This window comes from Mercenaria mercenaria, unplaced genomic scaffold, assembly GCF_021730395.1.
Source record: "Mercenaria mercenaria strain notata unplaced genomic scaffold, MADL_Memer_1 contig_1991, whole genome shotgun sequence".
Taxonomy (NCBI): domain Eukaryota; kingdom Metazoa; phylum Mollusca; class Bivalvia; order Venerida; family Veneridae; genus Mercenaria; species Mercenaria mercenaria.
Genome location: NW_026460016.1, coordinates 1 through 72,089, shown reverse-complemented (window position 1 = coordinate 72,089; position 72,089 = coordinate 1). Strand labels below are relative to the sequence as shown.

General features: G+C 36.1%; 1 pseudogene; it reads left to right on the top strand.

Moving 5' to 3' along the window:
• Nucleotides 1-63,672: 63,672 nt before the first annotated feature.
• Nucleotides 63,673-71,810, top strand: LOC128552060 (uncharacterized; annotated as a pseudogene).
• Nucleotides 71,811-72,089: the final 279 nt, after the last annotated feature.

Below are 72,089 nucleotides of genomic sequence, written 5' to 3'. Positions count from 1 at the left end.
TTTTTGCACCATTTTGCTTTTAGTGTGTGTGTAATAACATAGTTTCTACTGAAAAAATAGTTTCTTTATCTTAATTTGTATGTCTGAGATATAACTGACTCTCCTTATGTGACTTAAGGGTCATAGTGATGACATTAGCATATCAATTTTCAACTGTTGATAATAATGATTACAATAAATACAACAGACTACTGTAATTTGAGCTTGTGAGCTATCATAATAACATAGAATGTTCAGTATCAGACAGGTCTTATCTGTAATTATGGTACTTTACCTAATAGTTATAGTATGTGTGAGAGTGTGTTACCAGGATATTATATCAGAGCTAGGGGTACATCGAGGGTATTTTTCTCTGCACATATCGTCGAGGCCGGCAGGCCGAGACAGATATGTGCAGAGAAAAATACCGAGATGTACCCCTAGCTCTGATATACCCTCATAACACACGAGCATTACATATTATAACTGTTTTATCGCATAGTTTTATCATTAAAATTTACATATTATTTTCATTTAAATTTGTTTATTATTATTTTCACTCTTTTGATTCCCTTTCTGCGCCTCGCTGACTGAAACACTAAAACTTCTGTTTTAGAAAATGTGTTCCCCAGATAAAAGTATCCAACAGATTTCTGCATTGGTTTTAAATCTTTGCATTTCATTGGCCAAACATATTGTAAAACTAGTTTTGTTTGTAAAAAAAAAAATCAAATTGAGAAATCTCAGAATTTCATATATTTCATGCATTTCTGAATTTGGCGATAACTATCGAGTTTTTGAAATATTCTAGTTTATTTATTCTTTTACTTTATAAATGTAGGTGTTTGTGATAATTCGTTCTCTGTGAACTGTAAATTGGAGCTAAAATCATCTTTTCTTTGAAAGGAAAAAATTATACTCCCTTGATAGGACCTCAATAGAGAAAAAGTGTTGCGATATATATCGGAACAGTTTTACGTGCTGATATATATTGCAACAGTTTTTTTTCTAATGAAACTCTATAAAGATTTCTGTGTTGATATATATCTTAACAGTTTTGTAAAATATCAGCACAGATTTTGTATTAATGTGTGTTACCATGTTTAAAATACTGCAAAGATCAAAGCAAAACTGCTGCACTATGCGATAACAAGTCATATTGTGGTTTAAGGTTATGCAAATTATGTATAAAGTTACATATTTCATAATAACATTTTCAAACCCATGTATTATTTTGATTACACTAAAAATCTACCTGTTTCTCTGTTGTGTGCCTGCAGGTCAAAATGTACCAACCACAGTGTATAGACTCTGTACCCCAATCGGAAGTCGCCAAAAACTAGGCGTTCAGAAATCAAAACACAATTTTTTGCTGTCGCGAATGGCTTGGATTTTCATTGTTTATTTCGTTAATATAGCATGAAGTAAGTGTATTTTTTATTTTATGTATCAATTAAGAATTACTATTTATGTGGATACCAAACACGCCTGTTAAAACTCTTAATATACTTAATTTCAAGTGAAATCACGCGTGGGTATTTGTTCGATTTTGTAATGAAACTGTCAATTCTTTGAAATACATGTATCTCAAGCTTTTGCAAAGAATTGAAACCTTTGCTAATTTGTAGATAAATATCTTACGCGTCAATAAATACCAGCATGACTCTATGGTAACGAATACGCTTTTAGGAAAATGTGTATTTCTGAGACATGTGTGCCGATTACACTGTCCCACTATTCGATATATTACTGGCCCACTAATCGCAATTTTTAAAATCCGGACTGAACGCTTAGTCGAAAAACTGTACGCCTATTTAAAACTTCTTTTCATTCTTATATTTCAATGTTTTGACTTTGTTTTATGATAACCAAAAGTTAAAATATAATAGTTATAACTTCTTTCGTTTTCGTATCAGTCATGGACCAGTTTAAATGCTATTACTGCAGTATCGATTCCACTTTTCGTTAGTGTTTATTAGTAAGCATTTATCAAATTAAATTTGTCTAGCGCGGCGCACAGCCGTGTGCCTAACTCAATTTGGCAAGTGCATACAAATAAACTCTAACCTGCATAGTGTTTGAAATTGAGTTTTGCAATAATGACTAGATTCGTTACACATAAATCACTAGCGCATAATTCATGTAATCGTTACGTGGCACAACTCAGTGTTTGATCCATTTGCGGCATCTCAGAGACTTGTTCGGACTTTACGACGGGAACTTTATCATCTCTCACAAAAAAAAAAAAACAGTTGCCGTCGGCGCGGTAACTGGTAATTTCTGTTTATTTTAATATCCGGCTCTAAAGCATCGCTGATATCATTCAAAATCAAGCAGATCGAAGCTAACACCCAGTTCTTTTTCGTTTGCATTCATAATTATTTAGTATTCGCTACAGAACAAACTGAAAATGACCTGGCTCCTAGTGATTACATCAGTTGATCTACATGTATAAATAATATGAATAAAGCTACCACCGTCTTGAAAGATAGATGAGCGGGACTCACTTTGACTGTACAAAGCAACCAGACAGACAGTGCATGTGTCTGTAGGCGGAGCTTAAATTTAAAAAGTAATTTCAAACACTTAAGTGCAATACCTTGAGTGACATTGACCTTGGGTATAATGGACACAGGGACCCTGCAGAAAAAGGCTTTGTTTCTATGCTGCACAATGTTTATGCGAAGTTACAGTAAGGAATAAGCAAAAGTAAAAAAGATGTGACGAAAAAAGTTGCCTTAAGACTTTTAACCAAGAAAGCCAACGCCGAAGCCGGGGCGAGTAGAATTGCACCCCTATTCCCGAATAGTCGAGCTAAAAATACAAAGAAAAAAAAATAAAGCGTCCTGTCACACTGAGCAAAATAAATAATTATTTATATATTTTTTCTTGTATGTAAAGATTCACAGTGCGTGTGTCTGTAGGCGTAGTTTAAATTCAAAAAAATAATGCCAAACACTAAGTGCAATACCTTGAGTGACATTGACCTTGGGTATAATGGACACAGGGGCGCTGCATAAAAAGGCTTCGTTTGTATGCTGCACAATGTTTATGCGAAGATACAGTAAGGTTTAAGCAAAAGTAAAAAAAAATGTGACAAAAAAAGATTGCCGAAAAAATTTAACCAAGAAAGCCAGCGCGGAAGCCGAGGCGAGTAGAATAGCACCCCTATTCCCGAATAGTCGAGCTAAAAAAAAAAAAGAAAAAAAAAAAGAAAAACAAAGTGTCCGTCAAACTGAGCGAAATAAATATATATTTTTCTCGAATGTTAGCGGAAACACGTATAAAGATTTTATTTCTTGTCCAAGACAAGGACATCGTTGGTGAAACAGACTAATAAATACTGTTTCACAGCCGCAAGTAAAATACAATACAAAATGTTTATTTCTTAATTCAAGGAGTACAGTGTATAGAGCCTGCAAGTCCAAACACTTCGTCATTTCTTTATTGAATAGGCGTACAGTGTTTTGGCGAATAGTGGAACAGTTTCTATATAAAGTTTTGCGACTAGGCGGCCAGTGCATAATTCAGATGCATGTTGAATTAAACAATATTTCAACTATTCAGGGTTGTAAATTCATATTTGTAGGTATAAACTCATGTGCATTGATAATGTAATATTCAGAAGCGGTTCTGACACGTATTTCCTTCGCAGTTCCTAAATAACGGGCATTTTAGCCTGAATGCATCGTCTTTTGCTATGACCAGTTGTATTTTTGGTGAAAATACGTTTTATTTTCATGTGTTAGTGTCTTTTTAACGACAGTTTATTGCAGAGACATTTATCATACATTGAAAAATATATACAAGAAGAATATTTATTTCAAATAGCCACAGAAAAACATAAAAATAATTACTACCGACAGCTTCCAACAATTTGTAAAACGAAAGTGAACACCTAGTTATTGGCGACTTCCGTTTGGGCGTACAGAGAGTCTATACACTGTGAACACTAAACTGTACCCATGTTTTCTCAATCCCTTAGGTGCATATTAGTTAATGTAAAAGGGTTGTATTTCCTATTTCAACATTTTCTTTTAGCTAGACCTTAGCCAAAACAAGAAAAAAATGTCTTTACTCTTCACTCATTTGCTCATGTTTTCCTCAAAAACAAATATATAAAATTAAAAAAGTATTTTCCCTCTACACCTCATTTTTTTTACAAACAAGAGCTGACTATTCAGCCTCGTCAGTTGAATAAATATAAGTAGACAAAGGGGCATAATTTTGTAAAAATGCAAATCAGAGTTATGGACCCTGTACAATGCATGTCAGATCATCACAGTTAACAAGCCTGTGAAGTTTCAATCCATTCCCAGCAGTGGGTACTGAGATACCAGCTTACATACAAAAACCAAAAATTGCAGAGTTGAAAAAGAGCCATAATCTTGTAAACAAGATGGCCATGATGGCCCTATATCGCTCACCTGAGTAGTGTTGCTTGCTTGAACAAATTCTTTGCTAAAGCTTTAAAAACAAAAAAAATAGGAGAGTGGGTCAAGGTAAAGATATTGCAAGATTACTTTTGAAATCTGTAAAAAAAAATATTACAGGTGGTCCAAATCTTTCTGCTGTAGCTAAAAAAAAACAGAAAGTAGGTCAGTAGGTCACATTCATGGTCATTGAAAGTCAGTTTAAAGATCAGCATGCAAAACTATACATGTCATCCAAATTTCAAAGCTGTATCTTAAACAAGAGGGCCAAGATGGCCCTAGGTCACTCACCTGAGTAACACACCATAACAATGTTCGCATGTTTTACCTAGTGATTTCATGGAGACAAATATTCTGACCAATTTTCATTAAGATTGGACCAAAAAACGTGGCCTCTTGAGTGATAACAAGCATTTTCTTTGATTTGACCTAGTTTTTAACCCACATGACCCAGATTCAAACTTGTCCAAAATTTTATGAAAACAAGCATTCTGCCAAAGTTTCGGGAAGATTGGAGCAAAGAAGTGGCCTCTTGAGCGTAAATAAGCTTTTCTTTTGATTTGACCTAGTTTTTGACCCCATGTGACCAAGATTTGAAATCATCCAAGACTTCATGATAACAAACATTCTGACCAAGTTTTATGAAGATTGAATCAACAAGAGGACCAAATGGTCCTAGGTCGCTCTTGATCAAATTTAATGAATATCCTGCTTTAAATGTGACTGATTTGACTGGTTGACCTATTTTTTGACTCAAGATGTCCCATATTTGAACCTGACCTAGATTTCATCCAGACAAACATTGTGATCAAATTTCATGAAGATCCAGTGTAAAATGCAGTCCCTATTGCAAACACAAGTTTTTTCTTTGATTTGACCTAGCGACCTAGTTTTTGTCCCCAGATTACCCATATTCGACCTTGACCTAGATTTCATCAAGGCAACCATTCTGACTAAATTTTATGAAAATCCAGTGTAAAATGCAGCCCCTATTGCGTACACAAGGTTTTTCTTTGATTTGATCGGGTGACCTAGTTTTTGACCCCAGATGACCCATTTTCGAATCTGACCTAGATTTCATCAAGGCAATCATTCTGACCAAAGTTCATGAAGATCAATTGAAAAATACAGCCTCTATCGCATATGCAAGGTTTTTCTTTGATTTGACCGGATGACCTAGTTTTTGATCCCAGATGACCCATATTCGAACTTGACCTAGATTTCATCCAGACAAACATTGTGATCAAAGTTCATGAAGATCCGGTGTAAAATGCAGTCCCTATTGCATACACAATGTTTTTCTTTGATTTGACCTAGTTTTTGACCTCAGATTACCCATATTCCAAGGCAAGGTGGCGACCAGGTGTGGGTACACAACTTTACATGTAAATAATAAATGTTCATGGAAAAGAATGAAAGAAGTTTATTGAAATTCTTCCAATTGGTTGGTTTGTTATGTACAAATCTGTGGATTTTTAAACAATTAAAGGGCAATAACTGTATGGAAAATTGACCAATAAAAAAAGAAAATGACGGGCATCATCAAAGTATGTTAATTCAGATTTATTTCAAGTTTCATGAAATTCTACAAACTTGTTACTGAAAAATGGCTGCAGACGTGCATTTTTCATTAAATCAAGGGCAATAACTCTAAGGAAAATTGACCAATCAAAAAAAAAGTTCATGGGCATCATTGCAGTATGTTGGCTCATGTTTATTTCAAGTTTGATGAAATTCTACCTGCTAGTTACTGAGAAATAGCTGCCGACAGACAGACATTTTGGTGCATTTTTCATTAAATCAAGGGCAATAACTCTAAGGGAAATAGACCAATCCAAAAAAAAACTTGATGAGCATCATCACAGTATGTTGGTTCATGTTTATTTCAAGTTTCATGAAATTCTACCAGGTAGTTACTGAGAAATGGCTGCGGACAGACAATGCCATTTCAATACCCCACTCCTGATTTCATCGGCGGGGGATAATAAAGTAGGTCAGTAGGTCACATTCAAGGTCACTGAAAATCAGTTTTCAGTTCGGCGTGCAAAACTGTACATGTCATCCAAATCTTAACAAGAGGGCCAAGATGGCCCTAGGTCGCTCACCTGAGAAACATACCAAAACAGTGTAAACATGTTTGACCTAGCGATTTCATGGAAACAAATATTCTGAACAATTTTCATTAAAATTGGAGCAAAAATCTTTTTGAGTGTAAACAAGTATTTTCTTTGATTTGACATAGTGACCTAGTTTTTGAACCCTGATGACCCATATTTGAACTTGACCTAGATTTCATCAAGGTAATCATTCTGACAAAATTTCATGAAGATCAGTTGAAAAATACAGCCTCTATCACATACACAAGGTTTTTCTTTGATGTGACCTAGTGACCTAGTTTTGACCCCAGATGACCCATTTTCGAACTTGGCCTAGATTTCATCAAGGTAATCATTCTGACAAAATTTCATGAAGATCAGTTGAAAAATACAGCCTCTATCGCATACACAAGCTAAATGTTGACGGCCGACAGACGCCAGATGACGGACATCGAGCGATCACAATAACTCACCCGAGCATTGCTCAGGTGAGCTAAAAAAGGCAAAACAGAGTTATGTAACCTGTGCACTGTAAGTCAATTCTTTACAGTGAATAATTGTGTGACGTTTCAATCCATTCCCACTAGTGGTTACCTAGACACCAGCTTACATACAACAAGAGGGTCATGATGACCCTGGATCGCTCACCTGAGTAATATGAGCTACATGTTTCAAATGTCAAACTGATGATTTTTAGAAATTTTTTGGAAGATTTTCCGATGTACAATCAAGTAACCCCTGGGGCGGGGTCAATTTGACCCTGGGGGGTCAAGATTTGAACAAATTTTGTAGAGGTCCACTAGGCAATGCTACATGTCAAATATCTGAGCTCTAGGCCTTCTGGTTTATTTTTAGAAAATTTTGAAGATTTTTCTATGTACAATCAAGTAACCCCATGGGGCGTGGTCAATTTGACGCCGGGGACCATGATTTGAACATATACTGTAGAAGTCTACTAGGCAATGCTACATGTCAAATATCTAAGACCTAGGCCTTCTGGTTTATTTTTAGAAATTTTTTGAAGATTTTCCTATATAAAATCAAGTGACCCCTGGGGCGGGGTCAGGATTTGAATAAATTTTGTAAAGGTCCACTAGGCAATGCTACACGTCAAATATCTAAGCTCTAGGCCTTCTGGTTTATTTTTTAAAATTTTCTGAAGATTTTCCTATAGAAATCTATGTAAAATCAAGTGACCCCTGGGGCGGGGTCAATTTTGACCCTGGGGTCATGATTTGAACAAGTTTAGTAGAGGTCCACTAGGCAATGCTACATGTCAAATATCTAAGCTCTAGGTCTTCTGGTTTTTGAGAAGATTTTTTAAGATTTTCCTATGTAAAATCAAGTGACCCCTGGGGCGGGGTCAATTTTGACCCCGGGGTCATGATTTGAACAAAATTGGTAGAGGTCCACTAGGCAATGCTTCACACCAAATATCTAAGCCCTCGGGCTTCTGGGTTTTGAGAAGATTTTTAAAGTTTTTCCTTTCGGTTGCCATGGCAACCAGAGTTCTGCATGGAATTCAATTCTTTAAATAATTTTTGTAGAGCTTCACCCAAGGAACATTCCTGTGAAGTTTGGATGAAATTGGCCTAGCGGTTTATGAGATGTCGTTTAAAGTAAAAGTTTACAGACGGATGATGGATGCCGGAAGGTGAGTGATCAGAATAGCTCACCCTGAGCCTTTGGCTCTGGTGAGCTAAAAACTTTACCAAATCAGGACGCTATGGCCAACGAATGGCTGAGTACAACATTCCGACCTTCCGTAAGCCAACGTATTTTTATGTATTTGTAAAACGTCATTGAATATGTTTTGCGTAAAAATAGGCGTTTAATCAAATGAAACAGTTTCAGTTTCAGTTTACAACAGCTCTACCTATTCTTTGAATAGTCGACCTAAATATCTGACTAACAGTTCATCAATTTGCTGCTGGAACAATAGTGTGAAATAAACCATGTACAAAACTAAAACATAAGTAAATTCAGTTAAACAAGAAATTAAAAGAAAATTTATTCTTTTAACATTTAAGAATAAAATACCTTTCACAGCTTTGCACTTTCCCCAACAGTTTAAGAATTAGGGCTCAAATGTAATTTAGTGTAATTTTGCACTTGCAAAAGGAAATTTCCGCTCACAAAATAACAGAATTAGACAGTTTATTTTATTTTGTTGGGTTTAACATCGACCAACACAATTATAGGTCATATGGCGACTTTCCAGCTTTGATGGTGGAGAAGACCCCAGGTGCCCCTCCATGCATTATTTCATCACGAGCGGGCACCTGGGTAGAACCACCGACCTTCCGTAAGCCAGCTGGATCGCTTCCTCACATGAAGAATTCAACGCCCCGAGTGAGGTTCGAACCCACATCGATGAGGGGCAAGTGATTTGAAGTCTGCGACCATAACACTCGGCCACGGAGGCCCCCAGAATTAGACAGGAATATTTTCTAGACTGAAATCTAAATGCACCAAAACCTATATTTATGCTTGTGATTTATATATTATTTGTATTCAGCACCTTTATTTGTGCCAAAAAAGGTTGTGTACATCAACATTTCAAATTAAAAAGGATACTAGAGCTGCTTTTGAGAAAAGCGCATGTCTCCAACAACTGCCTAATCATCTGAATAGTAGTATATGAGTCAACATGCACCAAGACCTCAACTGCCTAATCATCTGACATGATTAGGTCTTGGGGCATAAATGACTCATATACTACTATTCACATGATTAGTAGTATATGAGTCATTTATGCCCCAAGACCTGAGCGATTTTCGGTAATTCAAGGGCCATAATTCCGAAGTGCCTGGGCCGATTTGGCTAGTTATCGAACTTGGCTGAGGACTTATTGGCAAACACATTTTGTTCAAGTTTGGTGAAAATCGGATGAGAAATGTTCGACTTAGAGCGCGGACAAGATTTGTGACAGACTGACACACACACAGACTGACATACAAACACACAGACAGGAGTAAATCAATATGTCTCCCACCACAGTGGTGTGGTAGACAAAATAACTGGAAATCGATTTAGAAATGAAATTTTGAATTTAATTTTTAGTTAAAATGTGTTGCAGTAGTCTCATACATGTTTATCTAAATATGACAAATACATTTTAAGAGTACTCCATAATTTACAAGAGGTCCACAGTGTGTCGGCGAGTCTGCGTTTTCTGCATTTGTGACGCAATAAAAACGATACAGTGCGTTTTTTACGATGCACCAAAAACTGAAGAGCCAAAAGTCAGCCACTTCGCCTAATTATTGCCTCCGGGCGAAATCCAAATCGTCAAGTTTTCAGACTGTTGTAATCTGTTTACTTAAAGTTGTAAAACTTGATGCATACACAGCGTAATACACTAGAAGTAAATTATCGATAAATCCATGGTTAACTCCGCCTACTCGCCTGTCAAACTTCAGCCAATTGTAGCATTAATATTCCACTGTAGTTTATCAATAATGACATAGCAGCTTGGTATGTATACAGCGACATGCATAATATCGAGGAAAACTTGTGAACAAGAGCTCGTCGAACACGAAATGCCCCCCTTGATGCATTTAGTAATTGCACAAGGAACAGAAATTATATGCACACTGTAAATAAGTATATGTAAACCATGTGACCCACAGGGCGGAGCCATATTTGACCCTTGGGGAATAATTTGAATAATCTTAGTAGAGGATCACTAGATGATGTCATATACAAAATATCAAAGCCCTAGGCCCTGTGGTTTTGGACAAGAGGTTTTTCAAAGTTTTTTCCTATATAAGGCTATATAAACCATGTGACCCTAGGGGTGGGGCCATATTTGACCCCAGGGAAATAATCTGAACAATCTTGGTAGAGGACCACTAGATTTTGCTACATACCAAATATCAAAGCCCTAGGCCCTATGGTTTTGGACAAGAAGATCAGAAACCATTTAACTGTTCCTGGCCAATGTGACCTTGACCTTTGACCTAATGACCTCAAAATCAATAGGGGTCACCTGCTGGCCATGACCAACCTCCCTATCAACTTTCCTGATCCTAGGCCTAAGCGTTCTTGAGTTATCATCCGGAAACTGTTTTACTGTTCAGGGTCACTGTGACCTTGACCTTTAACATACTGACCTCAAAATCAATAGGGGTCATCTGCTGGTCATGGCCAACCTAACTATCAATTTTCCTGACACTAGGTCCAAGCGTTCTTGAGTTATTGCCTGGAAACCATTTTACTGTTCCTGGTCACTGTGACCTTGACCTTTGACATACTGACCTCAAAATCAATAGAGGTCACCTGCTGGTCATGACCAACCTCCCTATCAACTTTCGTGATCCTAGGCCTATGCGTTCTTGAGTTATCATCCGGAAACTGTTTTACTGTTCAGGGTCACTGTGACCTTGACCTTTAACATACTGACCTCAAAATCAATAGGGGTCATCTGCTGGTCATTACCAACCTCCCTATCAACTTTCATGATCCTAGGCCCAAGTGTTCTTGAGTTATCATCCGGAAACCGTTTTACTATTCAGGGTCACTGTGACCTTGACCTTTGACATACAGACCTCAAAATCAATAGGGGTCATCTACTGGTGATGACCAACCTCCCTATCAACTTTCATGATCCTAGGCCCAAGCGTTCTTGAGTTATCATCCGGAAACGGATAGGTCTACATTCCGACCGACCGACCGACCGACCGACAGACCGACCGACATCTGCAAAACAATATACCCCTCCTTTTTCAAAGGGGGGCATAATAAACAATCGACAATTATATGGGTCAACTGGTTCTTGGAGTGCATTTAACGGGCAATGCTACAAATGCAGCTCGTTTGAACAGAGGGGTATTAAGGCACAGTGGTCCAGCGGATCACTTTACTCTTTTACGGTTGTTAAACCATTACTTATCAACTTTCAGTTATTTTGTGGCAGGATCGTATATCAGTTCTGACACCAGATGGTGTCTTTAGTTTCTCTAAGCAGACGGTGTAACAATTTTTCCCGCCCTTTTCAACACGTGATTTAAAACAATAAACCAACCTGAGGTCAAATACATGGCCGGGGAAAACCTTTCTCAAAATGTTGGCGTACATTATACTAGTCAGAGTGAGAGCTATTTTCAGATACATGTAATTGAATTAAAGTCTTAAAATTACTAAAGTGTTACATTTATTTATACCCTGCCAAACTGCATATGAATCGTATGACCCCCAGAATTTCTAAATGACCCCCAAATTCTGATAGAGGGGGTCACAAATGACCCCCAAAAATTCAGAGCTCGCAGAAACACATAGCTAACCTGACTCAAATGGGTACATGCTGCTTACAGATGAAATGGTTGTTTTAACATATAATATATGTAAGGCGTATGATTTCATGCAATCTAGGGCGTTTTTCTTATAAAAGTAAATGTAAAAGAAGTGACCCCCAGGTATGAGGCCAAGTTTCACCTCAGGGGCATGATCTGAATGAACTTGATAAAAGATCACTACAGTAGGCTACATGCCAAATATCAAAGCTCACGGCATTATAGATTTAGACAAGAAGACTCTAAAGCTTTTCCTATACAAGTCTATGTTAAACATGTGAACACCAGGTTGGCCCAAGGGACAAGATTTAAACAAACTTGGCAAAAGACCACTTCACAATGCTACATGCCAAATATCTTATTCATACATGAAGATTTTTAAAGTTTTACCTATAGAATTCTATGTAAAACAACTGAACCCCAGGTTCCACCAAATAGTTTTGGAGGAGATGTTGTTTGAAGAAAAGTAAGGTCTGACAACAGACAGATGTACAGTGAGTGATCACAATAGCTTAGTGCTCAGGAGAGCTAAAGATTAAAGTAATTATAACTTTCATTTATGTAACATAGTTAAATATTTGTATTATCATATGTATATGAATTATTGTTTTGTGATTGATTATATTGACTTTTGATGTTTATTCAACTCGTATACATGTACCGTATAGCGGGTTATTTCTACGGGGGAAATATTTCTGCGTTTCTGCGGTCTCTCGGTAGGATCGCAAAAATATTTCCAGCAGAATATACATCCAGCAAAAATTTAAAACGCAAAAAAATCTGCATTTTTTTCATCAACGTTGTTTCACGATATATTACTGGAGGTAATCCGAAGTTCACAATGGCATGGTCTAATTATATGAAATTAGCGTCGTCATCTAACAATTACCGATAATTGTATAATTAGGTGTGATGGTCAGTCAAAGTCCTAACTGTTAATCCCTCAGAAAACGTTTCTTTTTTGTTTGTTTGTTTGATTTTAATTTCATTTTGTGAATGTATTTATCTGAGTGAATTTCACTTGAGTTATTCTTATTAATCCCTTATGAACATCTCCCAAACTATACCTTAGTACCCTTTATACATGTGTAACCGTTATGCCGATATACCGTAGATTGCAATTGTAGTGTGCACAATTGTTGTTGGACTTATATTTGTTCAATTCACATGTTATTATCTCCTACAATGTATTCATTAAAAGCAAAGCTACTTAACAGCAGTTACCGGTAATTTAGTTTATGGTTTTCATACGCTATCATTCTCACGACGTCCGATCATGCGGGGAACTACTGCCACCCTGGTATAGAAAACGCAGAAATTAAACATGCAGAAATTTCTTTCACAATTTTTAGAACCAAAACGCAGAATATTTTGACCGCAGAAATAACCCGCTATACGGTATTATATATAAATATATTGCATTTCAATTTTGTCTTAAAGTTATATACATGTAACCAATTTGCCGTATCACAAATTCTATTTACAAAGTTGTAAACAACAGATGTTATATGAGTGCTACATCAGGTTCCTTATTAACATTTGTCTTATATTTCCTAAGCTTTTATCACATACATTTTAATTCATAATTAATAACTTTATTAATTAATATGTTAATTCAGACGTGATATCATACGATGTCTAATCAATATTCTAATTAGTATGTGTTATGTAATATCTGTCATACCACCAAAGTAGATAGAAATTATAACAACTTAAAATGTCAATCAAAGATGTTTTACTGTAAGTCCATTGGACGATATTTAATTGTCAGGCCCTAAGATATATGTGCTATAAAAGTTCTGTTCTTGGATTCGTAGTCAGTTTTAGTTTTAAGTTTTAGTCACTTTAAGTTTTGATTTTTAGTTTTTGTTTTAGAGTTTAAAAGTTTGTCAATCTTTTGAGAAAACATGAAGTAATAATAAAAGGCTATATTAACAAGAGCTGTCACAGGAGACAGCGCGCTCGACTATTTCGATGCTGGGTAGTGAAATTGGGTACATCTGAGGAAGCTGAAGCTGTCACTGGAGTGTTTAATGACTCAAATGTGGATGAAGATATTGGACAATAGCTTAAGTCTCAAAAAATTAAATCAGTATAAAAGTAACATACTGTATTTTACCTAAGTCTTGGGACACCCTAAATCTTGGGACACCCCTAAAATGTGGAAAAATAATTATTTTTCTTGACCCTAAGTTTTTGGATGTATTTTCTCAGCGTATTTTTCGTCCCTAAGTGTTGGGACTAAGGTTGTGTACTGATTCAAGATGTAACCCAAATACTGTTATTATACATTGTATGGTGTTGTATCGATCAAAATATCAAATAATTATAAGAACCAAAGACTATTTCTTTTAACATTTTCGTGTCGTGTTTTTACTAGTAAAGTGTTTTTTTTTTACCATACCAGTTGTGTTGTATTTTTTTTTTTGCTGCAGCCAGGAAGTCCATTTTCCGTTATTTATTTATTTTTATTTACCACTGACTGGAATTTACCCGCGAATCGTACAGATATCAAAACGCCACGCCGGTAATTTTCCATTCCACGAGCACGTGCGACCTATCGTAATGTCTAACTTACAACGCTGTTACTTTTGTTCATCGACACGTATACAAAAAAAGCGCGTCACGCATTCCTTTTTTGATTTTATCGCTTCAGATTTTCAACACCGATTGAGAAGTAATATAGTTTGAATTCTATAACGATTTTAAAAAGGTATCGACAGAAATGTTGGCAAAATTCTATAAAAACGGTCGAATTTACATAAAATTACTTGCAAAATTTCAAACAGCGCGATCCTAAATACTTATTTCTTTCTAAAAGTAAATAAACTAGAGCTATCACTAAAGGTGATGAATGTACCCCCCGCATGCACTGACACAGTACATTGCAATTTGACGCACACAAGATTGCATAATTTGTGGACTGTATGTATATAGACTGTATGTATACAGTATAGTAACAAAAAACAAAGTCCCATAACTATGCAGAATATTTATCTAAAAGAATGTAACATGCACCATGCACAACTAGGGTTGTTACTGATCACTTGTGTGAAGTTTCATTAAATTGTGTGTAAGGGTTTGGTAGATTAGGCACGCACAAGATTGCATATGCAGACTGTATGTACATAGTATGTTAACAAGAAACAAAGTCCCATAACTCTGCAATTTTTGTCGCTGAAAGAACCTAACATGCCCCATGCACAACTACTGTTGTTACTGATCACTTGTGTGAAGTTTCATTAAATTGTGTCAAGGGGATGAGGAGAGATGGTGCGCACAAGATTGTGTCTATGTATATAGTATAGTAACAAAAAAACAAAGTCCCATAACTCTGCAAATTTTTTTTCTGAAAGAACCTAACATGCCCCATGCACAACTACTGTTGTTACTGATCACTTGTGTGAAGTTTCATTAAATTGTGTCAAGGGGATGAGGAGAGATGGTGCGCACAAGATTGTGTCTATGTATATAGTATAGTAACAAAAAAACAAAGTCCCATAACTCTGCAATTTTTTTTTCTAAAAGAACCTAACATGCCCCATGCACAACTACTGTTGGTACTGATCACTTGTGTGAAGTTTCATTAAATTGTGTCAAGGGATGAGGAGAGATGGTGCGCACAAGATTGTGTCTATGTATATAGTATAGTAACAAAAAAACAAAGTCCCATAACTCTGCAAATTTTTTTTCTAAAAGAACCTAACATGCCCCATGCACAACTACTGTTGGTACTGATCACTTGTGTGAAGTTTCATTAAATTCTGTCAAGGGGATAAGGAGAGATGGTGCGCACAAGATTGTGTCTACGGACAGACGGACAGACAGACAGACAGACGGACAGACAGACAGACAGACAACCTGAAACCAGTATACCCCCCCTTACAACTTTGTTGTCGGGGGTACAATGATACAAACTATGGGCATAAAATTCAGACTTTTGACCAGAAAGTACAAAAAACAGAATAGAAAAATCTTAAATAATGAAAAGGCGGCAGCAATTTAAAAATATGAAGTAAAACCATTTTTGGCAAACAGATTTCTGTTACGTGACCTCGTGAACGTAAATAGAAAATGCGGTTAAAAAACAAGAACAATAATGATGTTGTTGCGTATTTTTAATAAGTTTTGAATGAATCTTTGTACATGTACATGTATTTTTTGACACGACACTTTATAATAAGATATCCTTCTCAAACCATTTTGTAATTTCCTTGAGGGCAAGTAGGTCACAGAGGTAAGATATCCGCTATTATAGTTTGACACGTTTACCTGTCAGTTTATACGGGATATTGCACATTCGCTTTAACAAATTAAAAAGAAGCTTTTTTTTTATTGATTGTTACAACACTAGATCTACTTCTCAGCACTTAAGAACCGAGGCGGTACGATCAAACAGTGATGTGCAACATGGCGCGAAAACATGACGTAATGTCATGAAAATCTCGGGGAAACTATGCCGCTTTGATCTCCACTTCTACTGTCATGATACCGACACACTTCTTTTGTTGAGGGGGTATTAATTGATGATGAAAACAAGGCCAATTACTTTGTTTATCAACAGAATAATTACCGATAATCGTTTATTTTTTTCGCTTTCAACACGGGTGGGTGGGGGTTGTTACCCGATGACGATTATTGTGTCCATATTTTTGGGACACTTTTCAAAATAATTATTTTTCGGGAAATAAGTCTTGGGACAGTGAAAAAAATAATTATTTTATGCTGTCCCAAGACTTAGGTAAAATACGGTAATTCATGGAAAACTTCTGCAAAAGTAATGCACCATGTGTCATATCATGCGGTTAATAATTCGGAACAACTGTTTTAAGTTTTAATTAAATCTATTTAGTAATACTGGAGATACAGCAAAAGTGCATCAAAACTTGAACCAGAAATTCTATTAGTAAAAAGAGGGCATAACTCAGAACGTACTGGTGCCGGTATTATTGAACTTGTGTTGTATGATGTGAGTGATGATGTGGAACAACCATTTTAAGTTTGATTAAATCCATTTAGTAACAGCAGAGATATAAAAAGCATCAAAATTAAACTAATTCTAATTAAAATGGGGATATAACTCATAAAACATTTGTGCCAGAGTGACTGACCTTGTGCCATATGATGAGGATGATGATCTGGAAAAACTCATTTAAGTTTTAATCAAATTCATTAAGTAATGACAAAGATATAGTGAAAGTGCACAACAATTAACCTGAAATTCTAAGTAAAAAGGGGGCATAATTCATGAAATATTAGTGGAAGAGTTACGGCCCTTGTATCATATGATGTGGATGATGATGTAGTACAATTATTCTAAGTTTGAATCAAGTCCATTTGGTAATAACAGAGATAAAGTGAAAGTGCATCAAAACTTTAACCTGAAATTTTAAGTACAAAAGTGAGATAACTCATAAAATACAGGTGTCACAGTTATGGCCCTTGTGTCAAATGATGTAAGTGGTGATGATGAACAACCATTTTAAGTTTGAATCAAATCCCTTGTGAAATAACAGAGATATAGTGAAAATGTATCAAAATCAACATAAAATTCTAAGTAAAAAGGGGGCATATTTCACGAAAAACTGGTGCCAGAGTTATGGACCTTGTGTCATATGATTTGGGTGATGATGTGGAACAACTATTTTAAGTTTGAATCAAATCCATTTAGTAATAATTGAGAAAAAGCAAAAGTGCACCAAAACTTTAACCTGAAATCCTAAGTAAAAAGGGGGGATAATTCATGAAATATTGGGGCCAGAGTTATGACCCTTGTGCCATATGATGTGGGTGATGATGAGGAACAACTATTTTAAGTTTGAAGCAAATCCATCAAGTAATAACAAAGAAAAAGAGAAAGTGCATCAAAACTTATACCAAAGTGAAGACGCGTAAGGACGCCGACGCCGGGTCAAGTAGGATAGCTCTCTATACTTTGTATAGTCGAGCTAAAAATTGTAACTGAACTTGTTGTTGGAAACCAGGGATGTGCCTAATTATAACTGTAATTTAATTAATTATAATTAATTACAAATTTTGATCTAATTGAAAATAATGAATAATTAAGCACAAACTAAATTAAAGTAATTGAAATTAATTAATTACTGAGTTAGATTTGGGTTGTAATTGTCAATTAAACTAATTACTTTCAATTACTTTGGCTTTTTTACTGATCAATGGGCGTGTGAAATTTTCACAGTGACAGTAAATAGCTGACAGGTATTGTTGTATCAACAATCGGGTGTTAGAGGTGTTAATCCCTATTCAGTTCTGTTAAGTGTGATCACTGGGTGAACATTTTAGTCAGTAAATCTAATAATTAGAAATGTACAGAAAAACTGATATTGAAACTTGTCATTCTGTCTTGGTATTACACATAGTGCACATCATGAATTCATCAGCTTTCAAACATTTTATCCTTCCAAAGGATACTAGTGGAAATTTTCAAGCAAAATGCAGACAGTGTGCTCAAGGGAATACAAGGGCAGTCTACAGTCACTTCACTAATTTGCTAATATTAACATGCATGTATTAAGTAAATGATTTGATTTGATTTGCTGCTTTTATGCACATTTTGTCAAAAAAGCTTTGAATTGTAAATATTTATGTTGAATAATAAAAATTGTTTTGCAAATGACTGAATTGTTAGAGATAAAATAATTAATCATAATTAATTACTTTTGGCAAAATAATTGTAAGTAATTAATTACTTTTTGAAAATGGCTTGTAATTTAATTTAATTAGCAATTTTCTCAATGTAATTGGAATTAATTATTTTTGAAAATAATTAGACACATCTCTGTTGGAAACTATACGATCACGGGTGTGACTATGTTATATTTATTCATGTTTGCAATGCATGACCGCACCTTTTTAAGCAATTTTTTTTTACTTCCACACGACGAGGCTAACGACAAAAGAAATAGACTGAAGGGACTTAAATTTCACTTTGACACAACTACAGTTGCAGTACATCAAATTTAACTTACAGAGTGAAAATACTTTAAGAAGAAAATTTGATGGGCTTTTAAAATTTCCTTAAGCTAACAGGAATTTTGAGATATAAGCAAGTTCAAGACACCAAGGGACAACTGTATCTTGAAAAACTAATTTTTTTATCTTTCACTTTCATATTATGAAAAGTGTGTGAATGCATGTGAGGCAGAACTACCTTCGTGATGGCTTTTTCTTCTATAATGAGCTAAGTTAATTTTATAGGAATTATTTCCCAATTAGTTTGATAATAGAAGGAATAGTTATAGTAATTTCATAACAAAATGATGGATGGCCATTAATTATCGGTAATATAGATTGAATTTAATTCATAGCGTTTAACCAGAATATAGAATAATCGGCAGGACTATTATCAATATTATATAATAATAATATGAATTATGTATCACTTAAAAGATTAAAGTATTTTCATGTAATTTCCTTAGAGGTTACATATTAATTTGATAATAGCTTTTATCTTCCATTTATGGAAGAAAAGCAAGTATGGGGGCAATGATTGCAAAGTAGGCCAAACACAAACAGAAGTAAGTGCAAGTGACATCAACAATAAGTACAGTTAAACTGAAACTTATAACTTGAAACTGTTTTATTTGATTAAACGCCTATTTTTACGTAAAACATATTCAATGGCGTTTTACAAACACACAAAAAAGTTTTACGTCTAAAATTAAGACATTTTAAAGATGTAAGAAATAAATGAGCATAAAGATCGTTCTGAATAAAATTGTTCATATTCGAATGTATTTACACAGTAAAAATCATCCAGTTCATGTTACCACAATATCAGTCACAGGCTCTAAAAGAGTGCAAAATAATTTCTAAAATAATGAGTTTTCAACTTCTTTTTGAAAACATTGAATGTGTCTGAGTTTCGAGAGGCAATTCGTTCCAGAGTTTAGGTCCAGCAGTACTAAAACTTTTGTCAGTTTTGCGCTTGTTGAAAGGAACAACGAAGCACCCAGTAACGGAATTTGAAGAACGCAAGTTCCTTGTCTGAGTTTGTTTTATGAGAAGTTCTGAAAGATATTCCGGAGAATTTCCGACTGAACAATTATACATGTAGGTGAGCATCTTGAATGTGATTCTGGCTTTGATGGGTAGCCAGTGAAGATCATAGAGCGCTTGTTTGGAACTGTCATATTTTCTTCGATTTAGGACAAGTTTTGTACACATGTTTTGAATTCGTTGCATTTTGTTTACCTCGCATTGAGCAATACCATACAAAATGACATTGCAATAATCTAAATGGGATATCACCAATGACAGCACAAGAGTTTCAGCAGCATCTTTGGTTAGATATTTCCGAATACATTTTATTCTGAAGTAGTTGAGCATCGCTGTTCTACACTTCCGTTTTACATGCTCTTTTAGATTCAAGTTTTCGTCCAGGTATGCACCTAGATATCGAATAAAGCTCACTGATTTCACTTCATCACCTACAATGCATATTTTGTCAGTTGCACACTTAGAGAGCTGTTGCCTACTACCAAACATAAACGACTGGTCGAGTATACAGCGAGGTCCACTCGTCCTATCCAGACTTTAACTCGCCAATGCGAGCGGGCGAGAGGAATTTTACACCCCTGCGGTTCAGGTCAGTGCTGTTTTTAAAAGTAAAAAGTCTGTTTAATAATATTATCATCAATAAGTACATTTTTAACTATGTGAAAAAAACTTTAAAAATATATTATACAAGACCTTTCAGTAAACTGATGTAAACTATGCTCTCCAAATTATCTTTGATACAAAAAGTGTAACAGCATTTACTTATAAGACATAAAAGTTTAAAAACAAGAGCTGTCACTAATGGTGACAAAAGCCCCCGCAGCAACTTGACCTTTGACCTGGTGACCCCAAAGTCAGTAGGGTTCGTGTACTCAATAAGTACTATCAGCATGTGAAGTTTGAAGGTCCTGTGTGCAGTGGTTCGCAAGTAAAGTGCCTTCATGCAAAAAGTTAACATTGGCCCCTGTGACCTTGACCTTTGACCTGGTGACCCCAAAGTCAGTAGGGTTCCTGTACTCAGTAAGTACTATCAGCATGTGAAGTTTGAAGGTCCTGGGTGCAGTGGTTCGCGAGTAAAGAGCCTTCATGCAAAAAGTTAACATTGGCCCCTGTGACCTTGACCTTTGACTTGGTAACCCCAAAGTCAGTAGGAGTCGTGTACTCAATAAGTACTATCAGCACGTGAAGTTTGAAGGTCCTGGGTGCAGTGGTTCGCGAGTTAAGTGCCTTCATGCAAAAAGTTAACATTGGCCCCTGTGACCTTGACCTTTGACCTGGTGACCCCAAAGTCAGTAAGGGTCGTGTACTCAATAAATACTATCAGCATGTGAAGTTTGAAGGTCCTGGGTGCAGTGGTTCGCGAGTAAAGTGCCTTCATGCAAGAAGTTAACATTGGCCCCTGTGACCTTGACCTTTGACCTGGTGACCCCAAAGTAAGTAGGGGTCATGTACTCAATAAGTACTATCAGCATGTGAAGTTTGAAGGTCCTGGGTGCAGTGGTTTGCGAGTAAAGTGCCTTCATGCAAAAAGTTAACGTTGTGACGAACGAACGAACAATCAAACGAACGGAAGGACAGTTGAAAACTAATATGCCTCCCTTCGGGGGCATAAAAACACAAAAAAACACATTTAAAAGACAATTATGTCTATTGCAAACAAGTGAGCAGAAACTGTTTTAAGACCCTATTTGACATTATAATATCCACAATGTTTAAAATCATTGAATTCATTACACTTACGCGCAGTGATCATTACAACTTCTTAGATGTGTATTTGACAATACTGACTTTTTGGGGGAAAATATTAATCTTATTCCGGACCTTTATAGTGGCTTTAAGCTTCCCACAGCTGTTTTTTCATTCGACACACTTCATCCCAACTCGAATTATTAAACAGACTTTTTACTTTTAAGAACAGCACTGACCTGAACCGCAGGGGTGTAAAATTCCTCTCGCCCACTCGCATTGGCGAGTTAAAGTCTGGATAGGACGAGTGGACCTCGCTGTATACTCGATCAATCAGGCGAGTGCTTTTTACGTCGTAACTTTACCAAATTCAGCAAAAAATGTTTTGAATTACATGAAGAAAAACGATAACAAACTTTGCGTCAGTCGACGCTTTAAAATTCAATCGCTTACCGATAATGATTGAGCGCTAGACTGTGTTTATTATATTATCCATGCAATTATTACAAGAAAACCATGTACCGTAAGCCAGTCAAGATAAACTTATTTATCCGAGTTAATGTTATTATCGTCACAGTTTATTTTCCTGTACTTTGTCAAAGCATGGCAAACCAACATCCGTAGTTTATTTGGAGAGCGGCCGGGAGGTGGTGAACACAAAAATACAGTGAAAGAAAAACAAAAATGTCTGCTGTGAAAAGAAAAGTTAAGCAGAACAAATATGATTCTAATAATTAACAAGAGCCATGTCAGACATGGCTAATCCCCCCACCGGGCATATCATAATTGAAGGATGTGGTCCGCATCAGGGGTTTTAAGATGTGGAAGAAAGAATAAGTCAGTAGTGAGGTGGTTTACTGCTAAATTTTATTAATTTTCATGAAGAGTATAGCTATGATGTTTTTCTATATGGCTACTGTAAAAAGAAGGAATGGAAAGCTAACAGGGAACAAGAGTGCCAGAATGTCACAATATATGCCCGTCAAAGCAAATTTCTTTACTCCAGCAGCTGTATTTGCAAATGGAATGTTAATTTTGTGGTTGTTTAGTAATCATTGTAAGTCTTTTGTTTTTTAAAGTCCACAAAAAAACTCCTTACTAGGTAGAGATACCTTATATATAATAAAATTAATAAAATACACCTAAAACTGGAGAGTAACATCTATGCTGTACCACAGAAAAGTGGTCTTGTTTTTTTCCTACGGTCAATTATAAAAATGTTACAATATAAGTTATTTATAGTAACAACTAAGGGAAGTTAATCTTTAAAAAAAAAAGAAAAAAAAAAAAAAATTGCAAGTCCACACAAAAATCTTTATCAGGAAGAGACTGGTCAAAATACACCTCAAAATTGGATTTAGCATGTTTGTTGTACTACAGAAAAATGGTCTCGATTTTTCCCTACGACTAGTAATGAAAAAGTTACAATAAATGCTATTTAAAGTAACAACAAAGGGAAGTAATTCTAAAGAAGGGAACTGCGCATGACACTTCGTCTCATGATGGTGTATAATTGTGCCAAGTTACATCAAAATCCCTCCATGCATGAAGAAGAAATGCTTCGGACAAAATCATTCTTGTATCTGACCTTTGGCCTCTAAGTGTGACCTTGACCTTAGGCCTAGTGACCTGGATCTTGCGCACGACACTCCGTCTCGTGGTGGTGAACATTTGTGCCAAGTTATATCAAAATCCCTCAATGCATGAAGAAGAAATGCTCCGGACAAGGTTTTTATTCTTGTATCCTTTGACCTCTAAGTGTGACCTTGACCTTAGACCTAGGGACCTGGTTCTTGCGTAGGACACTCCGCCTCGTGGTGGTAAACATTTGTGCCAAGATATATCAAAATCCCTCCATGCATGAAGAAGATATGCTCCGGACAATTTTTTTTAAGAAAATATGATAAAGGGGAATAACTCAAAAAATAGGCAAGGTAGAGTTATTGTTCTTGCACACTGCACTTACTCCCAATGTGTTCTATCAGTGTATGAAGTTTGAAGAAAATCCCTCCAGTACTTTTGGGGTTATGCTCCGGACAAAATGTTTTAAGAAAATAAGATAAAGGGGAATAACTCAAAAAATAGGCAAGGTAGAGTTATTGTTCTTGCACACTGCACTTCCTCCCAATGTGTTCTATCAGTGTATGAAGTTTGAAGAAAATCCCTCAAGTACTTTTGGAGTTATGCTCCGGACAAAGATCGTTGCGGACGCACGGACGGACGGACGGACGCACAGACGGAGAGCATTTCTAATATCCCCTTCACCTTTGGTGGGGGGATAAAAAAGGAAACGTAGTGTAAAAGAGAATATTATATGTCTACTGTGTGTTATATTTGAAATTTGTTTGTTTTACATAATACTTCTTTCATAAAAGTGACAGTATTAAAAATGTCATTAAGATAGTTGTAATTTTATTAGGGCGAGTGACTGTTCACTAAGGGCTAGTAGATTTTACTGGCTACTAGTCCTGCAGGGCGAGTGGTGTGAAAATTTTTTTTACACCCCTGATTACCCACTGATATGCAGCGTTTTCGTAACGGAGAAACCATTCTTTGTAACACTGATGTGGACGCTTGAATACTTTAGTAAGAATGAGTGTTTATGTAACACATATACACTAAAGAGCTGAATGTGTTCTAAATAACGGAAAGAAGTCGATAAAATGAAATTTTTACTGCAAATGACGATTTCCGAAGGAATTTCACTATTAATCCGTAGTGCGTAGTTTCTGCGGCAAAATCAACGTAAATACCGACATTCCATAGGGGTAAACAGGTCTGTAATACTGTTGAATTATCGAAGGGCAAAAACTCTGTCAAAAAACATCTCCTCTTGATAGTAAAGTTTCTTATGAAGATTTGCTAAATTCAAACCAGTGGTTGCTAAGAAATACTCCGGACAAGAATTGTACTGTAGTACACTGTTGTTGAATAATCAAAGGGCATTATCTTGATTAACAAGAGGGTCACGATGACCCTGGATCGCTCACCCGAGTAATATGAGCTACATGTTTCAATATGAAACTGATGATTTTTAGAAATTTTTGGAAGATTTTCCAATGTACAATCAAGTAACCCCTGGGGCGGAGCCAATTTTACCCTGGGGGTCATGATTTGAACAAAGTTTGTAGAAGTCTACTTGGCAATGTTACATATCAAATATCTAAGATCTAGGCCTTCTGGTTTATTTTTAGCAAATTTATGAAGATTTCCCTATGTACAATCAAGTAACCCCTGGGGCTGGGTCATTTTGATCCTGGGGGTCAAGATTTGAAAATTTTTTGTAGAGGTCCACTAGGCAATGCTTCATGTCAAATATCTAAGCTCTAGGCCTTCTGGTTTATTTTTAGAAAATTTTGAAGATTTTTCTATACATGTACAATCAAGTAACCCTATGGGACGGGGTCAATTCTACTAGGCAATGCTACATATCAAATATCTAAGGTCTACTAGGCAATGCTACATATCAAATATCTAAGATCTACGCCTTCTGGTTTATTTTAAGCAAATTTTTGAAGATTTTCCTATATAAAATCAAGTGACCCCTGGGGCGGGTGTCAACTTTGACCCCGGGGGTCATGATTTGAACAAATTTTGTAGAGGTCCACTAGGCAATGCTACATGTCAAATATCTAAGCTCTAGGCCTTCTGGTTTATTTTTAGAAAATTTTGAAGATTTTTCTATGTACAATCAAGTAACCCCATGGGACGGGGTCAATTTGACCCGGGGGTCATGATTTGAACAAATTTTGTAGAAGTCTATTAGGCAATGCTACAAGTCAAATATCTAAGACCTAGGCCTTCTGGTTTATTTTTAGAAATTTTTTGAAGATTTTCCTATATAAAATCAAGTGACCCCTGGGGCGGGATCAATTTTGACCCCTGGGGTCATGATTTGAACAAATTTTGTAGAAGTCTATTAGGCAATGCTACAAGTCAAATATCTAAGACCTAGGCCTTCTGGTTTATTTTTAGAAAATTTTTGAAGATTTTCCTATATAAAATCAAGTGACCCCTGGGGCGGGATCAATTTTGACCCCTGGGGTCATGATTTGAACAAATTTTGTAGTGGTCCACTAGGCAATGCTACATGTCAAATATCTAAGCTCTAGGCCTTCTGGTTTATTTTTTAATTTTTTTTTAAGATTTTCCTATAGAAATCTATGTAAAATCAAGTGACCCCTGGAGCCGGGTCAATTTTGACCCCGGGGTCATGATTTGAACAACTTTAGTAGAGGTCCACTAGGCAATGCTACATGTCAAATAATTAAGCTCTAGGGCTTCTGGTTTCTGAGAAGAAGATTTTTTAAGATTTTCCTATGTAAAATCAAGTGACCCCTGGGGTGGGGTCAATTTTGACCCCGGGGTCATGATTTGAACAAATTTGGTAGAGGTCCACTAGGCAATGCAATGCATCACACCAAATATCTAAGCTCTAGGGCTTCCGGTTTTTGAGAAGAAGATTTTTAAAGTTTTTCCTTTCGGTTGCCATGGCAACCAGAGTTCTGCATGGAATTCAATTCTTTGAATAATTTTTGTAGAGCTTCACCCAAGGAACATTCCTGTGAAGTTTGGATGAAATTGGCCTAGCGGTTTATGAGGAGATGTCGTTTAAAGTAAAAGTTTACGGACGGACAACGGACGGATGGTGAACGATCAGAATAGCTCACCCTGAGCCTTTGGCTCTGGTGAGCTAAAAATCATCCGTCCGGAACATGAAGATAACATGCACATCTCCTCTCGATAGTGAAGCTTCCTAATTCCAACCAGTGGTTGCGTAGAAATACTCCGGACAAGAATCTTACTATAGTATACTACTGTTTATAATCAAAGGGCAATTACTCTGTGAAAAATCATTCGACCAGAACACAAAGACAATATATGCATCTCCTTTTGATAGTAAAGCTTCCTATGAAGTTTCGCTAAATTCCAACCAGCTGAGAAATACTCCGGACAAGAATTGCAGGACGGATGGATGGACAAAGCAGCAACTATATGCTTCCCCTGCAGGGCAGCAAAAAAAAAACTGGCTGAAAATACTGCTGCAATTTGTTTATGTAATGCCGTTCTGGCTGGACGATTTCCTTGTACTGCTTGTATCATGTATGGAACAAAATCTGTCATAGAATCAGTGAAAACTCACCTTAAGTTCCTGTATTGTATTGTGCAACTTGCGACGCACTGTCTCGTGTTCTCTGCACTTTGAATTAAGATCATCATTCACAGCAATCTGCTCGGCAAGTTTCTGTTGTAAATCATGTACTGATGAATCTCTTTGAACAATAGTACTGTTGGCTTGATCAAGGGCCAGCTAAAAAAAGAAACAAGTGAATGAAGTATTGCCATGCAATAAAAAGTCCCCTACTGGAAAGCAACTTATTTTCTCTACTGCAGTATCACATAACAACCTGATATCTGTTAATAATGTATAAACAATATTGTACTATATGTACAATATATGTTATAACACAACACTTCCAAGGATTAAAATTTGCATATACAAAAATATACAGTTGTTGATTGCTTATAACATCTATAAATATAAAGAAGAGCACCACCTGCGAGTGCCATCGCTCGTCTGTAAGTGCTGGACAATATGTAAACAAGAGCTGTCTCCATTATAGGATGACACATTGAATGAATAGTTATGGCCGATGTTAGAGTTTAGGACCTTTGACCTACGGAGCTGGGTCTTGTGCGCGACACGTCATCTTACTGTGTCACACATTCATGCATAGTTATTTTAAAATCCATGCATGAATGACAAAGATATGGACCAGACATGCCCATCAATGCACTATCATGAAAAAGGACCTTTAACGTCTAAGTGTGACCTTGACCTTTGAGCTACGGACCTGGGTCTTGCGTGTGACACATCGTCTTACTGTGGTGCACATTCATGCCAAGTTATTTGAAAATCCATCCATCGATGACAAAGATATGGACAGGACACGCCCATCAATGCACTATCCTTTAACGTCTAAGTGTGACCTTGACCTTTGAGCTACGAACCTGGGTCTTGCGCATGACAAGTCGTCTTATTGTGGTACACATTCATGCCAAGTTATTTGAAAATCCATCCATCGATGACAAAGATATGGGCCGGACACGCCCATCAATGCACTATCCTTTAACGTCTAAGTGTGACCTTGACCTTTGAGCTACGGACCTGGGTCTTGCGCGCGACATGTCGTCTTACTGTGGTACACATTTATGCCAAGTTATTTGAAAATCCATCCATCGATGACAAAGATATGGACCGGACACGCCCATCAATGCACTATCCTTTAACGTCTAAGTGTGACCTTGACCTTTGAGCTACGGACCTGGGTCTTGCGCACGACACGTCGTCTTACTGTGGTACACATTCATGCCAAGTTATTTGAAAATCCATCCATCGATGACAAAGATATGGACCGGACATGCCCATCAATGCACTATCCTTTAATGTCTAAGTGTGGCCTTGACCTTTGAGCTACGGACCTGGGTCTTGCGCGCGACACGTCGTCTTACTGTGGTACACATTCATGCCAACTTATTTGAAAATCCATCCATCAATGACAAAGATATGGACCGGACACGAAAATTGCGGACAGACCGACAGACGGTTCAAAAACTATATGCCTCCCTTTGGGGGCATAAAAAGAGTTATGCTTCTTGGCCTTCTTACTCATCTTTATTGATGATAAAAAAAGTATTAAGTTTCAAAGCTATAGTTAAGTATTCAAGAAAAGTGAACTTAAACAAAAAACAACCAAGAAATGACAATTTTCTAAGTTAAAAAGGCCCATAATTCTAATAAAATGCAAGTTAGAGTTATGGTTCTTGGTCTAATTACTCACCTAATGATGATAAACAAGTGTGCAAAGTTTCAAAGCTGTAGCTCTTATAGTTTTGGGGAAAGAGTGGACCTAAACAAAAATTTTAACAAGAAAATAAAATTTTCTAAGTATAACAAGAGCTGTTCGTAAGACAGCTTGCTCGACTTTTCTCAGTGCTTGACTCTGAATTAGAGCTTTGCCAGTAAAAACTTTATAAAACTTTAACCAAAAAATTCTAAGTTAAAAAGGGACATAAGTCTGTCAAAATTCAAACCAGAGTTATGGGTATTGTTTCTCCTGGTGTAGACTTTGATAGTAAATAATTATTTTTAAGTTTCAAGTCAAAAGCTTTGAAAGTAACAGATATTTGACTTTATCAAAAACTTTAACCAAAAAATTCTGAGTTAAAAAGGGACCTAACTCTGTCAAAATTCAAGTCAGAGATATGGGGATTGTTTCTCCTGGTGTAAACTTTGATAGTTAATAACTGTTTTAAGTTTCAAGTCAAAAGCTTTGATGGTAACAGAGATATTTGACTTTATCAAAAACTTTAACCAAAAATTCCAAGTTAAAAAGGGGCATTATTCTGTCAAAATTCAAACAGAGTTATGGGGATTGTTTCTCCTGGTGTAGACTTTGATAGTAAGTAAGTATTTTAAGTTTCAAGTCAATAGCTTTGATAGTAACAGAGATATTTGACTTTATCAAAAACTTTAACCAACAGCGATGCCGACGCTGGGGCGAGTGCAACAGCTCTACTTTTTCTTTGAAAAGTCGAGCTAAAAAGGGCCATAATTCTGACAAAATGCTTATCAGAGTTATTATTTTTCGCCTATATAGTTACCTAATGATTGTAAACAAGTGTTGCAAAGTTTCAAAGCTGTAGCTCTTATACTTCTTGAGAAAAGGTGGACCTAAACAAAAAATTTAACCAACGCAGACGCCGACGATCAAGTGAGGACAAAACCTCGTAATTTTTTTTCAAAAATCAAACAAGCTAAGAAGTATTTAATTTTTATTTTCTAGCACTTCATTTTGAAACTGGTGTGAAAATATGTGAAAAATTGTAAGAAATCATCATATTAAAGGGAAGTAGTTCTGAAGAAAAAACGCCTATAAATTTGAACTGGGTCCATAATTATGACACATGAGCTTACATTAAAATATTTTACAGACTGGACAGGAAAAGATCAATGTTGACTTTTGACCTTCAAGTGTGACCTTGACCTTTGAGCTAGGGGTCTGGGTTGTGAATGACATGTCACCTTATTATGGGGTACATTGTGCAATGTAATATTAAAATCCCTTTAAGACTTGTTGAGTTACAGAGGAAAAAAGCCCTTTGATCCCAAAGTGTGACCTTGACCTATGAGCCAAGGGTCAGGGTTTTGCGCATCCAGGGGAATATTTGTGCAAATTAATATTTACATCCTGTATTGCATGACAAAGCTTTGAGCTAGGGTTCTGGTTGTTGCGCAATGACACGTTGTCTGATTATGGGGAACGTTTATCCCTTAATGAATGAAAGAGTTCTGGACTAGACATGAAACATACCCCGTTTATGCCATGTTAACATTTGACTGCCAAGTGTGACCTTGACCTTTAAGCTAGGGGTCTGGAAGTTGTGCATGACACATTGTCTTATTATTGGGTATATTTGTGCAAATCATTATTATTCCTTTATGGATTGTTGAGTTATAGACTGACAGGCAAAAAGCCCTGTTGACCTTTGACCTCCAAATGTGAGCTTGACCTTTGAGCCAAGGGTCTGGCATGTCACATCGTCTCATCATGGGGAACATTTTTGCCAAGTAATGTAAAAATCCCTTGATGAATAACAGTTATGGACTGGACACAAAATTGCAGACGGACGGACAAACGAAAAAGCGCAATCCTATAGTCCCCGAAACTGAGCAACCAGTAGGGGACTAATTAAAAAGTTTATTGGTACCTGTGACTTAGAAACAGTTTTGCTCATTTACATGGGCAGGGTGAAAAGATAAATTCTGACTTACAAATCAAACCTTCAAAATTTACAAAAACTAATATTAGAAATCAGATTTTCTCCCTCGAAATGTTCATATGAAATTTCAAGCGATAAACTTTCAAGAAAGAAAATTAAGACCACTTGTATGTGTAATTCAAAGAACTAATAAATATGGAAATTCCAAATAAGCAGACCTAGCATGTTTTTAAGTTTGCTATATCCAGTTTTATCAGCTAAAATAACTCTAATTTAAATCTGGCAGCCATAAGCATCACCTTGATAACCTCTTGCCCACTGAATAGGGAATAAATGAGATTTAAGACACTTTTCTATACACATATTATACATTTGTTGTTTAAATTTGTTCTTTGCCATTAAACAGAATTCAAAATAAATTGTAAACTACTGATGGTTGGCCATCATTGTAGACCCCTTACTTTAGTTTAAACAAGCTTCTTTCTTCCTTCAACACCCGACACACTACCCTGGTACCCCAAAAAACATCTGAACAAAAGCAAACCTTTGTAGCATCAAGTTCTGACTTGAGTCCGGCCTGTGATGATGTAAGTTGTGCCACAGAAGTCTTCAACCCTGCTACTTCCTGCTGAAGGCCTGTTATCTCCCCTTCCAGAGCCTCTTTCTGTCTCCGAAGGGATGCCTTGGTAAATTCAAAGTTCTCTGTGTCGCGTTCAAACTGTCTTTTAACATCATACAGCTCATCTTCTGTGCCCCTATAAAAACAAAATATAAGAATAATTGCACCAGGCAAATATCTAATTACCCAACCTAGACACTTGCCTAAAATGTGTGCCAGCCAAAAGTCTACTTACTCAACCTAGACACTTGCCTAAAAACATAACCAAGCAGAAAGTATGATAACAAAAAAACAACTTTGAAAACAAATATAAGTAAATTTGCTTGAAATTAAACTTATGAAAGTGATATTGATACGGTTTCTCAAAAAAGTTTTTTTTTTCTGACTGCACAAGGTTTTACACAGAACTTGCAATCACAGTGCTACCAGGACAATCATTACTCTAATCAAATTGTACTATTAGGTCAAAACACAACAAATTTAAACCTTGTCAAATGCATTTAGTTTAGTAAGAAAAACAACTCTGTATGACATGTTTGATAATTTCCAGACAGATTTTAAGTCCCTGATCAAGTTTACTGGAGTTTTACAATCTAATAACAATTGAACAGCATAATAAATTCATATCATTGTTTTTAAAGGTACAGTAATTTGGGCTTATTCTGCATGTCATGTAATTCTGAACACCTTTGATTCGAAGGGTTCGAATTTAAGCTCGCATACTCGCAAAATACGAGTACATTTTGAAAAATGCCAGTGACTTTGCCCAAGCTTGCAAAATTTCAAGTAGAAATTATGACAGTTTTAATTTCTTTAACTTTTAGTTTTGATCTGCTGTAAATATGCATTTAATGATATTTCACACAGTAGGCACTGATTGATGACGTTTTTACATCGTCCATGGACTGTTTGCATATTCTGATTACGCAACATGCTAACTACCGGTATGCGGGCCAGGGCTTTTCATCCTTATATAACAGAGGCCTATAAAAGGCCTCTTCCCAATCCAAAAATACACTATTTTTTCCCAACTGTGCCAGAGATATTTCCCAAAATGCGAGGTAAAATTTCCCAAAATCATGCAACAGATGGTTAAGATTTTGTTTACATTTTAGTATTTCTAGAGGAAGTGTTTGTCTGGTATCGATTTTTTGTCACACTATAGCCTAACAGGGCACAGAAACATGTGTGACACATTGCCAGTCTAATATGTTATGTTCCATGGCCTGGATTTTAGTCTGTGTTTCAGGGGAAATAAATTTGTTTTGTCTTTCGGTGTTTACTTTTGGTTGATTATTTTTCCCAATATGGACAATTATCGTGCATAAATTTCCCAATTTGAAAGGCCAAGGCCTCTTCCCAATTTCCTGATGAAAAGCCCTGCGCGCACACGATATTTGATGGAAAAAACGTGCTTTGTACTACACATGCTTACCGGTAGTGTTATGGAGGACAGAGCCTTGTTTCTGCCCAAAACTGCGACTTAAGTTGATAAACTGAGAGTTCAAATTTTTTGTACTCACAAAAATTTGGAAGTGAAAAAAATTGTTAAATTCTAACCCTGCCTAGGGCATTAAAAGATTTGATCTTAATATATTTTTCTTTAAAAAGTGCTGACCGTTGCAGTAATTATGCATGATTTTTCATGCCTAGAGGTAAAACGTACATGGTCTGCATGAGATACTATGTACCTTTGCCTACAATAAAGTTTTAGTGGAGTTTTCTCCATTTTTTCCAAATATTTTACCCAGGATTATTTTTTTTCAGCTCAAATAAATTTTTTCAGAAGATGACATTTTCAATTTTTTTCAGACAGTAAAGTTTGATGCAGTTAGCTACACACATCTAAAACTTATAGTGCTTACTTGAAGATTATATTTTTAGTTCCACTGCGTACAACATGGCCCTCAACATTGTGACTAAGTACTGTATGTTCGAGAACTTTCATATCTCGATTTTGATTTAAGTAGGGACTGGGTAATGAATTTTCACAGTGATGTTTTTGTAAAGTATTGTTATGCATTATTAAATTAAAGTAGGACAGGCTGGAAGGTGATAAATTTGTTACTCTTTTTGAAAAGTCAAATACTGTCAATACTTCAGATCGAAATGCTACAAGTGGTTCCTAGTAATGAGTAAATAAATATCATTTAAGGCAATAATAAACAAGAGCTGTCCGTAAGACAGCCAAGCTCGACTATTCGAAATATTGTCACAGAAGCAGGAAATTATTACCCAAAATGTTAAATATCAAAAGAGTTTTAAGTTCCAAAATGGGACATAATTTGACCAAAATGCATATTAGAGTTATGGGACTTGATGCTATCAACTAGTTTTATAACCCCGAAGACACGTGAAGTTTCAATTTAATATCTGCATTAGTTTTGGAGATAGTAACTTGCATGTAAAACTTTAACCAGGATTTTCTAAGTCCAAAAGGGGGCATAATTTGGCTAAAATACATGTCAGAGTTATAGGACTTGACCAGTGAGGTAGGTAATTGATCTAGAAAAAGAAAAAATAAGTTTCAAATCTATATGCCTTTTAGTAATAGCTGTATGTACTTGCACGCAAAACTTTAACCAAAATTTTCTAAGTCCAAAAGGGGGCATAATTTGGCTAAAATGAAGGTCAGAGTTATGGGACTTGGTGCTATCAACTAGTTTTATAACCCCGAAGACACATGTGAAGTTTCAATTCAATATCTGCATTAGTTTTGGAGATAGTAACTTGCATGTAAAACTTTAACCAGGATTTTCTAAGTCCAAAAGGGCACATAATTTGGCTAAAATACATGTCAGAGTTATAGGACTTGACCCAGTGAGGTAGGTAATTGATCTAGAAAAAGAAAAAATAAGTTTCAAATCTATATGCCTTTTAGTAATAGCTGTATGTACTTGCACGCAAAACTTTAACCAAAATTTTCTAAGTCCAAAAGGGGGCATAATTTGGCTAAAATGAAGGTCAGAGTTATGGGACTTGATTCTATCAACTAGTTTTATAACCCCGAAGACACGTGAAGTTTCAATTTAATATCTGCATTAGTTTTGGAGATAGTAACTTGCATGTAAAACTTTAACCAGGATTTTCTAAGTCCAAAAGGGGGCATAATTTGGCTAAAATACATGTCAGAGTTATAGGACTTGACCAGTGAGGTAGGTAATTGATCTAGAAAAAGAAAAAATAAGTTTCAAATCTATATGCCTTTTAGTAATAGCTGTATGTACTTGCACGCAAAACTTTAACCAAAATTTTCTAAGTCCAAAAGGGGGCATAATTTGGCTAAAATGAAGGTCAGAGTTATGGGACTTGGTGCTATCAACTAGTTTTATAACCCCGAAGACACATGTGAAGTTTCAATTCAATATCTGCATTAGTTTTGGAGATAGTAACTTGCATGTAAAACTTTAACCAGAATTTTCTAAGTCCAAAAGGGGGCATAATTTGCTCAAAATACATGTTAGAGTTATGGAACTTGACCCAGTGAGGTTGGTAATTGACCTAGAAAAAGAATAAATAAGTTTCAAAGCTATATGCCTTTAAATGATAGCTGTATGTACTTGCATGCAAAAACTTAACCAAGGTGTGACGCCGACGCCGACGCCGACACCGACGCCGACGCCGACGCCAGGGTGAGTAGAATAGCTAGACTATTCTTCGAATAGTCGAGCTAAAAATATTTAAAATCAATCGCAGAAACTCACTGCTTTCATAATTTGTCGCATCAAAATAACCTGAATGTGAAATATTAAACAGACAACACCTAATGCTCAGAATTAGCAGAAAAATCATGTGTGACGTAAGCAAAGACATTACATCAGGATCCTGAAACTGACCTATTTCCACATGACAAACATACTCATGATTTCCCTCTACCTGAGCTCTGTCTATAAAGCCTTTTCACAAGCCTTTTTCTGCAGACTTCCCTACATTCAAGCCACCAGAATACTATTTAATTAAGCCACACCATGAGAAAACCAACATAGTGCATTTGCGATCAGCATGGATCCAGACCAGCCTGCGCATTCGCACAGTCTGGTCAGGATCCATACTGTTCGCTAACTGTTTCTCTAATTGCAATAGGGTTTGAAAGCGAACAGCATGGATCCTGACCAGACGGCGCAGATGCGCAGGCTGGTCTGGATCCATGCTGGTCGCAAATACACAATGTTGGTTTTCTCATGGTGGGCTCAGTTTTTTTACTACCTGAGCTTTTTCTGCAGTTGTTCTATCTCCCTTGATGCATGTGTGTAATTCTCTTCCTTCTGGGCAACAGTTCCCGACAGTTGGTCATTGTGGTTTTCTAACAAGGCAATTCTTTCTGTACACTTCTGCATCTGTTAAAAAATATACATTCGCTGTGAAACCATTTAAATTTGCTGCCAGCAAATTTGTTGGTTTTTGACTATTTTGTAAGAACATGAATTCTTTTATTTCACTTTTAAGAAAACAAATAATGTGAAATTTGTTTTTCCAATTAGAGTCATAGACTATTGTTTCCAAATGCTAAATATCAAAACTTTTTAAGTGGTTTTGATGATGGATGGGTTATATAAATTGGAAATTCAGCAGGATGAAAATTATTCATATATTGTGAGTAAGTGTTTCTACATAATTATGCTTCCCATATATTCCTTTTGCATAAAATATTGCCAATGATGGACAAACTACCATACAACACACACTTAACATGCTTAAACAGTTTTTCTGAAAATTTGTAATCGGATTAAACTTTTTTTTTTGTAATGTTGGTCATAAGGCTACTTTTAAGCTTCCAACGGTGGTAGATGACCTAAGGTACTTTAAACATGTGCAAGCACTGGGGAAAACCACCAACCTTCCGCAAGCCAGCTTAATGGCTACCTTACATAACACAAGCAAGGCTCGAATCCACGCAGGTGAGGGGCAAGTGATTAGGAGTAAGCCACCTTTATTACTCAGCCAAGAAGCACAGTATGAGATAAAACTAACACAACACATTTCAGATAAAAACTTTTTACAGACCTGACTGAGAAATTCATTTTTCTCTTGTGACTGTTTTTTCCATTGTTCTTCCATATCCTGAAGGCGACCCTTCAAGTCCCATGCTGGTCTCTTAGCTTTCCCTCCGCCTCCACCTAAATAAACATGTAACAGATATGCACGTTTTTTACTGGTCTTTCTGAGTGAAACCTGAAAGAAAACTCAAGTGCACAGATTCACATGTTGAATAATATTCCTACATTGTTTCATGCCTCTAGGTGAAATATTTTTAAGAAATACGTAACAAACTTTTAAGCACTTAAAGTGTAGTCCATTTTTCTATAAGTCTAGGACAATACTCTGGCCTGGCTGAGTAAAATCCCAAACAGAACACCAGCTGCATAACTTACATGCTACATAACAATCCCCTGATATGACTCTAAGTCAAATTCTTTCTGAGATATATGCAGCACAAACTTGTGTGTCCTTTATGCATATTTTTTACTTAAGGGCTTGACTCTGGTCTGACAGAAAGAAATTCTAAACAAAATCTCACGAGTACAACTTCACATGGTAAAAAATATTGCAATTTCGTTTCATGACCCTAGGTCAAATACTTTTTGAGATATGCACAACACAAATTTGGACAGACAAGGGCAAGTGCCCCAACAATCAAAATTTTAGAGGGCAAAAAAATCTGAAAGCACTGACAGTCTTACGAATTACTGAATACTTTCTTTGAGTAGGCTTACTAAACATTAAATTTTACTCTTCGAGTCATTTGTAGACCATACTTTTGCAGTAATCCAGTTCAGAGTTTACTTTGCTAAAACAATTGATCTGACTGTTTTGGTTAAAGTCCAACCAACTCGTATGTAGTCATATGACAGCTTTCTAGCTTTTGGTTGTAGGGGGAAAACCCTAGGTGCCCCTCTAAGCACTTTTTCAAGAAGGACCAGACATTTCACAACCTACATGGGTGACTCCCTCTCACATTTATCCCGCTCACAGCTCAAACCAACATGTTAGAAAGCTATAGATATCCATCCAGCCAGTTCAAATTGTACCCCGCACCCCCCCTACTAGGTTTTCTCATGATACTAGCAAATATACTGACTGACATAAAGTTAATATAGTTTACTATTTTGAGTCCCTGCATGACAGTTTTTTTTCAGTAACAAGATAGATGACACAAAGTCTAACTTAAAATTGTATATAGCGAAAAACATTTATCTCTACGCTGCTCTTAAAAAGGCTAGATTGTAACCATCGCCAGTATTCATCTAAGTTTCAAGTCTGAAATTTATACATAGACTTCAAAATGCCAAAACCTGTTTTTGCTTCATGTTATATTTGCATTGATGGTTATGAAACTTTGCATGAATATAAGACAACAACTGATATCTCAGAAAAATTTAATTGGTATATGTTTGCTATAAACAAAGTTCTGGCAAATTGAGAGGTTAATTCATGAAAGTTTTAAAAGGTTTTTCAGCACAATAAAAGGTTTTAAAGAGTTTTTACAAAATTAAAGGTTTATGAAGGTTTTAAACTGGAAATGTGCATGTAAAATACCAACCAGTGCTAGGCCCAGCTGTCTGCCCACTTGGTGGTCTGCCATTACTTGATCTTGTTGGTACTGCTACCGGCCGATTCTGGCTTACTGTAATAAAATATTGTTCTGTGATTACTTAAACAACAAATCATACACCTTATGTAGAACTTAATGGTCAGGTAATATGCATGCCAAAACATGCAGGGTTCTCGCCAGGCTATTATCGCCTGTCGCGTGCGACATGCCTTCAGACTTTAAGTTGTATATTCGACATCCCTTATTTCCCCCGTCATCCCTTAATTGCCGAAGCGACATCCCAATAAACACCCCGATTAATCCGATAGTGTATTCGAAAAGCTTCCACGTGCTTACCCGATAGTTTAGGTAAAGCGATGCCAGTTAAGATAACCGATAAACCAATGACAGCTTCCTATGTGTGGAACGTGTGACGTAAATTTCATCGTAGCTCCGCCTTTAAATCCGTTGACAGGCGGTATCTTGTGATGTGTACATGAAAGTGACTGTTTTCGCAAGTTTTAAGATTATACATGTCATTAGATATAATGACAGATGATTCAACAATTATCGTCCGAATATTTTTCGCAATCAAGGAAAGACAATGCAAAGAATTAAGTCAAAAATTGTGCAGCATGGTAAAATGCTTTTGAACAATTATCGCCGTAATATTAATGTTTTTCACATGTATGAAATGTGTTTTCTCGGGCGGAATATCGAAAAGACAAAGCAAGAATTAATGTTTTCTGTCGTCACTTTCAAAATAGAACTTGTAGAGAAAAGTTTGAAATACCCTCCGTGCATTATTTCATCACGAACACATGACAAACGGACACTTTGGTAGAACCACCGACTTTCCGTAAGCCAGCTGGATGGCTTCCTCACATGAAGAATTCAACGCCCCGAGTGAGGCTCGAACCCACAAAGATAAGGGGCAAGTGTTTTGAAGCCAGCGACCTTTACCACTCGGCCACGTTCACAATTTCAGAATCCCTCCCAGCCACGCCAAATGGCCAAAGGAAATCAGGCATTGATCCAAAATCGAAACCGGCGTTTCCCTGGATGACAGTCTCAGATTGTGTTTACATGTATGTACAACAAACAGTTGACATTTTCAAAAACTTAAAATGGATAAGTTTTCAGCAAATAAACTCCGCAGGAATAGAAGAAATAAACTTAAAAATACAAATAGATATGTGTGCAGTGCTAAAATTGTGTTGTTCTATGTACAATAAATAGTAAAGGAACATTTTAGCAACATAAAATTGATGAACTTTTGTCATTCAACAAATAAACTCCATAGGATTTTTATGACCTAATATCTTTTTTTGTTGTACATGTAAATGATGCTTATTAATCACTGAAAATACCACTATGTTTTTCACTCTGAAATGCACCAGAATGCACCAAAATGAGTTGTAGTAACACAAAATTTTCTGGGGTAACCCCCATACCCCCCATGCGCGAGGGGACACCCCTCCCGCACCCACCCCTTTGCCCGTCAAAAATATCCTTCTGCAACATGCCTTCAGAAAATCCTGGCTAGAACCCTGACATGTGTGCATTATTCAGGTACAACAGGCACATCATCCCTATCAACTCTTGCTTCTTAAGTAAAGAATAATGTTCCAATGTACTAAGAGGCTAGTATACTGATAGTGTAATAATGTGTCATATCAAAATGGCAAGACAATGACACAGACAGAAAAAGAATTTATTTCCTGTACAGTACAGGTTTTTTCCTTGTTAACAGGCCCCGTCCCCTCAGAAAATTTCTTTTAAATCACGCAGTTTTTCCCAAAACTTGACTTTACATCTGGTTTTTTATTTCCCTTTGCACAAATACCAAGCTATTTTTCCCCCAAATCACAGGCCTAGGCCCCTTCCCCTCTTGGTAAACCCCCACCCCCCCTGCAGTACAATATATGAATTCTGTTTCAACAAACTTCTGTATGCAATATGACTTTACACATCTGTGCATGCATACATTTTAGAAGTCCCATGACTTCAGTGAATGTTTACAGCAATCTGCAAATATAGGTTTAAAAAAATTGGGGCGCTAATTGCATTGATGTGATTGGTGCATTGTTCACCTGTTACAATATCTTCATGAGCCTCATCATCATCAACAACACACCTCTGTCCATACCGTACTTTACGCACCTCAGAAGGTGCTTGAGGTAAGTTCCGTCGTGACTGAAATGAATTTTCCTTAGTATCGTTTTTAAGAGTTGGTACAGCAGCATTTTCACGAACTCTTCCAGAATTTGATATTTTTCTTTCTTGATTGTTTCTGCAATTATCAGCAACACTGCTAAAAATTTGTCTCCGCAATTTTGAGGCTTTTGTCTCATACACTTTTGGAGAATTTAAAATCACAGTTGTTTTTTTGTTATTTCTATTCAAGTTATCATCATCTGAACAGTTATTTCTTTCAACTTCCAAACCTGATTTAGACATCTTTAATGACTGTCTCGACCTTGGAGAAGGTGTGATGGCATTATGTACTGATGCAACAGAATTTCTGTTAGGTGAAGCGGAACTGTTCCTTGAAGACGTGGAGCCTCTGCTACCAGACCTAGAGAAAGTTCTTGATGTAACACCAATATTTGATGATACAGAAACACATCGCGATCTTGGTGAATGCCAGTTGTTTGACTTTAACTTCTCACAACATCCCTCTACATACTTATGATGCTGAAACTTTGGAATACCACTGCCCCTTGGTGTGACAGCCTTCACTAACTTTATTGTTCCTTTTTCACCTCTCTCATCTTTCAACAAATCATCTGAAATGTCATTGTGAACAACTTCAGTAACAGTCTGATTACCTGTTAATCTTGTTTTAATCTCTGCTGTCCCATTCACCTTTGTTCTAAAACTCTCGTTGTACACTGAAGATCCATTTTCACCTTTCTGCATTTCATGTTGGGCATACTCTGGTTCAGAGTCTTCTAAATCATGCTGAGATCTATACAAACCAGACTCTGTACAAGTGCTTTCCACCATATCATTTGACTTATGCCTATTAGACCGGTCTGTGTATATTTGTCTCTTTTCTACACTAGTACTGAGCTTTTCATTTTCATGATCAGCATAAATTCTTTTAAAACATCCAGCGTATGCTTGCTTTGAACAGCTTTCATCCCTTCCAACAATACGCTTTCCCAAACTACCATTTCCAACAAACTTTTTACCATCAGCATCAGTAAACTCAGTTTTAGTGGTCTCATTCTTTTCTCTAAGCTCCTCTTTAACTTTCTTTTCTGCTTTGCTCTTAGACTTTTTCAGTGGAGCTGGTGTCAAAGCAATCTTTCCTGATGTCAGTCTGGTTGGCCTAGGAATCATACTTTTGACACCTTTACTATACCATTCACCTTCCGCCATTTGCATAACATCTCCTTGGAAACCATTTCCAGTGACAAACTCATTCAAACTGACCCCTTCACAGCATTTGTGACAGCTACATGTGCTATTTATAACACCTTTACTACAAGACACTACTGTAAGTGTAAGAGAAGTGTTCTCTTTGTTTTTGTTACACTCATGAAGCGGAACTGTTCCATAATTCTGACTTTCCTCATCAAGTCTGGACTCTTCAGTGTCATTGAGCTGAACCTTATCAATAAGTCTGTCTTCTGAATATTCCAATATATCACTGACATTGTCGACAGCATTAAAACCATGCAAGACTATGTCACTGTCATTAGCTGAAGAATGAACTAGTTCTTGAACGTCACCAATTTCACTTGATGTTTCTACAGAATCACAAGCAATGAATATACAAGGTTCTACAGTGTTGTTCCATCCTTTACGAGCACTTCTCTCAATAAACACAGGAATCCTTGACATTCTCTTGAGCTATACAAACACAACTTTTAACCTTACTTTTTAACTTAATAATACTTTTCTACATTTCCTTATTTTTTTAGTATTTTTTTTTTTTGGTCAATACTGATAATTTACAGATTTCCACAAATTTGCTTGAATATGAACTTATATTTTTTTTAGCTCTTCAGTATTACTGAAATCTATTTTTATGGTGTCTAACTTGGTAAAACAAATACATTTATTTTTGCTTATATAAATGTTTTTTGATGACAAGTACATGCCTGAATTTTCATTTATAATCATAAACAAAATCTTAAACACACTTTTACTTAAAACAAAACAATAACAATTAGACTTGTAATTTGATACAACCTTCCTTGTATTAGACAGTCCACTTTATCAACAAATCTGCAGATAAGTGACAGACAATAGAGGGAACACAATTAATATGTGTTCTCAAAAGGCAAGAAGATTAACAGAGATTAAAAGTTCACTGTCATTCAATTTTTGTAACTGTTAGTTACTATTCTAATCTTTTTGAGAAATTTACCCATTCTGAAAACAATACAGAAATACGAAACCAGTGCTATAGCCCAGACAAAGTTAAAAACAAGAAAACTGGTAGTACTGATAAATATTCTCCCTATTGTTCTTTGTTCTAAAAGCAATTATCTTGCATGTAGCTTAAGAAATATACGAATTAGGAATTAATTCTGCAGGAGCATGTGATTTTTTTAAAATTCTCCCACAATGTAGAGCTGCCAGGTAAATCGTGATACTAACAGGTGAACTATGTCATCAACTAATTTGTGATCTGGAACAGTTGTAATTAAGTTTTTGGCCATTTTATAATGCAAACAAGCTTTAAACTGATGAAGCCAGCAACCAGGCGCAGCCAGCTTTGATATAACTGCCAACCAATCAGTATTTCTGCAAAAAGACGCGAAAGGTTTAAAATGAAGCGGAAATATTTTTCAGGAATCAAAAAGTAGAAATTATCCCCGATAAAAAGTTTAAGGCAGGGGGTAAAAAAAAAAGAGGGTAGGTAGGGAGACCAGAAACGGACCTTTTTTTTTTTTTTTGCCTTATGATTTATGTCAACTTAAAAAAATTATGTATCTAATGTCACATTTTTGACGGAAAATTTTGACGGAATTTTATGACATTAGCAAATTTTATATCAGCCACTTTCCTTTTAAATTAGAAATGTTATAGTGTTGTCTTTTACTATACATTTTGCTATTCTTCTGTAAATGATTTATAGAAAACACATTTTCTTAATATATCAGAAGGCTAGCAGGAATTGTGTTAGGCCATAAAAAAAAATATGTATGTTTCCTGTGACATGCCAGAAAAAAATAGGGTAGGTAGGTCGATTTTTTCATTTTTTCATTTTTTTTTTTTTTTTTTAGAATACACATCTCTACAGTAGTGGAATTCCCTTGTCTTTGCTTTTGGCTATTGTCTTATCAATACATATATGTCTGTACTAGATGGCAGATGCTATACACTTTAAATACACTGCTTTTTATATTCCCTTTGGCTTTTAGTCAAATTTTTAAATACATGCCGTCAGAATATTTCAACAGCTGCACCTTTATTTTTCCTTTTGGTTCAAGTCTAGCTTAAACTCATGATTTTTTATGGCAAGGCAGGGGTGTAATTTTTTTTCCACACCACCTGCCCTGTAGGACTACTAACCACTAAAATCTGCATGCCCTTAGTGAACAGTCACTTGCCCTGATAATTGACATGTTTAATATTGTCACTTTTATGAAAGGAGTATTATACAATAAGTAAATTTCAAATGTAACACTCAGTAGACAAATACTATTCTCTTGTACCCTACATTTCCTTTTTAAGGTGGCATATTTGTTCTTCTTAAACTTCCTTTTTACAGCAGACATTTTTATTTTTCTTTCCTGTATTTTTATCAGCAGCACCAGCCAGTTGCTCTCCAAAATAACTGCAGCGATAGTAATAATAATTAAAGTATATCCCCTCCCTTATTTTCCTAAACTATTAGGACAGCATAAAATATTTAGTTATTTTCATTTTCTCAAGACTTATTTCCCGAAAATAATTATTTTAAAAAGTGCCCCCAAAATATGGACATAATTATCATCACCCACACACCCTTTGTGCAAGCGAAAAAAAAACACAATTATCGGAAATTATTCTGTTTATAAGCTAAGTAACACACTGGTTATTCGGGTACCTACTCGTGTGAGCGATACCGCCCTCGTGTGATTAATGTACATGTTAGTGAACAGGAAATTCACACCTTTAACAGGTAATTATTCCATATTTTATTGAAGATTTGAAAAGTTTTAGTATTAAATGTGTAAGATCATACCTTAACTATATCCATGTCAAATATATATCTCATATGATCTGAATAACTGTGAAAAAAATACGTTTTTTTGTCGCGGAAATGAAGATATTTTAAGGCGATGGTATATATTTTCACGATTAATGGTACTATTTCGGATTATACTGGGAATTGTTGTTAGGAAAATGAAAAGCAGTCATTCTGTGTATTAGCCATTGCTTTTATTTCACAAAAAGTTGAAGAACAGTAAAATTAGATCGATTTTTTCGAAGACAGTGTCTAGAAAATAAGATACCTCTGACGATGTACCATGGTACCATCCTCGTTGTTTCTGTCAATCCAGCTGATACCGTCCTCGTTATTGAAATGAACATTACATTGACGCAGACCCCTTTTCTAAAATTTAGCGATAATTTATAATTATAATTATGCAATGACCAGCTAGGATGAAGATAAAACTTTGGTCTTTATACCCTCCAGCTACTGGAAGCAGCCTATCCGAAGAAAAACTCACATAATTTCTTCAAGTTCGCTTTCAAGATCCATCTACATAGACACATTCTTAGGTGTATTTTCAATTGAATATTGCGACCGTACGTTTTGTCTTGTTATTTAAGTTGTTATGGGGTACAGAATGTTTGCAACAAAAACAATATTAAATTTGTTCAGAAATTATATGATTTTTGTCAAATATTGTATTGCGATCGACCCACGTTTAACTTCGTTTTGAGGGATAAAGCAAGTTATTCAGTCGAAAATGTGCTTCGTTTGAGTAGTCGAAAGAAGTCAGTAGTAACAGATTCTTGTTTCGCCATTTTTTTGTGCGAATATTCGTGTAGAACAAGTGCATTAATCACACCTTTTTATTGCTGGAATACATAATGCATGAAATGAGATGAGATATGTTTATACACTTCACATACAAGTTTTGCAGATCGAAACCGAAAGTAGGGGGTTTATTGTGCGGACACGAGCATATAAGCGCCATTTTAGGGTAGCAGACCACAACTGACCGGCATTTTACTAGGAACTATTCAGCTCCCTCTTTATTTTTATCGTTACTTTAACTTGTGATAGAACTTTCATGAAAAATAGGTGTTGGAAAAAGTGATGTTCTATTAAGGTAGGTAAAGAGGGCATGAAGTTTAGTAGGTTTGCAGGTTTGTCGAGCAATTCAAGCCCCGAGCAATTTGCTTATCATCCAACTGTTGAAAGCAGAGCTAAAATGGTGGGAAATGAAAAGAAAAAAAAAAGAAAGCGACGAAAAATTTTGCTTGTTCTTGGTAACCTTTTGTACATTATTTCAAAGTTATTACAGCTCGTCTGGTACTTAAACTTTAACAAAATATAATCTTACCTGTCTTATAGTCTGTTGCTAATTCTGTATTGCAAATGGTGATTATGAATCTAAAGGCAGTAAGTTAAAGTATAAAAAACCAATCTGCTCTTATATTGTACCATTGTAGATTACAAGAAAGCGTTTGATTCTGTCGATCGTATGAAATTACTACAGCATAGCATTGATGGGAAAGTCTTTAAGGCTGTATATTATGCAACATATGATAAAGCCAAATCTTGTGTAAAGAGTAGCAAGAGTCTATCAAATTTCTTTATTAACTCAACTGGTGTACGACAAGGTGAAAATTTATCACCGATATTATTTTCTGTTTTCTAGAATGATTTAGTCTCAAATATGTTTAATTATTGTTCAGGACTAGTGGAAATATCAAGCAAAGTATAGGACCTGCTAAGTGAGGATATTTCAGAAATGTCCTTCAAGCTATTTTTGTTACTTTATGCAGATGATACAGTGTTATTTACAGAATCTTAAAATGATTTACAATCTGCCTTAACTTTGGAAACTTTCAGTTAATTCAAATAAAACTAAGGTTGTTCTTTTTTAACGTGGAAAAGTACATTTTGATAAGTCTACCTTTTATTAAAATAATGCTGAACTTGAAGTAGTAGATGACTTCATTTATCTAGGAATTAAATTGAACTACGATGGTAACTTCAATAAAACTAAAATATAGTTGGTTGACCAAGCTAGAAAGGCTATGTATGCTCTGTTGAAACAAAAAAAAGTAGGAAATTGCAGCTTAGTATTGATTCACAGTTACATTTATTTGAGTCTGTGGTTCAACCAATATTATTGTATGGATCAGAGGTATGGGGATGTGGTGATGTTAGCATTGTTAAAAGTTTTTAGCTTAAATTTTTGAAAACATTACTGAAGGTTAAAAAGCCAACACCTTATGTCATGGTTTTTGGTGAGCTTGGGGTATTACCAATAGATATTATAATTAGAAATAGAATATTGAACTACTGGTGTACAATTTATTAAATGGTAAACAAGAAAAGATAAACTGTATACTTTACAGGTTCATGTATAGACTCCATCAGCAAAATGTAAATTATTGTTCTTGGATTTCATATGTAAAAGAACCTTTATACCAACTTGGATCTGCTGAATTCTGGTTGAATCAGTCAGTACTTTCACCAGTGTATTTCCGCAATATTCTTATTTTAGAATGTCCCTACATTGATTTGGACAGAGTAAAATATATTCCAAATGAGTTTCAACTGTTAAATGTAATGTCATTTCAAAGTTTATTTCAAAGTAATGATAGTACTCTTTTTAAGTTAGCATTGTTTGTACAGAAAATACTTCAAATTTTTAGGTAGGGATAGGTTTTTGTCACTGGCAGTTATTTGCTGGCCAATTAAAACAATGTTTTCAACCTGGTTAATTCTAAATGTACACCATCTTCTATTTTTTAGCTTACAAAATATTTGTATTAGATCTATTATGGCCGTAAAACTACTGTTTTATTTTATGTATTAGTGTTTTGGTTAAATTTGTTGTTATTATAATGCTGATGCCGTATAGGCCTAGTTATAAATAAAGTCTTGAAATCTTGAATCTCACAGATTTCCTCCCTAGACGTACATTTTACGTTTACAACCGCTGTGAGGAGTGTTTGAACAAACAATAAAAAGAGATAGAATCTGATACCCAGACTCCCATATCTGCTTCTGTTTCCTCAGTTAGTCACCTGTAAGACACTTATACAGTAGTGTATATTGTATGCACTTGTAAACAAGTCACCTAATTAGCACTACCTTAATGGAGGGTGCGCCTATGAACAGAGGTGAATATTACAAGATACTATAAAAGGCAGATTTATGAAGCCGGAGCATCTCCCTAAACGAATACATACCCAGAGAGAGGGTCCACTTTCCCTTTCAAGGAGAAAAAAATGGTCTATACATAAGCACTTTTGCTCGGTGTGCGACAAATTTGGTCGTTTTCATTATGAGACTGAAGGAGAAAAAGAAGAACTTTAGAAGGCAAGATGATAGAATGCGTAGAATAGAGGGTGTGAGGGAAGATTTAATCTTTGTGAAATACTGTTAACACGGTCCGCTCCCATTCTTTGCATCTTTAAAGTTAAAATGCTAATCAAATAGATCGACTAAAGGTCGGGTTTCACATTTCCAGTTCTGATTTCTAGATCATCAAAGCAATTACCTTCAATTGCGTTTATTTAGTGTACCGTATGCGGAAGCAATCGCCGCGGGGAGTTTTATAAATGTTCACTGACATAACGAGGACGGTACCCATGTGCAAACGGGTAGGTATCTTTGATTATTTTCATACATCGTCAGAGGTACCATCAAAAACAGCAACAGGATGCATATAATTGAAATTTTATCAACAAAAAGAACTTGCAGGTACATGATCCAAACGTTTTGTAGTTGAGTATGTATAGTTCTACCAAGCTGAGTGGCAAATTCAGATATCTCAACTTTGAACAAAGAAAAATACGTCTCAAAACGTCAAAATACGTAATTTTCGCTACATTTCTTCAAATTTTATAGTCATATCAATATTATTGAGGACTGATATTTTCACCAGTGCGAATTAATGCATTGTCTCAGACGAATCTGTCTTTAAATTGTTCAACATTCTTAAATATGTGCCATACGTTGGCATTGTTTTTATATACCCTAAACAACCTACATGTACATTGATCACACGAGGGCGGTATCGCTCATACGAGTAGGTATCCGAATAACCAGTGTGAAGTAATTGGCCTTGTTTTCATCATTAATTAACACCCTCCAAAGAGCTAAAAGAAGTGTGTCGGTATCATGGCATCTGAAGTGAAGATCAAAGCGGTATAGTTGCCCGAGATTGTCATGGCATTACGTCATGTTTTCGCGCCATGTGAAACATCAATGTTTGATCGTACCGCCTCGCTTCTTTAAATTGTTGAGAAGAAATCAATAAAAAAGTTTCTTCTTTATTTATTTTTAAAAGCGAATGTACAACATCACGAATGAACTGACAGGTAAATGTGTCAAACAATTATACCAGATATCCTACCTCTGTGACCTGTTTGCCCTCAAAGAATTTACATTATTGTTACATTATTGTTAGAGAAGAATATCTTACAAAGTGTCGTGTCAAAAATAATACTTGTACGAAAAGATTCATTTAAAACTTAATTAAAAAACGCAACAACATCATACTGCATTATTCTAAAGCCACATTTCTATTTACATTCACGAGGTCACGTAACCTATTCTGTCGCGCTAACAGAAATCTGTTTGCGAAAAATCGTTTTACTCCATGTATTTAAATTGCTGCCGCTTTTTCATTATTTAAGATTTTTCGGCGACGCCGTCTAAATTCGTTTTCGTTACCTATGCCACGTGACTTCAGTTTGCAAATCAAACTACTTGATAACGCATTATAGATAATTTATCAAAATGGAAGATTTATGCAACACTCTGCCTGATTGGACGAGAGTGTCAATTTCTTTCACTCTGTTGATTGTGCTACGCTGAGTGAAATGTAGACAAAGCGTTTATCCTAAACGACGCTGTTCACAGTTTTAAAGCTAACTTCGGCTCAGTATATTTATCAAGAATATTGATATATCTCAAAATGATAAGTAAGTTTAATAAATATGATAAAAACCTGTTCAAATACCAACATATATCAAATTAAAGAAAGAGCTGAATACGGTCTGCGTATCACATGAATAAGGGTGTGATAAGAGTCTTTTATGTAGAGAAGAGCTTTTTAAAAGATTTTCCTTGTTACAATTGTCGTCTGTATATGAAAAGGTTTCTTGCTTTTGTGACTTATTCAGATTGCATATTAAAATGAGTACTTGTTTGCTTTGATATATTTGTTATAAATTATCTAACTGATTTATATATATGAATATTTTTCTTTAGTATGGTATGCAAATATTGAACTCAGTTGAAATCTGTTTTATTATATATATGCTATATAATGACTGAATCTCATTACACTGAAATGAAGGTACGCTGCATACAGTTTATCTATGTGATATGACTACGGTCAAACTTTGCTTATGAAACAGAAATATTGAAATAATTACAATTGTATGTTTTGCTTAACCTTCACTTTTTTATAGGTGTGACGTCATTATCCAAAGATTCATGAATAGCGAATATGCATTTGTTAAAGCGGGATCAGTTGGCCTATTTTAGAAATAAATAAAAATAATAAATAAAAAAATCCTTTAATTGATTTTTTCTCATGTATTCTAATCAAACTTGATTTGTAGCATCTTTATTAGGCCCGCAGCCAACTTTGTTCAGCTGGGACATTTAACCCTTTTTCAGGGGCTGCTAGAGCTAAAACTAGAAATACCTTTATACAGCGTCTCATGAACAGCTTGGTGGATCTTTGTCATACTTGGTCTGGAGCATCATTATAAGGTCGTCTTCCAAACTTATTTATATAGGAACTTGGGCCCTATTAGGGACCACTATAGCTAAAAGTAGATATGCCTTTCTTCGCATTAACCACTAAAATGTAATGGATTTTTATCAAACTCGATGTGTAACAATACCGTAAGGTCTCCTGCTATTTTGTTACAAATGGGGATAGGGACCAATTTAGCTAAAAATATAAACACGTTTAATGACCTCTTCTCATGAACCGCTTCATGAATCTTCATCAAACTACTGCTGTAATTATTCGTCTAAGGATAAACGAAACAAAATTGCAGCTCTACGAAACCTTTGCGAAAAATTAAAAGAGAACCATTTAAATTGTTAAAGTGCGGTGTTTAGTTTTGCAATATGAAAAATGTTAGATGAAAGATGAATGTTAGATGAAAAATTCATAAACTTCTTTCCTTATTACAATTCGCCGACCATCATTTTTAAAGATATTTCTTGTTTAATTCTGTTTTTTATACTTTCTGTTCAAAAGTCTGAATTTTATGACCATATTATGTATCATTTATTTAGCCTACTTTAAGAAAGAAACAAGTAATTAAGATCGCGCTGTTTGAAATGTTACAAGTGATTACATGAAAATTCGGCCGTTTTTATAGAATTTTGCCTACATTTTTGTCAATGTCTTATTAAAATTATTATAGAATTCAAACTGTATTACTTCTCAAGCGGTGTTGAAAATTTGAAGCGATTATATTAAAAAATGAATGCACTACGCGCGTTTTTTGTGTTCGTGTCGATAAACAAAAGTAACGGCGAGATTAGATATTACGATAGGTCGCACGTGCTCATGGAATGGAAAATTACCGGCATGACGGCATAATCCTTATGATTCGCGGGTTAATTCCAGTCAATCCAGGTATTTTTTCGTGATATAATTTCAGAATTTGGTAAAGTTACGACGTAAAAACCACTCGCCCGATCGGTCGAGTATACAGCGAAGTCCACTCGTCCAAAGAGCTATAAAAATAAATATTTCTTTGACTCGTCCTATCCAGAATTTAACTCGTCAATGTACGATGGAGGGGAATATAGAACTGTCAGGTCCTTCACAAGAAACTGCCTGTCGACTTGTTCAAAAAGCCCGGTAAATGTACATCGATCCGATGTTCCTAAATGGGAGCATATAATTTTTTTCGTACCCGCAAATTTTCGTCCGAAAAAAAGTTTAGGGTCGGGGGCTAAAATTAGGGTCGGTCGGGTCACCGGAAACATACATATTTTTTTTTTACGCCTTATTATTGTGTAACTTACTATTTACTAATGTCACTTTTTTTTTGTAACTAATGTCATTTTTTGACAGAACAGGTTGTAACTAATGTAACATATTGACAGAAACTATTGTAACTAATGTCACAACTTGATGGAACATATTGTTACCAATATCGTAATTTGATAGACCAACCTTAAAAATTTGTTCATTTTCAAGTTTTACCCAACCCAGATTTTTTTCTGGTGGGTAAATAGGTAGCTTTGGGGTCCCCCACCCCATCAAGGGGTATTGGATATCTGGCACTTTCTTAAAATGTGTGTATAGTCACAAAACAAAAAGCGCATGTCTCCCCAAATGCACAGTCGTACTGGCAAGAAGTCAATAGGGGACAGGAGCAAAAGTCAAAGAGACACTGATGGTTGTCTGCAATAGGGATCATCTACTTGACATGTCCAATCATCCCACTAAGTTTCAACATTCTGGGCCTAGTGGTTCTCAAGTTATGAATTGGAAATGTTTTCCATGTTCAGGCCCCTGTGACCTTGACCTTTAATAGAGTGACCCCAAAGTCAGTAGGGGTCATCTACTCTGCATGTCCAATCATCCTATGAAGTTTCAACATTCTGGGTCAAGTGGTTCTCAAGTTATTGATTGAAAAGAGTTTTCTATGTTAAGCCCCCTGTGACCTTGACCTTTGATGGAGTGACCCCAAAAACAATAGGGGTCATCTATTCTATTCCTATGAAGTTTGAAGGTTCTAGGTCAAATGGTTCTCAAGTTATTGACTGGATGGATTTCCATGTTCTGTCCGCTGCAACCTTGACCTTTAATGAGTGACTTTAAAGACAATAGGGGTCATCTACTCTGTAAGTCCTATAACCTTATGAAGTTTCAACATTCGTGGTCAATGGGTTCTCAAGTTACTGACAAGAAATAGATTTCCATGTTCTGTTTGCTGTGACCCTGACCTTTCATAGTGACCCCAAAATCAATAGGGGTCATCTGCTCTGCATGTCCAATCATCCTATGAAGTTTCAACATTCTGGGTCAAGTGGTTCTCAAGTTACTGACCGGAAATGATTTTCCATGTTCAGGCCCTTGTGACCTTAACCTGTAATAGAGTAACCCCAAAATCAATAGGAGTCATCTACTATGCATGTCCAATCATCCTATGAAGTTTCAACATTCTGGGTCAAGTGGTTCTCAAGTTACTGACCGGAAATGATTTTCCATGTTCAGGCCCTTGTGACCTTAACCTGTAATAGAGTAACCCCAAAATCAATAGGGGTCATCTACTCTGCATGTCCAATCATCCTATGAAGTTTCAACATTCTGGGTCAAGTGGTTCTCAAGTTACTGACCGGAAATTATTTTCCATGTTCAGGCCCTTGTGACCTTAACCTGTAATAGAGTAACCCCAAAATCAATAGGGGTCATCTACTCTGCATGTCCAATCATCCTATGAAGATTCAACATTCTGGGTCAATTGGTTCTCAAGTTATTGATCGGAAATGGTTTTCAATTTTCAGGACCCTGTAACCTTGACCTTTATTAGAGTGACCCCAAAATCAATAGCGGTCATCTACTTTGCACAAACAATCATCCTATGAAGTTTTAACATTCTGGGTCAAGTGGTTCTCAAGTTATTGATCGGAAATGGTTTACCATATGCAGGCCCCTGTGACCTTGACCTTTATTAGAGTAACCCCAAAATCAATAGGGATCATCTACTCTGCATGACCAATCATCCTATGAAGTTTCAACATTCTGGGTCAAGTGGTTCTCAAGTTATTGATCAGAAATGATTTTCCATGTTCAGGCTCCTGTGACCTTGACCTTTGATGGAGTGACCCAAAAAACTATAGGGATCGTCTACTCCATAAGCCCTGCCACCCTATGAAGTTTGAAGGTTCTAGGTCAAATAGTCCTCCAGTTATTGATCAGAAATGAAGTGTGACAGACGGACGGACAGACAGGGCAAAAACAATACATCTCCCCCAGTGGGGAGACATAATAAATTCCGTCACAGCTTTATATTTTTCTTTCTTGCCTCGCAGCCTTCTTACCAAAATAAAATCCTGTGATTATCAATATAATTACAAACAAGAGTGCCAGACTGTCACAAAATACGCCCGTCATTGAACCTGGCCTAGTTCAAGGGGCATAATCCAAGAGTGCCTGGGGCGATTTGGGTGGTTATCGAACTTGGCCGAGATATTATGCCCACAAACGTTGTCAGCAAGTTTGGTGAAGATCGTATGAAAACTATTTGACTTAAGAGAGCGGACAATTTTTCGAGTAATTCAAGGGCCATAATCCAAGTAAGCCTGGGGCAATTTGGCTGGTTATCGAACTTGGCTGAGACATTTTGCCCACAAACATTGTCAGCAAGTTTGGTGAAGATTGGATGAAAACTGTTCGACTTAGAGAGCGGACAAGGCTAATTTCGCTGTTTTTCAAGTAATTCAAGGGCCATAATCCAAGAGTGCCTGGGGCGATTTGGCTGGTTATCCAATCTGGCCAAGATATTATGCCCACAAACGTTGTCAGCAAGTTTGGTAAAGATTGGATGAAAACTGTTTGACTCAGAGAGCGGACAAGGCTAAATTCGCAGTTTTTCGAGTAATTCAAGGGCCATAATCCAAGAGTGCCTTGGGCGATTTTGCTGGTTATCCAACTTGGCCAAGATATTATGCCCACAAACACTGTCAACAAGTCTGGTGAAGATTGGAAGAAAACTGTTTGACTTAGAGAGCAGACAAGGCTAAATTCGCTGTTTTTCAAGTAATTCAAGGGCCATAATCCAAGAGTGCTACAGAGACGATTTCGCTGGTTATCGAACTTGGGCCGAGATATTATGTCCACAAATATTGTCAGCAAGTTTGCTGGAGATCCGATGAAAACTGTTCGACTTCAGAGAGCGCACATGCTTTGGACACCAACTGCCTCCAAAAGATACTAACTGAATGGCGAACAGTGCAGATCATGATCAGACTGCACGGATGTGCAGGCTGATCATGATATACACTGATCGCAAAGGCAGAATCAATTGTGTCCAGCTTGATAAGGGTTAAAATAAAACTACAAGAAACAAGAGCTGTCTCCGTAGGATGACACATGCCCCCGATGGCACTTTGAATGAATAGTTATGGCCGATGTTAGAGTTTAGGACCTTTGACCTACGGAGCTGGGTCTTGCGCGCGACACATCGTCTTACTGTGTCACACATTCATGCATAGTTATTTTAAAATCCATGCATGAATGACAAAGTTATGGACCGGACATGCCCATCAATGCACTATCATGAAAAATGATCTTTAACGTCTAAGTGTGACCTTGACCTTTGAGCTACGGACCTGGGTCTTGCGTGTGACACGTCGTCTTACTGTGGTACACATTCATGCCAAGTTATTTGAAAATCCATCCACTGATGACAAAGATATGGACCGGACACGCCCATCAATGCACTATCCTTTAACATCTAAGTGTGACCTTGACCTTTGAGCTACGAACCTGGGTCTTGCGCACTGCACGTCGTCTTACTGTGGTACACATTCATGCCAAGTTATTTGAAAATTCATCCATCGATGACAAAGATATGGACCGGACACGACCATCAATGCACCATCCTTTAACGTCTAAGTGTGACCTTGACCTTTGAGCTACGGACCTGGGTCTTGCGCACTGCACGTCGTCTTACTGTGGTACACATTCATGCCTAGTTATTTGAAAATCCAACCATCAATGACAAAGATATGGACCGGACACGAAAATTGCGGACAGACCGACAGTTCAAAAACTATATGCCTCCCTTCGGGGGCATAAACATTATGTGGATTTAAGAAAATTATTCAGGGTAAGATAGCGTAAAAAGAGAATGTGTAAACAGTCAGGGGTGTAACTGTTTTAGTTTAAACAATTTTTTTTTGTTTTTAAGCAACATACACATGTAACTGTTTTAAGTTATGTAACCTATTTCAGTTACTTTTTCAAGCATTTTATAACCTCTATTAGTTATAAAATAGAGTTAACTCAAGTAAGATATTCAGAAAAAGTCTTTTTGCTGTTCTCACAAAGTGACCATTAAGGTGAAATTAGTACCAAACTGTAGTTAATCAAATTCTCTTTTAGTGTGAGCATGACCTGATAAGCATAATGGGATATTAAGAGTTTTATAGCTTTAAAACTTTTGAGTAAAACTTTATCAGCCTTGCATAAATTTTTTTACTGCATAGCTGGAAAGATAAAAGGTCAAGAATTCAGGAAATAATTGCATTAGTCTCATTCAAAATGAGGAATTGGCACAGGAGGGCTTTTTAATATCTTACGTTAACTGAAACAAGTTATGAAAGTTTAAGCAGTAACTCAAATGGGTTATAAACTGCGATAACTTGTAACAGTTACACCCCTGACTGGTAAATGTACAACATTGATCCTTGTTTTGTTTTGTAAACTGATGTGAAAGACGTAACTGCAGAATATAATAGCCTTCACACCTCTCGGGGAAATTTCATTATATGTATCTGAAGTAGGAGGAGCTTAAATCATACTATCCAGTGACAAGAGGGAAAGTAGCTGGGGCTTCAGAAGACTTTAGCTGAAGGAAATCCCAGTCTCTGGACTCTAAATGACAGCCCTTAATTTAATGTATTTCTTCAATACCAGAGAAGACGTTAAGTAACTAGGCGCTCCCCGCACTCCTGTCACTGTACATGGTTTCATGACTACTGGTAGGTGAAATATTTTTAAGATGTTTGCAACACAAACTTTTAAGCACTTTATACATGTAGTTTTCACTTAGAAGTGAAGGACCATAAATCTGGCCTAGCTGAGTGAAATCCCTAAGTGAACACCAGGTGATCAACCTCACATGCTATAAAACAATCCTCTAATGTTTTATGTTAATAGGTCCAAGTACATTTTGAGATGCATGGGGCAGAAACTTTTATTTTTTGACTATGCAATGAGCCATAACACTGGTCTTGCAAGGTGAAAAAAAACACATAAATACACATGCTGGATAATATTCCTACATGGTTTCACGATTCTAGGTGAAATATTTTTTAAGACATTATAAATGCAACACAGACTTTAACATACTTTGTGTATTTTTCACTAAGTCAAGGACCATAACTCCAGTCTGGTTGAGTGAAATAAACAGAACACCAGATGTGCAACATCACTTGCTGTATAGTATTGTTATAATATTTATGATTATAAGTCAAACAGGTTTTGAGATACATGCGACACAAACATGTATGCCATTTATGCACATTTTTAACAATCAAAATTATCAAGGACCATAACTCTGGTCTGCTTGAAAGAAATCCCCGGTGCACAACATCATATGCTTAAGGTATTAGATCATTAATAGAGAACCTCCTATTTGAAGAATATTCAATTCCTACCATAAACCTACTTGGGGAGGAGAGGTTGGGGGGTTGGGGGGGGGGGGGGGGGGGGGAAGGCGTAGGTTCAAGCCCTACTGGGACCAATTTTTTTCCCCCTTATTTTCCTTTTTTCTAGTAAGTTTTTACTTCTTTCAAGACTTATTATTGATTTTTTGTACAAAAATGGAAAAAGATGAATCTTATAAGCGATTTCTTGGTGTTCAAAGTTGATTTACTACTTAAACAGAAGGGGTTGAGTTACACTTCTTTAGCTAGAATGTGTCTGTAGGACACAGTGTGTGCCCCCCACTGGTACATTTGTCACAAATAAGGGGAGATAATTCAAATGTTTGCAGTCTTAAAGGGGTATAGCCTCAAAAAAAAAATTATGAAAAGGATTCATTATTCTATACCATATACTTTTTGAGCTATGAGCATCATAAACAAAAAATCCACTATTTTGGCTATTTCAAGGGCCATAACTCTATAATAAATGCTAAGATTCTCAAGAAGAATGCCAAGTGTGCAAGGTCACATTATAATAAAGACTCAAGCAAGGTTTCATGAATTTATATTAAATACTTTTTGAGTGAGGCACATAATTAGGTCAAAATGTGCATTTTTTTACTATTTCAAGGGCCATAACTCTAAAAATAGGAAGCGGACCCAGGTGAAAAACAGGAGGTGCGCAAGTTCATATCTTGATAAAGACTTGTGCAAGGTTTCATCAATTTATATCAAATACTTTTTGAGCTAGGCGTGTCACAAGGTGAAAATGTGTATTTCTGACTATTTCAGGGGCCATAACTCTAGAAATAGGGGGAGGACCCAGATGAAAAATAGGAGGTGCTCAAGTTCATATCATGATTAAGATTCATGCAAGGTTTCATGAATCTATATCAAATACTTTTTGAGCTAGGCGTGTCACAAAGTGGAAATGTGCATTTTTTACTATTTCAGGGACCATAACTCTAAAAATATGGAGCGGAGCCAGACGAAAAATAGGAGGTGCGCAAGTTCATATCATGATAAAGACCCATGCAAGGTTTCATCAATTTATATCAAATACTTTTTGAGCTAGCCACGTCACGAACTTCGAACAGACGCACAGACAAGAGCAAATCTATATGCCCCCACCACTCATGGGGGGGGGGCACACAAAAATATTGAGTTACACGCGGTGAAAGTTCTCTATTTTGCTTTTACTTTTAGATTATATATTGTGGAAGAAATTTAGGTAGGTTTTATGTCTGCCCTAAGGTTATTTTAAATGGAGTAAGCAAAATTCAAAACAGTAACACAGCATTCGACCTTATTTTTTCAATGTTGAAGTATGAATTCTGTCTCATTAAATCCGTTTACTTGAGGCACCATAGAAAAAATGATATTGACATTTTTATTTTGTGTTTTATAATTGTTTACCAATAGTTTGATGTTTCTTTTATTAAAATTAATGGTAAAATGAGTTCTCAGCAAACGTTTTGGATAGTGGCTATCACTTTGAAATTTGTCTGTACTTGAGTTTGAGGAGATACCATAAGTTATACAAAATTTATAAAATAAACGGCATGGTAAAAGTTGTATAACAAGAGCTGTCGGAGGACAGCAACGCTCGACTATTCAACAGCCTTGTCAATTGAATGAATACAAAAGTTGAAAAAGGGGCATAATTTTGTAAAATGCAAAGTAGAGGTATTGAACCTAAGTGTGTGAAGTTTCAATCCTTTCCAATTTGTGGATACTGAGATACCAGCTTACATACAAAAACTTAACAAAAAACTGCTAAGTCAAAGGGGCATAATTTTGTAAAAATGCCAAGTAGAGTTATGGGACCTTCACAGTGCATGTTAGATCATGACAGTGAACAAGTGTGTGAAGTTTCAATCCATTCCTATTAGTGGATACTGAGATATCAGATTACATACAAAAATTTAACCAAAAACTGCTAAGTCGAAAAAGGGGCATAATTTTGAAAAAAAATAGAGTAGAGTTATGGGACTTGCTTAGTGCATGTCAGATCATGATAGTGAACAAGTATGTGAAGTTTCAATCCATTCCCATTAGTAAGTACTGAGATACCAGCTTACATACAAAACCTTAACCAAAAATTTCTAAGTCGAAAAAGGGGCATAATTTTGTAAAAAAGCAAAATAGAGTTATGAAACCTGTGCAATGTAGATCAGTTCATCACAGTGAATAAGTGTGTGAAGTTTCAATCCATTCCCACAAGTGGTTACTGAGTTACCAGCTTACATACAAAACCTTAACCAAAAATTTCTAAGTCGAAAAAGGGGCATAATTTTGTAAAAAAGCAAAATAGAGTTATGGAACCTGTGCAATGTAAGTCAGTTTGTCACAGTGAATAAGTGTGTGAAGTTTCAATCCATTCCCACAAGTGGTTACTGAGATACCAGCTTACATACAAAACCTTAACCAAAATCGGGACGCGGACGCGGACGCCGACGCATGGGCGAGTGCAATAGCTCACTATTCTATGAATAGTCGAGCTAAAAATTGCAAAACCTTTCAGAATATACCAAGCAAAGGCCATTTTGAAAACATTACTATTAGTGATCTAATACCTTAAGCAATATCCATGTTTCATGACCCCAAGTAAAATACTTTTTGAGATATGTGCGACACAACTTTCATGTCTTTTCATGCATATTTTTGACTAAGCTATTAACATGATTAAAAGGCTATAACTCTGGTCTGACTGAGAGATATTTCTAACAAGATCCCCGGTGCACAACTTCACATGTTGAATAATATTCCTGTAATGTTTCATGGGTCAAATACAGTTTGGAATGCATGCAACACAAACTTAGGCCCTTTGTATGCATTTTTTGACAAAGTCAAGAGCCATAACTCTGGTCTGGCAGTGTGAGATCCAAATTAAATCCCCATGTGCACAATTTCTCATGCTAAATAATAATCGTATGAGGTTCAATGACTCTGGGTCAAATACTTTTTTAGATATGAATGACACAAATTCGGACAGACGGATGAGGGCAACTTTAAGTGCCCTCCCCACCCACAAAGTTTTGGGAAGCACAAAAACGTTGTCATAAAATGCCAGATGATCACCTTTTACTAATAGCTCCTCCTGAACAAAGTTTGAGATGAGCTAAAAATAATTACACAGAATAATCACCAATTACTTACCGGGTTTTGCCGGTTTAACAACTGATGGCTTTACTGTAGCTGTCCTCGCAGACCTTGTATTACTCAATACTGATGTTCCTCTCAAGCTACTACCACTATTGCTAGATGTTAGCTTTTTGGCTGACCCATCTGAATTGAGACTTCCAGTGCTGCTGGAAGACTTCAAGCCTGGACCTCTGGTAGACACTGCTTTATTTTCACTTCCCGAAGTCCTTTGTCTTTTAGCTACTGGTGCCTAAAACATAAAAAAGTTTCCCCCTTTTACTCAGGACTGTAAGCAGATCTCGTATGATACAGGTTGTTTTAAAATGTCACCCAGACACAATCTAGGCACAGGCTGGCACTCAAGTAGTTCTAACAATGGACGTTTCGTTTTAAAATCTGTATGTTTTTCTTCATTTTGTGCATGTTTCACATACATATGTACCTGAATGGGAACACTGTTTTAAGTGAACATTGTAGTCTAGAATGTTGATAGCTACACATTCATCAGTAATTATCATTCAGTTTCAGCCCTGGTATAGTCCATAAGCTTGGAAATGAGATTCAACTTGCATGATCTTCACCAATATCATGAATACAATTCGGAATTTTAGAGCTCTACAAAATCATAATCGAGTGGAAAAACCAACATGTTTGATGTATATTGAACCAGTTTGATAACAATACACAAACATTACATTTCTTGTTGTTTTTTTTTCAATATAGGAAAACTGCTTTGCTAATACTTTCGTCATTAACTCATTTAAATTTAGTCCATACATACCTCCTCAGGGCTTCTGGACCGTTTTGCTACTGATTTATTTGTAGATGCTGAGCTGTAACTTGACATGCTTGATGGAGGTTTAAGTCTGCTAGAAGGGGTTGGCAATCTACTTCCACCAGCTGTAGTATTTGCGGAAACCAACGGCTTTCGTAACTGAAAAGACATTATGGCTTTATAAAAGTACTAAAAACATTATCAGCAACTTATCACTTAACGTATTGCATTACAACAGCTTTTGCCACTCTTAATATATATCATTATATACATGGAGAGCATAGTGTTATATTAAGGTGTTACAATGACATGGATCTTAAATTAATGTATATAAATACCGCAGCCTCTAATTGTAAGTAGAAAGTGCTTCTTGCTATAATGTTCAGAAACAACCTTATGTTTTTCTTTGATGGAAAACATTTGTTTGTAACAAACTTACTTTGTGGTAAAACATTGCTTTTCTTTAGTAATAAAAATTAAAGTGGAACTGATTGTCAATTTTGAAAAAAAAAATCAGCAAACAAAAAAAAAAATTCTTCAGATGACGGGTAAGTTATGAGAAGTATGGATTTGGAAATCCCAGTATTTTTCACTTGTCCACAGACAAATGAGACTTAAAAATTTACTTGTCTGCAATCAAAACTTACTCGCCCGGACTTTAAACATTAAAACATGCATGAAACTGCCAATAATTCTTTATTTTTGGACAATTAAATCAACAGGTAGTAACAAAGGCAAACATAATAAAGTGTGTAACTGTAATTGTGACAAAAAATAAGCTGCCAATACTTTTGCTTGTATAAGTCATGTCCAGCAGTGGAACACTTATCAGAAATGCCCTTAGACTTCAAACGAAGACATATTAGGACTATTGAAACTTTCTGACTTGTACTTGCAAGCTCTTTGTGCTTTTGTTTTCGCTTTGTGACTGTTGACTCCCATTTTTGTCAGTGGACAAATTTACAAGAACAAATTTTTCTTTGTTTTGTACGTTAAATTCTTTTTTACAGTAATCTCCATAAACTTTAAAGTATACCATGGGAGAGAAAATACAGGGTTCGAAATTTAAGCTTGCATTTTGAAAAATGTGAGTGACTTTTGCCCAAGCTCGCAAAGTGCAAAATCTCAAGTAGAAATTCCGACAGTTTCCATTTCTTTAACATTCAGTTTCGATCTGCTGTAAATACGCATTTAATGATGATGTTTCACACAGTACGCACCGACTGATTACGTTTTTACATAATGCCTGGACTGTTTGCAGATTTTGATTACGCAAGACATTAACTACTAGTATGCGCGGGCACGATATATGATGTAAAAACAGTGTTTTGTACTACACACGCTTACCAGTAGTGTTATGGAGGACAGAACCTTGTTGAACGGTTGAACAAAATTGTGACTAAAGTTGATAAATTACAAGCTGAAATTTTTTGTACTCGCAAAAAGTTCAAAAAACTATTAAATTCTAACCCTGAAATACCTAGGTCCCTTATAATGCTCGAACCCTGGACCTCATGATCCATAGGTGGACACTCTAACCAGTGACCACGTCGCTAAGCTTTGGGAATTCCCATTTTAAGACATCCGAAAACTGTCTACATAAACAACATGTTGAGCAACGAGTAAACCGTTGAAATAGGGGATCCTCCTGTCAAATACACATCATCAGTTTTTGGTCGCCTCTAGTCATTTTTTGCCAAACAGTTGACAGTTTAAGTCATTTGAATTCAAAGCTCTTTAAGGTTACATGTTGACTGTTTTTATTTTTTTTTACTTTTGAACAGTATTAGTTCACAATCACAGTGTTCTGAGTACCCAGTAAGTACTACAATCTAGTCAGCAGACTGTAATATATTGTTGGCAAAAGCCACATAATGTTCAGTGACCTTTTCGTATAGAATTCATGAATAAATATTCGCCCCTTAGTGTATTCGTTACAGCCCTTGTTATAATAAAAATACACGCCTTGAAAGTCATCTGCCGTGGTAGCTGAGAGGGCAAAGTCACTGGTTCAGAATACACAGTTTTTTGTCAGGGACGCTGGTTCCCTGCCGCTATGGGCGATATGATTTCTTTCTCTTTTTTTCCAAATGTAATATTTTCCTATTCATCTCAAGATAAAAAGAATCATTTTCGAAAAAAAAAATATTGCCAACAGTGGGGAGCAAACCACGGCCCTAACAACAAGAGCTGTCAGTAAGACAGCGCGCTCGACTTTTCTCAGTGCTTGACTCTGAATTAGAGCTTTGCCAGTAAAAAAAAATCTAAATTAAAAAGGGACATAACTCTGTCAAAATTCAAATCAGAGTTATGGGAATTGTGTCTCCTGGTGTAGACTTTGATAGTAAATAACTATTTTGAGTTTCAAGTCAAAAGCTTTAACAGCAACAGAGATATTTGACTTTTAACAAAAAATTCTAAGTTAAAAAGGGGCATAATTCTGTCAAAATTCAATCAGAATTATGGGGATTGTTTCTCCTGGTGTAGACTTTGATGGTAAATAAGTATTTTAAGTTTCAAGTCAAAAGCTTTGATAGTAACAGAGATATATTTGACTTAACCAAAAACTCTTGGTGCAGACTTTGATTGTATATAACTATTTTGAGTTTCAAGTCAAAAGCTTTAATAGTAACAGAGATATTTGACTTTATCAAATTTTTTAAAAAAAATTATAAGTTAAAAAGGAGCATAATTCTTTCAAAATTCAAACAGAGTTATGGGGATTGTTTCTTCTGGTGTAGACTTTGATGGTAAATAAGTATTTTAAGTTTCAAGTCAAGAGCTTTGATAGTAACAGAGATATTTGACTATCAAAAACTTTAACCAACGCTGACGCGAGTGCAATAGCTCTACTTTTTATTCGAAAAGTTGAGCTAAAAAACTACAGTAATATGAACCAGCGCCTTAGACCTCTCTGCTACCGTGGCAGGTGACGTCAAAAGCGAATACTTTTATTATAGGTTCCTTTATTATAACCACTGATGATTTTGTCTGTGTCCCGGCTGTTGATAAATAAAATTTTGACTGCGCAACACCTACCAAGCTCCGATTGCTTCTAGTATTCCTTGGACAAGCAGTTTATATTGAATTTGAAACACTCGGAGTAAGTTATTTACTCTTTATTGCATTGATAGTAAATGGCAAGTTTTAAAACATGCTGAATTTGTAACAAAACATGTTTGAGATTTGTGTTCAGTGTTTTAAACTGTTAAAGGCTAAAAATATTGGCTGATATCTGGCAGGGGCGGAGAGGGAGTGTCTGTGTATAAACCTACTGTCACTACAACTTGAAGCAACTGCGGTTCGAAATTATTCTTCCCTTTTCTCATTTTAAACCTGGACAAACGGAATTTATGTTTATGAAACAACGCACTTATCGGCCGTCAAAAAGACTTCGAACTCGAGAAACGCATCGATATAAATTAGATAACAAAAGCGTAATTTGATGATATTCATACTCTGCTTTCCATCGTTAGAAGAACTGGACTGACAACTGAGATATTTCTTCTTTTAAGACATTTATTTCAGTGTTATTTTTGTGTTGTTACTCGTGGTTCGAATTTGGAGCCTGAAATATTACGCCGTTTTTGATTGGCAAATATACTCTATAAACTAAATGCTGATTGGTTGATACCCGATAGGTCAAGAACGATAAATCAAATGAGGATTTTGCAACCGGTGCTTACTGCTAGTTCTCTTAGAAAACTAATCCTATCCAAAACATAAATTTATTTTATTTCTCTACTAATTTTAAGATGGCAGCAGGAGAGTCCGTGGCGAAGAAATTAAAGCGAGAATGTGTGTTCGAAAGGTTTAGATTGAATCCTGAAGAAATGGAAGATCTTAAGAGTAATCTAACAAGTTTGGATGGGAAAAATTCTGCTCTGTGTTTATTAAAGATATTATCTTGCAATGCAGCAGCTGGATATGGAGTTCCATTTTCAAAGGCAGCATGCCCAACTGAAAGACAGAGCGCAGAATTACATTCGTTTATAAGTTTATTTACTCGTGGAAAACAAGTTGTCAGTTCTTACATTGAAAATAGAGATAATTTAACAACTGATGAATATAGTTCTTATAACTCAAATCTGTTGTCCAAGTTGCTGACATTTCTGTCTGACAAAGGTAGGCTAATTAATGTACCATCTCTATCACACAAAAAAGACCCATGATGAGGAACAGTATCATACTCTACAGGCCCAGATCCAGAAATATTTGATTGGGTGGGCGCTGTTTTTCAATGCACTGTAAATAGAGACACTTTAATGACACCAGTGTACAGCTTTACAACCACTCACATCACCACTGCGCCAGTACGAGTATACACCAGATGGTGTCTGTACTATATGGAAGGAAAGGAAAGTGGGGGCACCAGTTTACTGTTTAGACCAAAGGTGTCACCGGCGAGGTGCATATCGCAGAGAGGGGGTAGGTACGGGAGGGGGGTCTCTGTCCGTATTGTGGGGGGGGGAGGGGGGAAGAGTGGGTCGATCTCCTCCAAGAAAGTTTTTGAAATGGTGGGCTCTGGTGCATTTTTTGGTCTAAATTTTGAAGTACTGGAGGGGGACTCCCCTCATTTGGCGATTGTGCATTTTTTTGTCCAAACACGTTGATGTATGGGAGTGGGTATCCCTGTCATTTTAGGGGGATCAGGGGGCTCTCCCCCTGGAAAATTTCGAAATACAGGTATGAAATGTTGGCCTCTGGTGCATTTTTTGGTCTAAAGTTTGAGGTTCTGGAGGGGTACTCCCCGCATTTTAGGGGGTCTGGGGGTTCTCCCCATGGAGGGGGGGGAGAAGACGGGCCCCTTTGGCCCGGCCCTGGATCCGGGCCTGCTCTAGTCCAACACATATCATTATGATCATTTCATTTCAGTCTGCAACTCAAGTCCTGGTCCAAATGATGTTTAGGGACAGCGTGATAACTTTTGACTTTTAAATGGCAACTATAAAATATCCGATCATAAAATAAACCATCCAGATTTATAAGCGTTTTCATGCTTCTTTTTAGCTATAATTTAACAGTGGAACAATGGTCTGTACCTGCACATATTTCAAAATTTATCAGGTGAATAAATATAGTTAAATATAAATATAGAAGTGTCTAGGGGTTCGAATCAAATGATTACCTCTAGAATATTCACCTAAAAAGTGAATCTAATTGGTTTACAGATGCCAGCGTTCAGCCAATTGTTTTACATTTTCTTTGTAAACGTAAATTACTGAGGAACTCCAAATGAATATACTGTTCCGTGCCGATTTATTTATTTGAAAAAAGATTAATCGAGTGTATCGAACTCTTGAATGATGACTATATGTTGGAAATTCAGCAGAAGAAAACAACAACTAAACTTAACAACAAGACAAGGCACCTATTTATGTTATTATTTAGCAATTATAATAATCTGCACAGAACAATTTATGTTACAATCAATTAACAGACACAAATCAATTAACAGACACAAGTAAAAGGGACTGTTAGTAAAATCTTCAATGTATCTCGTAATGTTTTAACCAAATGTGAGGTAAACATAAATAACCTAAATGATGTTTTAAAAAATGGTTTGTCACAACATGATTGAACATTATTTTGTCTAATCTATTTTGTGCCTGGCCCGCTGATTCCTCATGATTTATAAAAGTTTGGTGTTCGTAGGGGTGTAACGATACGCTTGTCTCACGATACAATACATATCGCGATACAGATGCAACGATACGGTACATATCGTGATACAAGTTGAGTACCATAACTAAGCATTCATGTGACAAAATAAAAAAAAATCAGTGTTCCTACACTTGGAAAGTACTTGAAATTTTGCTTTAAAGCTAAAGAAACTGTTATGAATGATACATTTATTTAGTTTCTATCTTAAACACTGATTGTATGATAGTTTTTATTCAATGTTTCTACTTTTCACTGTATCGTTCTTGTATCGTGAAAGAGGCCTATGATACGATATGCGTATTGCCAGACTAATGTATCGTGAAACAGTGAATTTCGATATATCGTTCACACCCTTAGGTGTTTGGCAGTTATTTACAAAATTTCGAAAGAAAAATCTTGACAGTCGGTGAATTCTGGTATCTGTTAACCATTTTGATTCAAGTTTCTGGTGAACATTATGTAAATCGTATTTGATATTTCATTTTCAACAAAATGCAAGATGTAAATAACCCTAAGTATCTTGGAAAAGGAGGTCCGTACCTCTAGAATCAGATTCTAGCGGTACGCATCCATACCCCTAGACACTTCCTATAAATATGGTTTGGTTTACATGAAAATTGTGAAGAAGCTAAATGCATTTTTTAAAAATTAGTTAGGATTTAGGTTCCGCTTTATAACGGTGATAGATGATAGATATGACTTCAGATATGACGATATATATGTTAAGTGTGCATTCTGTAGAAATTTTATTTTTCAGCTTTATACAACCTCTTGACAAATTTTATCTGACTGTCAGTAGTAACAGTAAACAAGCTGCATGTACATGTGTAATATTTGGCAACAAATGAAACACATGCAAATTTAATCTTATTTTGGCAGATGTGTATTTTATGAAACTGAAAATGATCTCATTTGTAACAGAATCCATAGATTTTGTAACTACTAAAAACAGAAAATACAAAAACAATGGTACAAGGCTTCCATATAAATATTGCTTTTGCTCTGTATTGCAGCATACAAGTGTATCCAGATATTATGAAGGCCCTAGTATTTATTAAGGTGTTTATATATTTTTAATTGGAGTAAAAAGTATTTTTCTTCCAGATGCTGCTGAAGGTTTACAAGTAAATCCTTCCTACAAGCTTACAGAGATAGACTGGACAGTAAGATTAGCACATCACTATTTTTCCAGACTGTCGGCAACATCTTCATATACACTGGATAACCATCATCATGCAGAGAAATTGTTTTGTGATTGTGGATGTGGGGAAAGCATCATTGAGCACTATGGAGATACAAGTTTAGGTATTTTTAGCTCATCTATTCGAAGAATAGGGGAGCTATCCTACTCACCCCGGCGTCGGCGTTAGCATTAGCGTGAGCGTCACACAAATGTTAAAGTTTGTGTACCACCCCAAATATTTTCAAAGTCCATTGAGATATTGCTGTCAATTTTTGCATACTTGTTTACCATCATGACCCCAGTCTGTAAAAAGGAGGAGGCAACTCTATCAAGCATTTTGACTGAATTATGGCCCCTTTTCGACTTAGAATAAATGTTAAAGTTTGTGTACCAGCCCAAATATTTTCAAAGTCCATTGAGATATTGCTTTCATATTTTGCATACTTGTTTACCATCATGACCCCAGCCTGTAAAAAGGAAGAGGCAACTCTATCAAGCATTTTGTCTGAATTATGGCCCCTTTTCGACTTAGAATAAATGTTAAAGTTTGCGTACCACCCCAAATATTTTCAAAGTCCATTGAGATATTGCTTTCATATTTTGCTTACTTGTTTACCATCATGACCCCAGTCTGTAAAAAGGAGGAGGCAACTCTATCAAGCAATTTGACGGAATTATGGCCCTTTTTCGACTTAGAAGTTAGAATATGCTTATTATAATGTTAATAAAGTTTTACTCATTGCATATATTATACTATCAAGCACTGAGAATAGTCGAGCATGCTGTCCACTGACAGCTCTTGTTTTATCAGATTGTTGCTTTATGTTAGCATGACTTGAGGAAAATTTAGATAGCAGTCACAAATAGCCATAGGTTATATAGTTTTCAGCTCACCAGAAACAAAGGCTCAAGGTGAGCTATTGTGATCATCCTTCGTCCAGCAACTGGCAATCTGTCCATCCTACAACAGCTACCTTGTTAACACAACAGAGACTTCATTCTATAAGCAATGGGCCTCTTTGGCCGAGAGGTTTAGGTCACTGACTTCTAATTACTTCCTCACGACACTACACTCAGGGTGTGGATTTCCATATGATGAAACAGTTCCTATCACTCTAACTCTGTCAAGTATATTTTTAGCTCGACTATTCGAAGAATAGTCTAGCTATTCTACTCACCCTGGCGTCGGCGTCGGCGTCGGCGTCACACCTTGGTTAAGTTTTTGCATGCAAGTACATACAGCCATCAATTAAAGGCATATAGCTTTGAAACTTATTTTTTCTTTTTCTAGGTCAATAACCAACCTCTCTGGGACAAGTCCCATAACTCTGACATGTATTTTGAGCAAATTATGCCCCCTTTTGGACTTAGAAAATTTTGGTTAAAGTTTTACATGCAAGTTACTATCTCCAAAACTAATGCAGATATTGATTTGAAACTTCGCATGTGTCTTCGGGGTTATAAAACTAGTTGATAGCAGCAAGTCCCATAACTCTGACTTTCATTTTGGCCAAATTATGCCCCCTTTTGGACTTAGAAAATTCTGGTTAAAGTTTTGCATGCAAGTACATACAGCTATTTCTAAAAGGCATATAGATTTGAAACTTATTTTTTCTTTTTCTAGATCAATTACCAACCTCACTGGGTCAAGTTCCATAACTCTGACATGTATTTTTAGCAAATTATGCCCCCTTTTAGACTTAGAAAATTTTGGTTAAAGTTTTACATGCAAGTTATTATCTCCAAAACTAATGCAGATAATGATTTGAAACTTCACATGTGTCTTCAGGGTTATAAAACTAGTTGATAGCAGCAAGTTCCATAACTCTGACCTTCATTTTGGCCAAATTATGCCCCCTTTTGGACTTAGCAAATTCTGGTTAAAGTTTTGCGTGCAAGTACATACAGCTATTACTAAAAGGCATATAGATTTGAAACTTATTTTTTCTTTTTCTAGATCAATTACTAACCTCACTGGATCAAGTTCCATAACTCTGGCATGTATTTTGGGCAAATTATGCCCCCTTTTGGACTTTGAAAATTCTGGTTAAAGTTTTATATGCGAGTTTCTATCTCCAAAACTAATGCAGATATTGAATTGAAACTTCACATGTGCCTTAGGGGTTATAAAACTAGTTGATAGCAGCAAGTCCCATAACTGATATGCATTTTGGTCAAATTATTCCCCCTTTTGAACTTAAAACTCTTTTGATATTTAACCTTTTTAGGTAATATTTTCCTGCCTCTGGGACAATATTTCGAATAGTCGAGCTTGGCTGTCTTACGGACAGCTCTTGTTAAAGTTATAACCCCTTTTTGGTCTTAGAAAGCAGGTTAAAGTTTTTGGCAAGACAGCTGTTATATATCTCCTAATTATTGCTTCTTTGATAATCAAGCCTTACACATGCTTTCAATTTCATCTCACCTACTTATGGAAATAATCTTTAGTCCTTTGACTTGATATTTAGTTAGATGATTTACCATGCCATGCAGTTTTAAAAGTGGTATCTTTTCAGTATGTTCATTGAACATTGTTAAATATATTCACTTTGTTGTTAAGATCAACATTATATAATCCGTGCTGTCTGATCATGGTCTGCACTGTTCGCTTTTCAGTCAGTAAATTTTCAGTGAACACCCCTTTGAATGATAAGTGGTACTACTGTCTAGATTGAATGATTGACCAGTCCATTTTAGAAATATAGCAGGGTAAAGGTTAAGAATAAATATTTTATTAGCTCACCTGAGCAGTTTTGTGATCACTCGATGTCCGTCTGTCTGCCGTCTGTCAACATTTAGCTTGTGTATGCGATAGAGGCTGTATTTTTCAATTAATCTTAATGAAATTAAGTCAGAATGATAACCTTGATGAAATCTAGGCCGAGTTTGAAAATGGGTCATCTGAGGTCAAAAAGTATGTCACTAGGTCAAATCAAAGAAAAACCTTGTGTATGCGATAGAAGCTGTATTTTTCAATTAATCTTCATGAAATTAAGTCAGAATGATAACCTTGATGAAATCTAGGCTGAGTTTGAAAATGGGTCATCTGAGGTCAAAAAGTAGGTCACTAGGTCAAATCAAAGAAAAACCTTGTGTATGCGATAGAGACTGTATTTTTCAGTTGATCTTCATGAAAATATAATGTAAGTCAGAATGACTGCCTTGATGAAATCTAGACAGAATTAGAATATGGGTCATCTATGGTTAAAAAGTAGGTCACTAGGTTAAATCAAAGAAAAACCTTGTGTGTGCGATAGAGGCTGTATTTTTCAACTGATCTTCATGAAATTTTATCGGAATGATAGCCTTATTGAAATCTAGGTCAAGTTTGAATATAGGTCATTTGAGTTCAAAAACTAGGTCACTAGGTCAAATCAAGGAAAAACCTTGTGTATGCAATAGGGGCTGCATTTTAAATTGGATTTTCAATAAATTTGGTCAGATTGGTTGCCTTGATGAAATCTAAATCAAGTTCGAATATGGGTAGTCTGGGGTCAAAAACTAGGTCACTAGATCAAATCAAAGAAAACCCTTGTGTATGTGATAGAGGCTGTATTTTTCAATTGATCTTCATGAAATTTGGTAAGAATGATAGCCTTGATGAAATCTAGGTCAAATTCGAATATGGGTCATCTGAGTTCAAAAACTAGGTCACTAGGGCAAATCAAGGAAAAACCTTGTGTATGCAATATGGGCTGCATTTTACACTGGATTTTCATTAAATTTGGTCAGATTGGTTGCCTTGATGAAATCTAGGTCAAGGTCGAATATGGGTAGTCTTGGGTAAAAAACTAGGTCACTAGGTCAAATCAAAGAAAAACTTTGTGTATGCGATAGAAGCTGTATTTTTCTATTGATCTTCATGAAATTTGGTAAGAATGATAGCCTTGATGAAATCTAGGTCAAATTTGAATATGGGTCATCTGGGTTCAAAAAGTAGGTCACTAGGTCAAATCAAAGAAAATACTTGTTTATACTCAAGATTTTTGCTCCAATTTTAATGATAATTGGTCAGAAGATTTATTTCCATGAAATCACTAGGTCACACATGTTTACACTGTTATAGTTTGTTTCTCGGGTGAGTGACCTAGGGCCATCATGGCCCTCTTGTTTGGTACTATCTCTATAAAGTATATAGAATATTTATTCAAGCAAACAAAATTAAAATTATCATTGTAGGGAATGGTGCTGGTTGGCATGGATACATTGACATTCTGGTTGGTAATTCTGAATTGCCAGTTGTCATACAAGGAGAATCACCAGTCTCACCAGGCAGAAGATGTTCTACAGACGTGAAAAAAAATTACTTGGGCTCTGATCCTGATCAAGCATTAGCACGGACAATTGTGTTTTCCTTCCTACAAAAGAAACTCCATCCTGAATATAAAAATTTCTTAATACCTTGCATTGCTGCCTCGAAGAAAGACATTTGCTTTTATTTTTACGACAGCAAACATGATATTTTGCTGAAAGTCCAGCATTTCCGATTTCAACCCAGACAAAAGTTTAAATAAACTGACACTTTTGGCAAAGGTGTGTTATCAACTACAAATATCTGTGTTCAGGTATAACAGACACTATGATGAAAAATGACTATAAAGCAGAGTTCTTCAAACATGCGAGTGCAAGAATTAGCATTTATCGGGACAGTTTGTCAATTAGTCGTGGTTTCGAAACTGTTAAAAGAACCCGGCTGGAGCCATGGCATATGAATTGTGAAGTTACACATGGAAAACCAGTGGATGAGGAACAAATTTAGAAATTTGACTTGCATGTACATGCAGTTATGTTTGAGGCAGACAATGTATGATGTTGATCTTGCATATCTGGTGAAAACTTTAAGGGTTTTTGCCAAAATTTTATCAAGGATGCACTTTGCAGACAGCCTCCAAATATTGTAACTTACTATTGTTGTTAAAAAATTTTCTGACTGCAGAGCAATTTTATCTTTGTGGTCTGTCAACATTTGTACAGCTATTAATAGGTTGACTGTTTAATGAATAGTTGAGCTTTTGTAATCCTTTTTAGCTTTTGTGATCGCCCGTAGTCCGTCCGTCCACAATTTCCTTGTGAACACAAAAGAGACCACATTTTATATTTGATTTTAATCAAACTTGCACTCAACTTGTATGGGCATAATATCTCAGTTCTTTCGAAAACTGGCCAGATGCCATCAGGGGTTCCAGAGTTATGGCCCCTTAAAGGGCCAAAATTTGCTATTTTTTGCTTGTGAACACGAGAGACAAAATTCTGCAATCAACTTTAATCAAACTTGCACACAACTTGTATTGGCATAATATCTCGGTTCCTTTCGAAAACTGGCCA